The 72,089-nt window shown below is 34.1% G+C and overlaps 1 protein-coding gene across 1 annotated transcript; it reads left to right on the top strand.

Annotated features, from left to right (window-relative positions):
- Positions 1 to 58,293: 58,293 nt before the first annotated feature.
- On the top strand, positions 58,294 to 71,791 carry LOC141706978 (uncharacterized). Its single transcript, XM_074509904.1, has 23 exons — positions 58,294 to 58,573; positions 58,694 to 58,751; positions 59,325 to 59,951; positions 61,811 to 62,043; positions 62,182 to 62,253; positions 62,388 to 62,522; positions 62,734 to 62,855; positions 62,936 to 63,238; positions 64,016 to 64,103; positions 64,181 to 64,286; positions 64,386 to 64,499; positions 65,119 to 65,282; positions 65,382 to 65,502; positions 65,684 to 65,908; positions 66,000 to 66,190; positions 67,203 to 67,370; positions 67,448 to 67,553; positions 67,777 to 67,914; positions 68,261 to 68,422; positions 68,525 to 68,725; positions 69,531 to 69,725; positions 69,804 to 69,875; positions 71,296 to 71,791. Exons 2-23 carry the CDS (start codon positions 58,704 to 58,706, stop codon positions 71,446 to 71,448), a joined length of 3,744 nt encoding a protein of 1,247 aa, XP_074366005.1. The 5' UTR covers positions 58,294 to 58,573; positions 58,694 to 58,703; the 3' UTR covers positions 71,449 to 71,791.
- The last annotated feature ends 298 nt before the right edge of the window (positions 71,792 to 72,089 follow it).

Genomic DNA, 72,089 nt, shown 5'->3' with positions numbered 1-72,089 from the left:
AGGTTCATCTACAGACTTGAGGAGTTAATTCACTGGAAGAAGTTCAAGAAGTTGATCATGCCTCAGTGATATAAATCAAGATCAAGGATTTAATCAAGTGACAGAGATCTCGTCAGAGTATCATTAATTACAAGGATTTAATCTGAAGAAAATCAGAGTATCAAAGTCAACACATGAAGAAACGTCACGGAAGTTAGTCACTCATGAACCAGACAGTACATCGAGTGTCAACGTTGAAGTGGTGGAATTGATTCATAATTTTCAGTGATTTTCAGAAGATTTGCAGAAGAATGGTTACTGCTCAAGACTAGAATTAATTCTCTATTAATTAATTAAGTCATCTAATTTAATTAAGAAAATAAATTATATCTGCGAAGAATAATTTATTTATTAATTGAATTAATTGATTAATTAATTCTGAATTAATTTTAGGAATTTTCAGAATTTAAATTGGATTAAAATCTGCATTAAATCAGCAAGACAATTGAAAATGAACTAGCATGACAATCAGGATTGTCATACCGATTGTCATGCTAGGCCATTTTCAATAGTCTCACCGAAAGTTACACTAGGAGAAGGATCGTCTTGCTAGTTCATTCTGATTGTCTTGCTAGTTCAATCAATAGTCTCACCGAAAGTCTTGCTAGCTCAATGGATTGTCTTGCTAGCTCAATGGATTGTCTTGCTGAGCTAAAAGGATTGTCTTGCCAACAAATCAGGTGGTTGTTTTATTATTTAAACAACAGAAGCAACAGAAGTCAATCATCCATCCGAAAAACATTCAAGAACAAGAAAGCAGCCGCCTTGAAACATTTAATTTTCTTCTCTGCTTACATCAAGATCAAAATTCTAGTTTGTTAATGTTAAATTCAAACCACTAGAATTATTTATCTTGTTCTTGTGTAACAATCTAGCGGATCAAAATCCCTAGAACTTAATCTCAAATCGCGTTTAGCATTTGATTCTAATTATTGCAAAAATAGAAAAAGTTCATGTCAAATTTATTCTAGATTTGTGATAATTGATTTGAGATTAATTCCTTGTAATCGATACAGTTGTTGTAACACCTTTCAAGTTTAATAATATTTTTATTTAACTTGAATTTTGTTTCACAGTTTTTTTATTCCGCATTTAATTCGATTATTCGGTACTGTTTGTATTCAACCCCCCCTTCTACAAACACATTGGGACCTAACAATTGGTATCAGAGCCTTCTGATTAATGTACAAATCTAGATCCTAGACTTTTGTGTTTCTTTCACTTCTTGAATTTTTTATTCACTCAAAAAATTCATAATGACTACACAAAAAGTTGGAACCGTTAAAATTCCACTTTTCGATAAAGAAAATTATGTTATGTGGAAGAAGAAGATGCTATTATTTTTACAAGTTGCAAATCCCAAATATTCAAACTTGTTAAAGAAGGGTATAAAAACTCCGATGGTTATTGAACCGGAGGTAATAATAGATGGTGTGGTGACTACTGAAGCTAGAACCTATCCAAAAGAGCCTGAAGATTTTACTCCTACTGAGAAGGAAGAAGCCTCCTTGGATGCCAGCCTTCAATTAATATTAATTGATTCCCTTGATCCCTTGATGAACAGACATGTGATGAACTGTAAAAATTCCAAACACATGTGGGAAACTATTGAGGTGATTAATGAAGGCACAGAGGAAGTTAGGGAGAACAAGTTGGAAATCCTAACCTCTGAATATGAACATTTCAAATCAAATCCAGGAGAAGGAATTACTGAAGTGTTTGAGAGGTACAATGCGTTGATCAATAACCTGAACATCAATGGAAAGTATTATTCAATCAGGGAGGTCAATAAAAAGTTCCTTTTAACACTACCAGCTCATCTTGAACATAGAATCACTGCCATTAGAGAAGCTAGAGATCTGAGTGAGATTTCTTTGGACAGGCTCTATGGAGTGTTAAAAACCTATGAGTTGGAGCAGATTCAACAGAAGGAAGTCTACGGGAAGGATAGAATGGTCAGCACATCTACTGCACTTGTAGCTGAAGGTCAACAACAACAACAATCTCAACAGTTAGAAAGAATGGTACAGTTTTCCAAGGGTGAGGAAAATATGTTAGTAGCAGAATATGATCCTCCTACTACAAATCAATCAAGTGATGATTTTTATTCCTTGGAAGAGCTGGAGCAATTGGAAGACGAGTCAATGGCCCAAATTGTCAAGAGATTCTCCCATGTCAGATTCAAGAAGAATCCCAAGCTTAAGTACAAGTCCAACTACAACAAATTCCAGAAAGGTGGATCTTCATCCTCTAACACCAGCAGTGGTGGGTACAAAACAGGGATGGTTGATCGGAGCACCATTAGATGCTATAACTGCAATGAGTTGGGACACTTTGCCACAGAATGTAGGAAGCCAAAGCAAGTAAGAAAGAACTCTGAAAGGGCTTATCTGGCAAAGGGAAGAAGCTGGGATGATACTGATAGTGGAGATGAAGAAGAAGGAAATCTTGCTCTTATGGCTATTGATGGAAAAGCTTCATCGTCAAGAAAAGAGGTAAAACTTTCTGATGCTGAAATGGTTTATCATCTAAGAGGTAACTTAGATTGTGCACGTCGTGATAACGAACTGTTAAGTTTACAGATCACAGACCTTGAGAAAGAGGTCAATGAATTAAGACTTGTGCACATTAATCAAGACAAATTAAAAGAACAGGTATCTTTTCTAGAGAATAGAGTTGACTGTTATAGAAAACTCGAAACTATTCTCAAAGACAAGATCACCGGTCTTGAGACTAAGGTTAGAGCCTACTTCAATTCTTGTTCGAAGGCTAAAGAGTTCTACAGTAAGCAAGCTGTTAATCAAACATCTGGAATAGGTTATGATTACAATGCTGCTATTGGAGAATTAGGCATAAACTCCCCTCCTCATGTATGTGCTAAAGGGAGGGAAGTACCACATGTGCTTAAGGGTGTTGATGAACCCCTCTATAAAGCATCAATTGCTGAACCATTTGATGCGACCTCTTCTGTTATTCAAGAAGAAATACGTGCTGAGGATCATGCTAATGAGAAGATTGTTTCCAAGTCAAGTGAGTCGAAAGTTCCGGTCAAAGTTGTGAAAGCAACTGAGACTAACTCAGACACACATGAGTTGGATAACAATAATGCCATGTCTACCATGCATAAATTGCCTGCTGTTAATCACTCTCATAAAGCATGTGGTGTTGCTAATTGTATGTCTTGTGCTTTTAATATGATGTATGCTTATTTTAATGGTAAGCATGTGTCTAATGATAAGACTACTCCTCGTCAGCATGTGAATAACAAGAAGCATGATAGGTCTAAGACTGCTGGTCCTTCTAAGGCTAGAAAGGAGACATTTGTGCCTAAGCTTAAACAGAAATTTGTTAACGCTGTTTACAAGGTCAAATGTTCAGTCATTGAGAAAGTTGAGGCAATTAAAATTAAAAATGTTGTTTTGCCTGACAAAGGACAGTTCTACAAGTATGCCGGGCCCAACCAAGTTTGGGTTCTGAAGAAGGTCTAATCCATTTGTAGTGCAGGGCATTAAACAGGTGTAACCGGTAGTGTGGATTCTTGACAGTGGATCATCAAGACATATGACCGGAGATAGAGCCCTGCTATCAAATGTGGATTGAGAAAGCTGGCCCCCTAGTTACCTTTGGAGATAACAGCAAAGGTTTATCTGAGGGATATGGCTGTTTGCAAGCTGGGAATGTTATCATTGTAATTTTGTATATTGTGCTAGGTTATTATCAGGAAGCAGTATCTAACATATAGCACCAGTGACGAGACTTGAGAATATTACGACATATCAGACACCTGCTGCACATTACACTTGGAATTGTACTCTAGTAAGATGTGTACAAGTGTACTCCTGGTTGGTAAGTCAAAAGAGGAAGTCAATGCACCACAGTTCATGGACTTTGCAGCTGCAGATCTATTGGACTATGCAATTTCTTCTTCACAATCTCACTTCAGGTTGGTATGAACTAGTATACTGCTCAAGCAATCGTCAAGGACATGGTATGGCACTCTAACAGAAGTTATAATTTTATATGAATAAGTAGAGTCGTCATATTAATAACTATCTTATCAATAGGCACAATCATATTATTTTATATGTGCAGTGATATATTGATTATGCAACATAACAATTAGTATCTAAAGTACTTGACAAGTATCGGTCAATGATATCTTGTTAACATTATGTTGCAGATATTTGTAAGTTTTTGACATGAATGAGAATTACTTAGACTTTACCCTAAGTGATCAATGTTTTATCAAAAACCCATTCATATTGAAAAATAAAATCAAACTTCTTTCTACATTAGTGATTTCTTATGTCATGTAAAATCTTTTGAAATCACTATTGTAAATCATTTTCTCTCTATTACCATATATTCTGTGTTACAGGTTCAGTCTCCAATGGCTTTCTTTCATTGACAATCATGAGGTTGAAAACCCACAACGTCTATCCCAGACTGTAAAGACAAACACAGAAACAGAACCAACCAACACTCTCTTACCACTAAATGTAGTATGAATGAGCGTGAGGGAGATAGTGCCTTAGTGCACCACATAAGGAAGGTTCTGTAGTCAACCCAGTAGCTCTGTCTCCTACATAGATGAGTAGTATTTAAACTGAGACAACTGCTAGCCCCCATACATCTTCTCAAAAAGATGTAATGGCTGAAAAGGCACAAAAACAGTTACTAGATTCATTCTCTCAAGAGGGTGCGTCTATTGAATTTTGCCTGTCAGCCAAGGTATCCGATGTAGTGTCACCACTTCAAACATAAACAATTCTTGATGCACAAGAAGAGGTTACACACACAAAGGATGAGTTGACGGAAATAAGAGTTTCGACCATTTTAAGGTTAGATTCGATTGTTCAAGGTTCGTTAGTGGACCAATTGCCTTTACAGGTGTTAGGAGAGGATACTGATCCAAAAGCCATATGTCAGTGGTCAGTATCTACCTCCCCAGGCTTAAATCCCCTGGATGCATCTGCGGATAGTGGATCTGACATAGGTGCAGATCGGCAACTTGTTGACAATGATTCAGATATTACCTGATAAGTCACAAGGAAATGTCTTCACAGAAATTAGAAGGGAACTTTGATCTTTATGCTAAATTCGTTGGATCATTGTTTACCTTCCCAGAATTCAAATCCGGAACCCTAAAAGGGAAACTAGCAACTTGTAGATTATGACTCAGATTTATCTGACGAGTTTAACAAGGATAGGGATTTGTGAACTCCCATTGCACCACCTGTGACCTCCTTAAGGATGGCTAAGGTGATTTTCCTTGCAGGTATAGCTGATTTTTGGAGCTATGAGAGGAGTGATACACTTGTGAGAATGAGTGTAAACATGAGTGGAGAGAAGAGTGAAACACATGTGAGGTACACTAAAACACAATCACACACTCACAGTGAGGAAGAAAGAGAAACTACTTGTTATTTCTTTTCCAACCAAGTGAAATATGAGAACTCCTTCAGACGACGGCATACATTCCTTCTTTAAGGGGGAGATAAAAGCTTAAGTAATAGTTTGGAGGATTCCTCAACTAAGGGGGAGAAATAGCAGGGAGGAAGAAAAAGATCCTAAAAATGTACACTACACCACACCATTGTTGTTTGTAACTACGGATCCTATTGTACGGGAGAGGTGGTAAACACAAGGTGATTTCCTAGTAAGGGAAGAAGCTGTTAGGGGAGTACCATTGGTTTTTATCTGCGGATCCTATTGTACGGGAGAGGTGGTAAAACGAAGGTGATCTTCTTTAATCAGTTGATTCTCATAGGGGGAGAAGCAAGAGATATGGGCTTCTCAACAGGAAATGTGGTTGTACAAATGAAGATGGAACTACTTGAAGATATGTTCAGTCTAGAGGAACATCTACTTGGAATCTGGAAAATGTTAAATCTCATCCAGAACTTTTCTGCTATTTACTTTGCATGTATGTTTATATCTTTTTCTTATTTGTTAGTTGAGTTATCCTCTAGGTATTTGTGTGTTATTGTCTAACAAACAAATAGGGGGAGATTGTAAGTCATATGTCATAGCCTATTTGTATATTCGAGGATTCAACTCAACTCAAATAAGAATGTAATAAGTAAATAGTGGATCGACCGTCAGAGAGATCTCGCAAAGTAATATATGTCAAAGGATTCAGAAACAAGGTTCATCTACAGACTTGAGGAGTTAATTCACTGGAAGAAGTTCAAGAAGTTGATCATGCCTCAGTGATATAAATCAAGATCAAGGATTTAACCAAGTGACAGAGATCTCGTCAGAGTATCATTAATTACAAGGATTTAATCTGAAGAAAATCAGAGTATCAAAGTCAACACATGAAGAAACGTCACGGAAGTTAGTCACTCATGAACCAGACAGTACATCGAGTGTCAACGTTGAAGTGGTGGAATTGATTCATAATTTTCAGTGATTTTCAGAAGATTTGCAGAAGAATGGTTACTGCTCAAGACTAGAATTAATTCTCTATTAATTAATTAAGTCATCTAATTTAATTAAGAAAATAAATTATATCTGCGAAGAATAATTTATTTATTAATTGAATTAATTGATTAATTAATTCTGAATTAATTTTAGGAATTTTCAGAATTTAAATTGGATTAAAATCTGCATTAAATCAGCAAGACAATTGAAAATGAACTAGCATGACAATCAGGATTGTCATACCGATTGTCATGCTAGGCCATTTTCAATAGTCTCACCGAAAGTTACACTAGGAGAAGGATTGTCTTGCTAGTTCATTCTGATTGTCTTGCTAGTTCAATCAATAGTCTCACCGAAAGTCTTGCTAGCTCAATGGATTGTCTTGCTAGCTCAATGGATTGTCTTGCTGAGCTAAAAGGATTGTCTTGCCAACAAATCAGGTGGTTGTTTTATTATTTAAACAACAGAAGCAACAGAAGTCAATCATCCATCCGAAAAACATTCAAGAACAAGAAAGCAGCCGCCTTGAAACATTTAATTTTCTTCTCTGCTTACATCAAGATCAAAATTCTAGTTTGTTAATGTTAAATTCAAACCACTAGAATTATTTATCTTGTTCTTGTGTAACAATCTAGCGGATCAAAATCCCTAGAACTTAATCTCAAATCGCGTTTAGCATTTGATTCTAATTATTGCAAAAATAGAAAAAGTTCATGTCGAATTTATTCTAGATTTGTGATAATTGATTTGAGATTAATTCCTTGTAATCGATACAGTTGTTGTAACACCTTTCAAGTTTAATAATATTTTTATTTAACTTGAATTTTGTTTCACATTTTTTTTATTCCGCATTTAATTCGATTATTCGGTACTGTTTGTATTCAACCCCCCCTTCTACAAACACATTGGGACCTAACAACACTTGTGAGGTACACGAAACAGAATCACACACTCACAGTGAGGATGAAAGAGAAACACCATATCCCATTCCCTATCCCTAAACATGGTTCTTGATACTTCGGGTCTCGAATCTGTTTATAATTGGAACCTAACTCTTAGAGACCTAGCATTTACAGATTGGATTAGAATACTTCGGGACCTAACAAGTTGGGAGCTAATAATTGGTAATAATTAGTGATCTCACAATTGGGAGGTATAAGGAGTTGGGAATATTGGTTAACAGGATGATTAACAGGGAAGCCATTTTGCAGCATTTAAAGGGATATGGTTGATGAGACTATGACTTGTTATTTCTATTCCAACCAAGTGAAATATGAGAACTCCTTCAGACGATAGCATACATTCCTTCTTTAAGGGGGAGATAAAAGCTTAAGTAATAGGTTGGAGGATTCCTCAACTAAGGGGGAGAAATAGCAGGGATGAGGAAAAAGGTAAAGCATATGTACACTACACCACACCATTGTTGTTTGTAACTACGGATCCTATTGTACGGGAGAGGTGGTAAAACACAAGGTGATTTCCTAGTAATCAGAAGAAGTGGATTGGTTTATCACTATTCTTCATAAGGGGATAAGTTGTTTCCCAAAAGGGGAGTACCATTAGTTCTTATCTGCGGATCCTATTGTACGGGAGAGGTGGTAGACGAAGGTGATCTCCTTTAAACAGTTGATTCTCATAGGGGGAGATGCAAGAGAGATGTGCGCTTCTCAACAGGAAATGTGGTTGTACAAAAGAAGCTGCTGATGATTACATCAAGACTGAGAAGTGTTATCTGGCAGAGATTTGAAGAACCAAGGAAATGAAAATGAAAATACTTGAAGAACAGTTTAGTACTAGAGGAACAAGCATCTTTCATTTCAGTTACTCAAGAAATCTGGAAATGCAGTATTTGATCCAGAAAATGAGTAGCATTATTTACAAGTCCTGGTACTTTACTTTTTCTAGTTGTTAGTTGAGTTATCCTCTCTATCTAATTTCTTTGTTAGGTTTAACAATCAAATAAGGGAGATTGTTGGTGAGACTGCGTAGCCGTATGAACAGTTACGTGAAAACTCAACACGATAACAACACTAGAACAGGACAGGTTAATAATACTACATGTACACAAGAAATTAGGAAGAATGAAGACAAGGCAAATACAAAGAATCAGAAGATTAGAAGAAGGCCCGAAGTCTGTTCACAGGTCACTGAAAGAAGTTCATTAATATGTTCATGCCTTAGTGAAGAATAAAGGTTAAAGACGTTCAGGGTTTCAGAAATGATAAAGATTCAGTGTATAAGTGCTACCAGAAGATTTCAGTGTATTGTCATTTGTTAGGTCCCAATGTGTTTGTAGAAGGGGGGGTTGAATACAAACAGTACCGAATAATTGAATTAAACGCGGAATAAAAAATGTGAAACAAAATTCAAGTTAAATAAGAATATTATTAAACTTGAAAGGTGTTACAACAACTGTATCGATTACAAGGAATTAACCTCAAATTAATTATCACAAATTTAGAATAAATTCGACATGAACTTTTTCTATTTTTGCAATAATTAGAATCAAATGCTAAATGCGATTTGAGATTAAGTTTTAGGGATTTTGATCCGCTAGATTGTTACACAAGAACAAGATAAATAATTCTAGTGGTTTGGATTTAACTTTACAAACTAGAATTTTGATCTTGAATTTCTGCAGATGAAGGATGAAATATTGTGTCTGCTTCTTTTTCTTTTGTTCTCGAGTTCTGTGTTGTGGATGTTGTGAATGAATGTTTCTGCTTCTTTTTAATCAATTCAGTCGAATGAAAATAGAGCTGGCATGACAATCCTTTGGCTCAGTAAGACAATCGGTAGGACTATCTTTAGAGCTAGCAAGACAATCAGAATGAACTAGCAAGACTTTCGGTATGACAATCAATTGTCATACCGATTGTCATAGTAGTTCAAACAGATTGTTTTTGCTGAAAATAAATAGATTTAAATCCTATAAAAATTCTGGTAAGACAATCCTTTTGAATTAGCATGACTTTCGGTATGACTATTGATTGTCATACCGATTGTCATACTAATACAATCAGTTGTCTTGTTGAATTAAAACAGATTTTTAAACCAATTTAAATTCTGAAAATTCTTAATATTAATTCAGAATTAATTAATCAATTAATTTAATTAATCAAATAAATTAATCTTTTGCAGATATAATTTATTTTCTTAATTAAATTATATGACTTAATTAATTAATAGAGAATTAATACTAATTTTGAGCAGCATCTATTCTTCTGTATATCTTCTGAAAATCACTGAAATATATGAATTAATTCCACCACTTCAATGTTGACATTCGATGTACTGTCTGGTTCATGAGTGACTAACTTCCGTGATGTTTCTTCATGTCTTGACTTTGACACTTTGATTTTCTTCATATTAAATCCTTGTAATTAATGATACTCTGACGAGATCTCTGTCACTTGATTAAATCCACGATCTTGATTTATATCACTGAGGCTTGATCAATTTCTTGAACTTCTTCCAGTGAATTAACTCCTCAAGTCTGTAGATGAACCTTGTTTCTGAATCCTCTGACAGATGTTACTTTGCGAGATCTCTCTGACGGTAGATCCACTATTTACTTATTACATTCTTATTTCAGTTGAGTTGAATCCTCGAATATACAAATAGGCTATGACATATGCCTTACAATCTCCCCCTATTTGTTTGTTAAACAATAACACACAAATACCTAGAGGATAACTCAACTAACAAATAAGAAAAAGATATAAACAGAAATGCAAAGTAAATAGCAGAAAAGTTCTAGATAACATTTAACCTTTTCCAGATTCCAAGTAGATGTTCCTCTAGACTGAACATATCTTCAAGTAGTTTCATCTTCACTTGTACAACCACATTTCTTGTTGAGAAGCACATATCTCTCTTGCTTCTCCCCCTATGAGAATCAACTGATTAAAGAAGATCACCTTCGTTTACCACCTCTCCCGTACAATAGGATCCGCAGATAAAAACCAATGGTACTCCCCATTTAGAAAACAGCTTCTCCCCTTAAAAGAAAATCACCTTGTGTTTACCACCTCTCCCGTACAATAGGATCCGTAGTTACAAACAACAATGGTGTGGTGAGTGTACATTTGCTTTACCTTACCTTTTTCTTACTCCCTTTTTCTTACTCCCTGCAATTTCTCCCCCTTAGTTGAGGAATCCTCCAAACTATTACTTAAGCTTTTATCTCCCCCTTAAAGAAGGAATGTATGCCGTCGTCTGAAGGAGTTCTCATATTTCACTTGGTTGGAAAAGAAATAACAAGTGTTTCTCTTTCTTCCTCACTGTGAGTGTGTGATTCTGTTTAGTGTACCTCACATGTGTTTTACTCTTCTCTCCACTCGTGTTTACACTCATTCTCACAAGTGTATCACTCCTCTCATAGCTCCAAAAATCAGCTGTACCTGCAAGGAAAATCACCTTAGCCATCCTTAAAGAGGTCACAGTGGTGCAATGGGAGTTCGCAAATCCCCATCCTTGTTAAACTCGTCAGATAAATCTGAGTCATAATCTACAAGTTGCTAGTTTCCCTTTTAGGGTTCCAGATTTGAATTCTGGGAAGGTAAACAATGATCCAACGAATTTAGCATAAAGATCAAAGTTCCCTTCTAATGTCTGTGAAGACATTTCCTTGTGACTCATCAGGTAATATCTGAATCATTGACAACAAGTTGCCGATCTGCACCTATGTCAGATCCACTATCCACAGATGCATCCAGGGGATTTAAGCCTGGGGAGGTAGATACTGACCACTGACATATGGCTTTTGGATCAGTATCCTCTCCTAACACCTGTAAAGGCAATTGGTCCATTAACGAACCTTGAACAATCGAATCTGACCTTAAAATGGTCAAAACTCTTATTTCCATCAACTCATCCTTTGTGTGTGTAACCTTTCCTTGTGCATCAAGAATTGTTTATGTTTGAAGTGGTGACACTACATTGGATACCCTGGCCAACAGGCAAATTTCAATAGACGCACCCTGTTGAGAGAATGAATCTAGTAACTGTTTATGTGCCTTTTCAGCCATTACATCTTTTTGAGAAGATGTATGGGGGCTAGCAGTTGTCTCGGTTTAAATACTACTCATCTATGTAGGAGACAGAGCTACTGGGTTGACTACAGAACCTTCCTTATATGGTGCACTAAGGCACTATCTCCCTCACGCTCATTCATACTACATTTAGTGGTAAGAGAGTGTTGGTTGGTTCTGTTTTTGTATTTGTCTTTACAGTCTGGGATAGACGTTGTGGGTTTTCAACCTCATGACTGTCAATGAAAGAAAGCCATTGGAGACTGAACCTGTATCACAGAACATAGAGCAATATAGAGAGATAAAATGTACTTAAGATCCATAATGAATGAAAATTATACATTTAATCTTTTGAGAGTAATGATGTACAATAGTGATTTCAAAAGATTTTACATGAAATAAGAAATCAATAATGTAGAAAGAAGTTTGATTTTCTCCTAAAACTGTCTGCACATATAAAACAATATGTTTGTGCCTAGTGATAAGAGAGTTATAAATATGACGACTCTACTTATTCGTATAAAACTGTAACTGCAGTTAGAGTGCCATACCATGTCCTTGACGATTGCTTGAGCAGTATACTAGTTCATACCAACCTGAAGTGAGATTGTGAAGAAGAGATTGCATAGTCCAATAGATCTGCAACTGCAAAGTCCATGAACTGTGGTGCACTGACTTCCTCTTTTGACTCACCAAACAGGAGTACACTTGTACACATCTTACTAGAGTTGAATTCCAAGTGTAATGTGCAGCAGGTGCTTGATATGTTATAATATTCTCAAGTCTCGTCACCGGTGCTATATGTTAGATACTGCTTCCTGATAATAACCTAGCACAATATACAAAATTTCACTGATAACATTCCCAGCTTGCAAACAGCCATATCCCTCAGATAAACCTTTGCTGTTATCTCCAAAGGTAACCAGGGGGCCAGCTTTCTCAATCCACATTTGATAGCAGGGCTCTATCTCCGGTCATATGTCTTGATGATCCACTGTCAAGAATCCACACTATCGGTTACACCTGTTTAATGCCCTGCACTACAAATGGATTAGACCTTCTTCGGAACCCAAACTTGGTTGGGCTCGGCATTCTTGTAGAACTGTCCTTTGTCAGGCAAAATAACATTTTTAATTTTAATTGCCTCAACTTTTTCAATGACTGAACATTTGACCTTGTAAACAGCCTTAACAAATTTCTGTTTAAGCTTAGGCACAAATGTCTCCTTTCTAGCTTTAGAAGGACTAGCAGTCTTAGACCTATCATGCTTCTTGTTATTCACATGCTGACGAGGAGTAGTCTTATCATTAGAAACATGCTTACCATTAAAATAAGCATACATCATATTAAAAGCACAAGACATACAATTAGAAACACCACATACTTTATGAGAGTGATTAATAGCAGGCAATTTATGCATGGCAGACATGTCATTTTTGTTATCCAACCCATGTGTGTCTGAGTTAGTCTCAGTTGCTTTCACAACTTTGACTGGAACTTTCGACACACTTGACTTGGAAACAACCTTCTCATTAGCATGATCTTCAGCACGTATTTCTTCCTGAATAACAGAAGAGGTCGCATCAAATGGTTCAACAATTGATGGTTTATAGAGGGGTTCATCAACACCCTTAAGTACATGTGGTACTTCCCTCCCTTTAGCACATACACGAGGAGGGGAGTTTATGCCTAATTCTCCAATAGCAACATTGTAATCATAACCTATTCCAGATGTTTGATTAACAGATTGCTTACTGTAGAACTCTTTAGCCTTCAAACAAGAATTGAAGTAGGCTCTAACCTTAGTCTCAAGACCGGTGATCTTGTCTTTGAGAATAGTTTCGAGTTTTCTATAACAGTCAACTCTATTCTCTAGAAAAGATACTTGTTCTTTTAATTTGTCTTGATTAATGTGCACAAGTCTTAATTCATTGACCTCTTTCTCAAGGTCTGTGATCTGTAAACTTAACAGTTCATTATCATGACGTGCACAATCTAAGTTACCTCTTAGATGATAAACCATTTCAGCATCAGAAAGTTTTACCTCTATTCTTGACGATGAAGCTTTTCCATCAATAGCCATAAGAGCAAGATTTCCTTCATCTTCATCTTGGCTGTCAGTATCATCCCAGCTTCTTCCCTTTGCCAGATAAGCCCTTTCAGAGTTCTTTCTTACTTGCTTTGGCTTCCTACATTCTGTGGCAAAGTGTCCCAACTCATTGCAGTTATAGCATCTAATGGTGCTCCGATCAACCATCCCTGTTTTGTATCCACCACTGCTGGTGTTAGAGGATGAAGATCCACCTTTCTGGAATTTGTTGTAGTTGGACTTGTACTTAAGCTTGGGATTCCTCTTGAATCTGACATGGGAGAATCTCTTGACAATTTGGGCCATTGACTCGTCTTCCAATTGCTCCAGCTCTTCCAAGGAATAAAAATCATCACTTGATTGATTTGTAGTAGGAGGATCATATTCTGCTACTAACATATTTTCCTCAGCCTTGGAACACTATACCATTCTCTCCAATTGTTGAGATTGCTGTTGTTGTTGACCTTCAGCTACAAGTGCAGTAGATGTGCTGACCATTCTATCCTTCCCGTAGACTTCCTTCTGTTGAATCTGCTCCAACTCATAGGTTTTTAACACTCCATAGAGCCTGTCCAAAGAAATCTCACTCAGATCTCTAGCTTCTCTAATGGCAGTGATTCTATGTTCAAGATGAGTTGGCAGTGTTAAAAGGAACTTTTTGTTGACCTCCCTGATTGAATAATATTTCCCATTTATGTTCAGGTTGTTGATCAACGCATTGTACCTCTCAAACACTTCAGTAATTCCTTCTCCTGGATTTGATTTAAAATATTCATACTCAGAGGTTAGGATCTCCGACTTGTTCTCCCTAACTTCCTCTGTGCCTTCATTGATCACCTCAATAGTTTCCCACATGTGTTTGGAATTTTTACAGTTCATCACATGTCTGTTCATCAAGGGATCAAGGGAATCAATTAAAATTAACTGAAGGCTGGCATCCAAGGAGGCTTCATCTTTTTCAGCAGGAGAAAAATCCTCAAGATCTTTAGGATAGGTTCTGGCTTTGGTGATCACAACATCATCTACTATCACCTCCGGTTCAATAACCATCGGAGTTCTTATCCCCTTCTTTAACAAGTTTGAATATTTGGGATTTGCCACTTGTAAAAATAAGAGCATCTTCTTCTTCCACATAATATAATTCTCTTTATCAAATTGTGGAATTTTAACGGTTCCAACTTTTTATGAAATCATTATGAATTTTTGAATGAATAAAAATTCAAGGAGTTGAAAAATCACAAAAGTCTAGGATCTTGATTTGTTCGTTAATTAGAAGGCTCTGATACCAATTGTTAGGTCCCAATGTGTTTGTAGAAGGGGGGGTTGAATACAAACAGTACCGAATAATCGAATTAAATGCGGAATAAAAAATGTGAAACAAAATTCAAGTTAAATAAAAATATTATTAAACTTGAAAGGTGTTACAACAACTGTATCGATTACAAGGAATTAACCTCAAATTAATTATCACAAATTTAGAATAAATTCGACATGAACTTTTTCTATTTTTGCAATAATCAGAATCAAATGCTAAACGCGATTTGAGATTAAGTTCTAGGGATTTTGATCCGCTAGATTGTTACACAAGAACAAGATAAATAATTCTAGTGGTTTGGATTTAACTTTACAAACTAGAATTTTGATCTTGAATTTCTGCAGATGAAGGATGAAATATTGTGTCTGCTTCTTTTTCTTTTGTTCTCGAGTTCTGTGTTGTGGATGTTGTGAATGAATGTTTCTGCTTCTTTTTAATCAATTCAGCCGAATGAAAATAGAGCTGGCATGACAATCCTTTGGCTCAGTAAGACAATCAGTAGGACTATCTTTAGAGCTAGCAAGACAATCAGAATGAACTAGCAAGACTTTCGGTATGACAATCAATTGTCATACCGATTGTCATAGTAGTTCAAACAGATTGTTTTTGCTGAAAATAAATAGATTTAAATCCTATAAAAATTCTGGTAAGACAATCCTTTTGAATTAGCATGACTTTCGGTATGACTATTGATTGTCATACCGATTGTCATACTAATACAATCAGTTGTCTTGTTGAATTAAAACAGATTTTTAAACCAATTTAAATTCTGAAAATTCTTAATATTAATTCAGAATTAATTAATCAATTAATTTAATTAATCAAATAAATTAATCTTTTGCAGATATAATTTATTTTCTTAATTAAATTATATGACTTAATTAATTAATAGAGAATTAATACTAATTTTGAGCAGCATCTATTCTTCTGTATATCTTCTGAAAATCACTGAAATATATGAATCAATTCCACCACTTCAATGTTGACACTCGATGTACTGTCTGGTTCATGAGTGACTAACTTCCGTGACGTTTCTTCATGTCTTGACTTTGACACTTTGATTTTCTTCAGATTAAATCCTTGTAATTAATGATACTCTGACGAGATCTCTGTCACTTGATTAAATCCACGATCTTGATTTATATCACTGAGGCTTGATCAATTTCTTGAACTTCTTCCAGTGAATTAACTCCTCAAGTCTGTAGATGAACCTTGTTTCTGAATCCTCTGACAGATGTTACTTTGCGAGATCTCTCTGACGGTAGATCCACTATTTACTTATTACATTCTTATTTGAGTTGAGTTGAATCCTCGAATATACAAATAGGCTATGACATATGCCTTACACCATTGATTGAAGATAGACAATGTATGAAGCATAGGAATCTGAAGAATTGAAGACATGGTATAGACAAAGGTTAAAGAAGACAATTGCAGTCTTGAAGCTATACTCACTGACAGGAGTTCATTTATATGTTCAAGCATCAGTGAAGAACAATGAATGAAGTATTCAAGATTGTAGTAGCAATGAAGACGTTGTCTATAATACCAGAAAGGATTCCAGTAAAAGTACATTTGTTTGTTGACAATCAGTGTACGAAGAAATAAAGTTGAGGCAAGCTTAACAATGTAATCAAGTCTATAATATGAAGACCTGAATCGGAGCTAGTCGTCTGTGAACCAGACCAGTTGCATTAGGCGTTGGCATTTCATGAAAGGAATATGAGTATTATCATTAAAAGGATTGTTAATTGATGATTCGTATTAGAGAATACAGGTTTTATGATTCGGACGAAGACTCAAGAGAGAATACTTAAAGATGGGATAGCTCAGGGAATGCAATGCTCTACAGAAACTAAGTCAAGGTGATCACTACCTTGTAGTAGGAGTCATCATGATTAGTATATTGATCTTCAGAAGCAATATTCTGGATGTACAATTCAATATTTCAGTACAGGAACTGATCTTGACTTAGTGTGATACTCAGGGAATAAATGAGAGCAAGAATAATTTCATAAGTGCAGTTTTCATCCCTTGGTCGCCATAGAGAAATGGGTTGAATTTTTTCTAAGGCAAATTCACCCTAGGTTCACCTTGGTCGCCATAGAGAAATGGGTTGAATTTTTTCTAAGGCAAATTCACCCTAGGTTCACCTTGGTCGCCATAGAGAAATATGTTGATTTTTTTAAGGCAAATTCACCCTAGGTTCACCTTGGTCGCCATAGAGAAATGAGTTGAATTTTTTTAGGCAAATTCACCCTAGGTTCACCTTGGTCGCCATAGAGAAATGGGTTGAATTTTTTCTAAGGCAAATTCATCCTAGGTTCACCTTGATCGCCATAGAGAAATGGGTTGAATTTTTTCTAAGGCAAATTCACCCTAGGTTCACCTTGGTCGCCATAGAGAAATGGGATGAATTTTTTCTAAGGCAAATTCACCATAGGTTCACCTTGGTCACCATAGAGAATGAAGTTAAATTTTTCTAAGGCAAATTCACTCTTGGTCGCCACAAAAACCTCAACCACAACATTATTGATTAATTATTAATTAATTTATGTGGTTTATTCGGAGCCACATATTTAAATTGATATAAAGTCTACACATCTGAAGCAGAAGATATCAGTTGTATTGTTCTGAGTTTTTATCTTCTTCTCCAACGAGATGAGGTAAAACTAGCAGCAAAGAAAATACAGAGAAGCTCTGGGCACATTGTAAATCTGTTATTCTTCTCATCGGAGTAATATAATGCCCGATTTAATTCTTGAATATTCATAGGGACATTATAATCGTTACCCTGTAATTAAATCCTTAGACAAACAAATGCTAGATCATTGTATAGGATTTGATTTGTAAATTTTGTAGAAACTAGGAATTTTGTTGTTCTTAGATTGTAGCCGATTAATTTATTTACCGGAGTGTAGCAACACCCCTCGCGGATTTATATACGAATATATATTTTCCAGAATATCTTGTGTTCCTCGTTTTATATTACCAAACACTATTCACCTCAAGAACACAGAACCACTAACTGAGCACTAAATCTATATCCGCTAAAGATTCAAAAGAATTTTTAATTTAGTGATTATCGTATTCAACCCCCCCCCCTTTACGATAATTCGGGACCTAACAACTGCTCAATTATCAGCAAAAATACAGGTGAAATTGCTTTAAAAGGAGCAAGGAAATGATGCTTGTTTGTTGCAGATCTATACTCAACAAATAAGGATGGTATATGTTGCTTCTACACCAAGGCATCTATTGAGTAAAGCAAGTTGTGGCACAAGAAACTCTCTCACCAAGATTATAAAGCAATTAATACCTTGGTGAAAAAAGAATTAGTGAAAGACATGCCAAATCTGGAATTTGCTCAAGATGAAGTTTGTGAGGCTTGTAGAAAAGGCAAAATGAAAAGGTCTAGTCACAAAAACAAAACTGTGAATTTCATAAGTGCACCGCTGCAACTTATTCGCATGGACCTGTTTGGACCAGTTAATGTGTAATCTATTTCTAGAAAGAAATATGCACCTGTAATGGTGGATGACTACTCAAGGTATACATGGGTAGAGTTTATGCATTCAAAGGAGTGGCAGTGGCTGAAGATCAAGAAGATTAAGAAGTAGGCTGAAGATCAAAATTGTGTAAAAAGATTGAGGAGTGGCAGTGGCACAGAATTTAGGAATGCAATATTAAATGAATTCTGCAAAGACAAGGGCATTTTTCAAGAGTTATCAGCTACAAGGACACCTCAGCAAAATGGGGTAGTTGAAAGGAAGAATAGAACTCTCGTTGAGGCTGCTAGAACAATGCTACAAGATGCCAATTTGCCAACAAGTTTTTGGGAAGAAACTGTCAACATTGCATGTTACACTCAAAACAGATATATCATCAACAAAAATCTTGGCAAGTCACCTAAGTCTATTTTGTCAAAAAGGAAGCTTACTGTGAAGCATCTGCATGTGTTTGGAAGCAAGTGCTTTGTTCTAAAAGTCAACTCTGAATATATGAGAAAATTTGACTCCAAAGTTTTTGAAGAAATTTTTTGGGGATATTCATTGGAGAAAACTTCCTACAGAGTTTATGTGCTTGAACAAAAGAAAATTGTAGAAATCACATATGTGACTTTTGATGATGATAAGTGTTTAGGCTTAGAATGCCTTGATGAGAATAAAGCTGGAGCCCTTAAGTTTGAAAATTTAAACATTGTTAGTGATTCTGAAGATGAAGCTGAGATCAACACAAGCAACAGAATGAATGAAGAGTCAATTAACCAAGTGAATCATGAGAATGAAAACTCATCTCATACACCTGAATTTGATGGCACAAACTCAGGGGGGAATAAGAGAAAGTTCTGCAAGTCATGCCAATGGTGAAGAAAATGCAGAAAATTCAAGTCAACAAAATCACACCAAAAAATGGGATAGGTGTCACACAAGAGATGCAATTATTGGTGATCCAAATGCCGGAGTGAGGGCTAAAAGTGCAAATGCAAATGAATGTTTACATGCATGCTTTCTTTCACAAATTGAGCCTAAGAAAATTGAGGAAGTTCTACTTGATCCTGACTGGATATCTGCCATGCAAAAAGAGATAAATCAATTTGAGAGAAACAAAGTTTGAAAGTTGGTTCCTGCCCCAAAGAACAGAAGCATAATTGGAGCAAAATGGGTGTACATGAAAAAATGGATGAAAATGGAATTGTAACAAGGAACAAAACAAGGTTGGTTATAAAAGGCTACTCACAAGAAGAAGGAGTTGATTATAATAAAACTTTTGCTCCAGTTGCAAGACTTGAAGCAATAAGGATCTTTCTTGCATTTGCTGCACACTCAAACTTTAAAGTATATCAAATGGATGTGAAGAGTGCATTCCTTAATGGTGAGTTGGAAGAAGAGGTTTATGTGCAACAACCACCTGACTTTAAAGATCTAGAATTTCCAGATTTTGTTTATCAACTGCTAAAAGCTCTCTATGGATTGAAGCAAACTCCTAGAGCTGGGTATGACACACTGTCAGAATTTCTACTTAAACACGGATTCACTAGAGGAACAATTGACAAGACTCTATTCTACAAACAGCATGATGGTGATATGATCCTAGTTCAAATTTATGTGGATGATATCATTATTGGTTCTGCAAATGAAAATTTATGTCAAAGATTTTTAAGACTCATGCAGAGTGAATATGAGATGAGCATGATGGGAGAACTAAGTTATTTTCTTGGACTTCAAGTCATCCAAAGAAGTGATGAAATTTTTATCAGCCAAACCATGTATGTTAAAGATTTATTAAAGAAATTTGGAATGGTTGATTGTTCACCTGCATCAACACCTATGTTTATAGCTATAAAGTTGGATGAAGATAAGAAGGGAAAAAGTGTAGACATTTCAGGTTATAGATGAATGATTGGATCTTTACTGTACTTAACTGCTAATAGACCAGACATTATATTTGCAACATATCTGTGTGCAAAATTTCAAGCCTATCCAAAGGAATCATATTTGATGACTGTGAAAAGGATTTTCAGATACTTAAAGGGAACACCAAACTTGGGACTATGGTATCCTAAGGGAATATGATTTGAAGCTGTTGGATACATAGATGCAGATTTTGCTGAATGCAGGGTTGACAGAAAGAGTACTAGTGGAAGCTGTCAATTTATTGGACAAAAAATTGTATCCTGGTATAGTAAGAAACAATAATCTGTGTCAACTTCCATAGCTGAGGCTGAAGACATAGCTGTTGGCAGTTGTTGTGCTCAAGTGCTTTTGGATTAGAAATCAACTAATGGGTTATGGCTTAGTGTTACACAAAATTCCAATTATATGTGACAATGCTAGTGCCATATCTATTATTGCTAATCCAGTTAATCATTCTAGAACTAAGGACATTGATTTAAGGTACCATTTTATTAGAGAACATGCCGCAAATGGTACTATTGAACTCATTTTTGTTCCAACAAAAAATTATTAGCTGACATTTTCACTAAACCTTTGGATTAAGCAACTTTTATTAGACTTTTTGGTGAAATTGGTATGTTCAATTCTTCATCCTAAAGGGAAGAACTCAACTAATATGTTGCAGCAGATTAATTTCTTATAAATCAAAATTAATTTGATTTAATTGGAAATTAACTGGAATATGATTTATAAATATTTCAGAACTCTTTGTATATTTATTTTTCATATTTTAAAATTAACTTGGAATTTTTCAAATTCTGAGAAATACTGTCTAAATGTGAGTTTACATTTTCAATATGTAAAATTAATATAAGATAGAACTGAAAAGAACAAAAGTATATAGAGAACTGAGTTCTTGACAAGTCTAAATGACTTCTCGACGAGTCATTTTGAGAATTCTCGATAAGTCTTTTTCCTGACTTCTCGAAGGACTTCTCGACAAGCCTCATTATGACTTCTCGATAAGTCTTGTAGAGGTCTCGACATATGTTGATTCATAGAGTTCTCTACAAGTATACATTTTAGAATTCTCGATAACTTAGAACTGAAATAATATAATTTAATAAATTATTCTCGTAAAATATTTTTGATATAAAATCATTTTAATTTTCTTTTGATTTATTCAAATAAAATTTGGAAAAATTCAGTCCATTCAGGATAAACTGGGTATTTATTTGACATCTCGATAAGTCACTATCTAGTTCTCAACAAGAGTCAGGAAAATAACATATCGATATGTATCTATTCTTTCACGTGACTTCTCGATAAGCAAATCCCAAACGTTTATTCCTACTTCCCGACAAGTCACTTACCTTTTTCTGTAAATACACAGATATCTCGACATAACCCCTTTTTACACTTTCGAGATCTCAGTTGACCTAGTTTTTGCAAACCTTAACCGTTCTTTCTCATTTCGAGCTCTTTCTCTTTTAAATTTCCTACCCACTCAAATTCAAACACTTACAATGGTTTCAAACACTGTTAGAATTGTTATCCCTAAGGACGGTACCAACTACCTAACTTTCACATATGCTAACCAAGTTCCTGACAGTTTCAAGAGCTTTGTTAAGTTTTTGTCTGACACTTACTTTTCAGGTACTTTGAATGCTAATCCTATTATGTATATGGATGTTCTCAATGACTTCTGGAATTCATCCGTGGTTAGGACAGTTGTGCATGAGAATCAAGCTGTGTTTTTGGTGGTAAACTGCTCAATCCAAGTCCAACAAGTGGAATTTGATGATAATGATGTCAACAAAGCGCTTGGAATCCCTACTGACAACATGGTGGAGGTACCAACTCAACATGAGCTATCTGAGTTTATGGACTTCATAAATTACAGTGAGAAGACTGGGAATGGTCATTCTTGTTTAACTCAATAGTGAGAGCCTTCACCTGCAGGAAGACTGGGTATGACAATATATCCAGTATGGTCCAAAAGATGGTGTTCTCCATGGCTCACAATAGGCACATTAATATAGGGTTATTGATCCTAGAAGAACTCAGCCCAAGGCTCACAATGCCTTTGGCCACAAGAGGTAAGGAATTTTTTTTACTAGGTTTATTATGTCTACTTTAATTCATAAAGTTACAAACATACATTTACTTAATGGTATTGATAGGACTAAAATAGGCAATTATAAATAAGTGTCCAAAATATTATTTAGTTCACTAATTACAAAGAATAAGGTCCCAGTAGGTCTGAGAATCACGGACTTTATGTTAGAAAGATTCAGGACCTACCCATACCCTATGCCTGACATGAGGTCTAGTGTCATATCTAGTATAATTATGGCTCATATACCTGTGGAAGTACAAACACAGGAACACCAACATGGACCTTCCATAACTGAGACCCTTTCTTCATTACCACTAGAAGCTAGGAAACCAACCACTTCTTCCTCTCAACATGGTGGAGTGAGTAAAAAAAAGAGAAAGCAGGCACCCATAAATACTGTAAATGAGAGTGATGAGGACCAAATTCAACTAGAGTCTACCTTGGTCAAAAATCTAAAAAAAGACAAAGAATTCTGAGCTGACCACTCATGGAGCTACCTCTGTATCCTCACAAAAGGATGCAGTTGTAAAAGAGGGACTTAAACAGACTTTAGAGGCATCCTCTCAAAAGGGTGTCTCTATTGAATAAAGCACTCTCCCTAATGCAATTTTTAAAGAATCTGCACCCCAACTTAAGCACTCTCAAGTTGATGAAAGAAGAAATAAGGTCGGCACTAACAATGAGAGAACATCACTTGAAGCTCCCTCATCCATTCAAGGGGAGCTGCCAACACTCAATGCTTACATCACTAATCTCATATCTCAATTTTCTTCTTCATATAATGAAACACTTGAATCCACTTCTCAAGTGTTGTCAAAATCAAGTGACACGGTTTAAGAGACTGTGATCACCACCCGGGAACCATATTTAGATGGTGAGAGGCTACAAGCTGGGGTAGACCTTGATGACACTATCAAAACCACAGAGGTTTCATCAGTTTTAACTGAAGACTATATGGATGTTTCTCAAGCACCTTCATGTGCTAAACAATCTTCACAGATTGATAGGTTTTAGGGTAGTACTCCTGAGGGGGAGCTATCTAAATTTTCTCCAATTCAATTGGAGGTTCCTCAAGTAGGAACAACTCCCCTCAAAACCCTAGCTAAAATTGCTCTATCAATTGAAGCTGGGAGTAAAATTGCCAATGGTCCAGCTATTGGGGAGGCAAGTTTAGCACATTCAAGTGCCAGTTCTTTATAAAAAGAACAAGGGTTTGAGGCCATGTTACATGACAGGAACCTGGTTAAATCCCCTCCAGTTCAAATGGAGGTTCCCATTATTGGTGAACAACACACTATCACAACCACAGTTCCAACTATGAGTTCAACTGTGACTCCAGTCACAGGGTTACCTACTACCTCCATACCATCCACCTCAAACCAAACAGACATCCCATCCACCTCAAACACTACACCACAACCTTCTCATCTTTTATCTCAATGGTTGCATGATGCTCAAGCCCAACCTACTACAGTTGATGATCTTTTGGTTGAGTAACTTGCAGGCCTATCCAATATCTCCCAACAACTCCTTACAACAGATATGTCAAACCAAGTCTATCAAGTAATACTAATATTATACAAGGAGGATGTTAAAGAGCGGCAGGAGAAAATTATAAATGAAGCAGATGGTAATGTGGATGCATGGCTCTCAAAGAATTTCACAATAACTATGGAGGAGGTCTTAGCAAAATTCAAAGAAGAATATGTTACCATTTTGGGTAGTAATGCTAAGGTTCTCACTCCTCAGGAAGTATATGATGTTGTGACAGGGGTGTACAAAGCACAATTGAAGGCCTTTCATCACATTGGAAGAGCAATGGAAAGCACTCTCGTCAAGCATCAAACTAAAGTGAAGAAGTTGGTAAATGACAGGATTGATGAGTTGATGCCAATATTTCAAGAAATCAAGACCAAGTTCAATAAATTCTCAGACAGACTTCAAGCCCTCTCTCTCACTCATGTAGAAGAAAATGTGTCCAAGCTAAGTAAATCTTTCATAGCTCTATATGAAGTCATCCAGAAGCAAATCACTCAACATAATGACTCAAAGGTCAAACTGGATCAACTTTACAAAGCTAGGTTTGAACCTTCAGCCTTGGTCATAGAGGAGGTGAAGAATGTTGTGCAGAATTCTGTTGGTCCTTTGGCAGCATCAAGCTCACAACAACCCTTGTCTACATCAACACCCCTACAAATCCAAAATTTGCAAGCTCAAATCTCATCACTACAGTATTTTAATGCTCTTTGATAACTCAAGTTTCTCAGTTGACAGCTTTGGTGCAGAGTCCATAGCAAGATATCAAGTCCCTAGTAGACTCCCACAAACACCTACAAATGCAAAATTATGTCTCTCTCGGAGCTATTATGGGGGCTTTGAACATTCCTTTTCCTACATTTCCAGAAGTAGTTAGGCTTGAAATTCCTACTCCTCTAAAGGGGAGATAGAAGCCAGACTGCTAAAATCATCATCCATCCAAACCACAGTTCAAACAAGTCAAGTTGATGTTGGAAAAGAAATACTACAGAAAGCAGCTGATGGACCCTGTTTGGACAAAGAGTTTGGTGAATTGCTCAGGGCTCTCAGAGTTTCTCTAACTAACAACTTCTTCACACACAAAAAGGCTTTGGACAGAAATATCAAATTTCTAAGGGTGATAATGGAGACTGTAGAAAACTTTCAGGAGAGGAGGATTGTTGCAAACATAATGACTCTGGTGTGTACAGATGTATGCAGGTGTCTCTCAACTATCTCATATCTAAAAGAGCATCTGAGCTGGACATCCTAGTCAACAGGGTGATCCCAGAGGACACTCTCTTGCTAAATGAACTCAAAAAGGCTCAAATAACTGCTTTTCCGGAAGCATGTCTCCAACCTAGCAAGGGAGTGACCTACATCTGTTTAGCAACCAAAAGGTGCAAACATTTCAGGATTCCAATGCACCGTGTCATGAGAAATTTGAGGGTGATCATTATATTAGAAATTGACTTGAAGCACAAAAGGATCAAGACTGTAGAAGTTGAGGAGATGATAAAGATATTGGAAAGATATTTGAGAAATGTTGATAACTTGTTGCCAAAAACTCAATTCAACACCAAATATGATTTGGACGATGATGAGCAGAAGAAGGATGAACATAAATCCTCTGGTTCAAATCCAAGTCAATCTTCTAAAGCAACAGGCATATCAAAGTGTATGAGAAGAGCAAGGTGAAAGAAGAGAGGAAAGAAGATGGAAAGAAAAGTAGGAGAGGTGGTGAAGGGGAGTCACATAAACAAAACGTTCAGGAAGCAAAAGTTTCAAAAATCCAACCTACTCAAACCTCCAAGGCAAGCCGAATAAACACTCAATCAATCCAACCTCAAAAACTTAAATTCTTGTGTAAGTAAACTACAATCTTCTTACTCAAGATACCAATCAGATTCATCCAAATCACACTAAAGAAAATAAGAAATCTACCTTCATTCAAGCCTCCAACCAAAACTCACTTCAAGACTGCTGGGAGAAAACCAAGGAAAATGCAAGTTGATGCTGGTGTCATCTGGAACTGCTTCAATCGAGATGATTTTCTGCCTCTAAATATGATGACTATTTCCAATAATTATCTGAAGAAATTGTCAAAGTTTGGGTTGTCTTTTTGGCAGAAGTCAAAATCTACTATTTGGATGGCTCCTTCGTTTTTCTCAGAAGGGAAGTAATGGAAACATTTTCAACCATAGAATTGAAGAGGGCGATTAACTTGATGAAGGACAAGGATACTAGTACAATAATGTGAAAGTTTGTGATGTCTGAGAGGCTGGGAGAAAGGAATGAAAGACATGCAAGAATAAAGGCGGGAAAGGAGGAAAGGGAAAGGCAGTATATCAGGGAGATAGAGATGTTTGAACAGAGATCAAATGAACTCAAGACAAGGGGGCTGAGTAGAGTATCAAAAGATAGACATTTTCTGAACATTGAAATTGGCAAATTTTCAAGGTTTAAAGTTGGTTACCTCAGTAGTTACTCATTGGATGAATGGCTCAAGCTGGTAGAAACCTTAAGAGCGACAGAAATAATTGAAGAACTCTAAGTGCTAGTAAATCTCAAGGACCTCATTAGGAAAGAACCAGGCTATGAAAAATTCACCTAGTGGCTGTGATGTTTGAACTAATGTAACTACTTAATGTATAAAAATTTGTATTTGTCAAATTGTCAATTTTTATGTATTTAATTTTAGCTTGTATTTCTTGAGTCTATAAAAAGGTTAGAAGATTAGACTGGAGGATTTTTCTGTGAACAGATTCAAGCTAAGGAATAAACTTTGGGAGAAGATCAAGCCATGATCATGCCTCAGAGAAAAGTGTAGAAGTTTGGAGTTGAATAAAACTGTTCTATGAAAACTGTTCTAAGTAAAATGAAGATGTAGAGAACTAGAGATATCGACAAGTCATTTCTTCATTTAGAGAACTCAGAGATATCGACAAGTCAAATGAAGATGTGAAGAATTAGAGATATCGACAAGTCAATTTCTCATATAGAGATCTCAGAGATATTGACAGGTCATTTATACATGTAGAGATCTCAGACATATCGACAAGTCATTTCACATGTAAGGATCTAGAGACCTCGACAAGTAAATTCTACCTATAGAGAACTCAGAGGTTTCGATAAGTCTTTAGAACAAACTGGAGATCTCGACATACTTCTCAAATTACATAATGCATACAAGTTGAAGATTCAAGATTATCAGTCAATAAACAATCTATTCACTAGATTGAAAAGTCTAAAAAGTATCTGAAAGAATACAAGATCAAGGGCCAAGATTAATTGGACAAAGGATGGTCATAGACCTGCAAGATTCTGCATAGATTTTCCAAGCTAGAAATGGAAATAGAAAAAGGTTATTTTAGAAAGTAGTTTAGTATATTTTAGTGCAAGTCTTGTAAACCCGTGCTGCTAGTCTATAAAGTATGCACTGGTCCTTAGTTCACAAGTAATAAACAAATATAAATTTTCTTGAATTATCTCAACATAGAAGCTGAGTTCTTATTTTCTTAAAAACCCAGAATTTGTAGCAAGACTAACTTAATTAGTACAAATTAGGTGAGTTTTGAAAATACTGTGTTTGTTGGTTATTTCTGTAAACACAATATCTCTGTAAAATCTAAACTGCTTTGTTCATCTAAAATCCAAACAAGTTTAAAAAGGCTAAAAATCCAAGAAACACATTCACCCCCCTGTATTGCATTCAATATCTAACATGATGTATTTGGTGAATCATAACTTATAAGTTATAAATTTCAAAAAAAAAATAGGGGTTGTTTGTTTAGAGGTAATGGACAAAGGGAAAAGGGAAACGAGTAGCCCCATTCCGTTTGTGGGTGTTTGTTTTATGAAATTGTTAATTCCCTTTATCTTTTTTTATTATTAGGTTTACCCACTATTAGTCTATCCTCGTTCCCCACATCTTTCACGTTAATTCTATTTCATTTTCCCATAAATAACCCACTTGTTTTTTAACTTTGGCGCCGTAGAAAAATAACAGACCTAGAAAGAAAAATCTTTCATCCATATCAGACCTCCACAGAACTTTCAAATACTTTACCCTTTATTTCATTCTCTTTTTTTCTCTAATTTTTTCAGTCTATCATGATTTTTTTGTCGAAAGTCTATCATAATTTAATCTATGGTCCTTTTCAATATTTTTATGTATGTGCTTTTCCACATCACTTTTTTTTCTTGTATAATCTTGATACAAATGGAGTTGTTCATATTTTATATGTGCATGTGAGTGGTCATTTTTATGGAAGTGGTGAAACGGTTAGAAGGCAATTTCATGCATGTCTGTTTGCGATCCCGAAGTTACATAATGTGCTACTTATAAAGCCAACACCTATTACTGAGAATTGTGACGATGAGAGATGGAAATATTTCAAGGTATATTATTTGATTTTTCTGTAAGACAATTTATAGATGTAATACATAATTTAAATTGATTGTTTTTATTTTGTAGAATTCTTTAGGAACACTTGATGGTACAATGATTAATGTAAATGTGCCTTGCGAAGGATGACCAAAATATCGAACAAGAAAAGGTACCCTGGCTATTAATGTATTAAGAGTATGCTCACCTGATATGCAATTTATTTATATATTATCCACACATGATCGTTGGGTTCTTAGAGATGCAATTTCTAGGCCCGATGATTTAAAAGTTCCTAAAGATAATTAGTAAACATATTTTATTATCAGTGCAACTTAAATATGGGAGTGAATAATGAGTTGCTTATTTTTTTTGACAAGGTTGTTATTATTTATGTGACGATGATACACTAATGGAGAAGGATTTATTACACCCTATAGAGTACATCTTTATCACCTTAGAGAGTGGGATAATGGTCAGCATCAACCATACAGGGTCGGGGAGCATTTTAACTTAAAATATATTAGAGCTAGAAATGTCATTGAACGATGTTTCGGGTTATTGAAGGGAATAATGGGAAATTCTTATGAGTCCATCTTGGTTTAGTTTACAAACATGTGGTCGTATTGTGCTCTCCTGTGCCTTATTGCATAACTTGATTAAAAGATTATGCCTCCGAGATCTTTCAATGACCATAAATTATATGAGAAGACTGATAGTGGCGATGACGAAGATAATGAAGATCATGAGGCAAAGTATATAAACTGCTGTAACCGACCCGTGGACTAATTTCAGAAATCAAATGGCTCAAAATATGTATAACGAATGGAGAGCTAGGCATAGTCGTATATTTACTTTGTGATACTACTTAGTTTGTTAATGATTTAATATTAGTTGCATTTTAAGTACTTGTTACTTGATGTGTTTTACTTAAATAATAATGTAACTGATTTTGTTTTATTGTTTATTCAAAAAATTTCTTATCTAATTACTTCATTCAGTTTTATGTTTTTCATTTTTATGTATTATTGTTGTTAGGTCACACACACTGTAGAAGGGGGTTGAATACAGTGTTTAGCACAATCAAATCGAATATAAGAACTCAAGTAACAGAAAACAGATTTTATTCAACATAATAAACTCTGTTACAATATGGAACTGTCATCTCTCAGTGATGAATAAATGATCACGAGAGCTGCTAGAGTTACAAAGAATAATAAATTTGATAATCGTAATACTTATAGTGTAAACTCTATGCCTGTGTTTATATACTACACAGGTTACAAGATAATCTTCTAATTGATATGGAATATAATTCTGCTTCCTAAAATATATCAACTAGTTATCTTTTCTTCCAAGTATTCTATTCTTCATAGAATTCATTCTTCATGCACAATTCTTTATGTCTTAGTCTCGATCTTCTTTCTTTTCAATCAGCCGCCTACCTTATCTGAAAGTCATCTTAAGTCCTGATATTATCTCCTAATAAATATCTTCTGATCACTTAAGTTCTGATAACTTAAGTTCTGATATCTTAAGTTCTGTCTTTAGTATAAGTGCTGATTTCCAGTTAAGTACTGATTTATCCTGTTAGGTAAGATCTGAAAACTAAACACAAATCATATTACACATGACATTATCAAATATATCTAACAATCTCCCCCAACTTGTAAATTAGCATAATATACAAGTTCAACAGATATTTGATGATGTCAAAAACATTAAGTACAAATGCATGAGAATTTGACTAGATAACTATAACTTACAGTCCTTTCAACTTTACCATCTTTAACTTTTGATAACAGCTTCAGTCTGTATAAACTTCAGAATTTAAGTAGTTGTAGATCTTTGACTTGGCTTCAACTTTCAATTTCTTCTGATCTCTTTGATATGAGGAGTTGTTCTGAGATAGTTCTTCAACAAACATCTCTCAGCATATTCAAGTTCATTGACCATCCTCCTTTTAGCATTTATCAATTCAGTTGTATCTTTTCCAGTTTGAAAAATAGCTGCTCTGAGATCATTTATATTAGCTTTTCTTATCTCCTGATCTAGTCTAATCAGATATACCTTGTCAGACTCTGGATTGAATTTCACAGCCTTATAACCCAGAAAAGTAGTTATAATCCTAGTAGAGTTAGGCTTCATATCGACAATATCACCTTTGTGATCTCTGTACTTGGGACAGTATGTGCTGTCAGACTTTACAGAATAAAGCTTCTTCTGTCTTTGAATTTGAGACTTTAAATACCCTGCAACACTATCTGTTAATCTTTCTTTCACTTGAAGTAGGAATAGAACATGTTCCAGTTCCTCAAAATACTTCAGTGGTATAGCATTTTTCTTAATATGGTATACCCTTCCATCTGTCATAAAATATAACAAGATATGTTCTTTCAAGAAGGTATGGTAAACCATTTGTACAGATTCAAGTCGATTCAATCTTTCAGGAGTTGCTCCAACACCTGGTTCACTTAAGGAAGTTAAATCATTGGTAGTGTTATGTACTCTTCTTTCATCAGAATTACCCAACCCAGATTTATCTCTTGCTTCCTTTCCCGTAACAACTCTTTCTTCAAAACCACTTGTTGCAGTCTTCAAAGGTTGAGCCTGTTTAGCTTTGGTGAATCCTGGTAGGAGTATCTTTGAAGGTTTAACATGAGCAATGTCAGAGGTTTCCTTTTCCTTATCTTCTGATATAAAGCCAACTTGAGCTATGTCAGAGGTTGCTTGCTTCCCTGTTATATCAGAACTTACTATATCTTGACTCTGAACAACATGAGCCATGTCAGAGGTTGTTTGAAAATCTTCTTATGCATCAGAGTAAGATTAGCATCTGCTTCATCATCAATTATTTCTTCATCCATGACTGGCATATAAACCTTTACAGGTTCATCAACTTTTTCTTTGCCCTTGGACCTTGGATCAATTTCCATTTGTGATTTGGCCTTGGTTGCCTCAGAACTTGTTCTTTCCTTTATCACAATACCCTTAGGCTTTGGAAATTTCTTTTCAACAACAGAAGTTTTAGATTTTGTCTTGATACCTTCTGCTTTGAGTCTAGTTTCTTCTTCCTTTAGACTCTCAAAGTCCATTCCTGGATTTTCTTTAAGAAACAACTACTTTGAAATTTCTTCATCAAGTTCTAGATATTCACCAGAACTTATCCTTTTACCAGTATCAGAACTTATTCTTCTCCCAGTATCAGAACTTGTTCCTTGACTTGTAATTCTAGCTTTACTTGACGAAAGTCCTTTGCCTTGACCTTGACCTCTACCCTTATCAGAGTTTCCCTGGTCATCATTTCCATCATCATTTCCTTTCAGTGTCTGAATAGATTTGCATTTGGACTTAATCACTTTCTCCCCCTTTTTGGCATCAGCAGGTAATAGAAGAGAGACAAGCAATTCCACTGAGGATTGGATCTCATTGAGTTGATTTTGGTGAGAAGCTTGATTCTTCAGAATTTCTTCAATTTGAGTTTGTTGCTTCTCCTGAGTTTTCTCAGTGTAGGCAATTCTGTCAAAGGTTGGCTTGAAAAATCTGTTATTTTCAAGTTTCACATTCATATCTTGCTGGATCAAGTTTTATTGAATTTTATTTACCTTGTCATGAGTTATTGAGTGTTGACCTTGAAGGTGCCTTGTGAAAGAGATGTGTCCTGAGTCCAATCATGTATGATGATTTAGGAATAACTTTTATGTAATCTGTTTTGATTTCATTGATATTAATAAAAGACTTGTTTTGGTTTTATTGCGGGCTTTATCTATTTAAGTGTTTAAATAAGATATACCATAGTTTAGAGTAAAGCTTTTTTTGGATTATGATGAGATCATAATAATGAGACCTAAAAGATGATAACTCTAAACTTAAATATTTCCTGGTCGTAGGATTACTAACTGGTAATTAGTAATCCGCAAAGATCGGTACATACTATGCTTGCTTCATTATGAAGGATGTATGTTCTCATAGACATTTGTGTGGTGACACTATAGCTAGTATGTAGGTGCTTATTATAGAATAAGTTCACTGAACATGACTCACACAGTTGAACAACTGATGGAGTTCACTCACGTGTCAGCAGTTGTTCACATAGTGATAGTTGTACAAGTATCCTTAGACTTGAGGTCATCATAGTCATCTTGTGTACACTGAACTATGCTTTGTTTTAGTTCTTAGTCTCCAGGGACAATTATAAGGGCTCTACTAGGTATAGGAATTTGTACACGAAGATAGTGTATGATCAATAAATGATCTACCCCTTCCAGTGAAGGAAGAGAATGTTCAATGTTGATCCACTTATGCTAGTTCTGGAATCTCTGGCCAGAGTGAATGAAATTAGAAAGGAGTTTCTAATTTACATTAAATAGAACTAAGCATAGTGAATGGAAAAGCAAATGATTAAATAAGATAGGCTTGACACAAGTTCCATGCCTTGTATTTAATCGTGACATTGCAGGGTAGAAGGAATTGATTGTACGGTAACTACTCACTGAATAGGTTCTTGGTATTCTAAGCAGTGAATTCGTATTATCCGGATAGTCGCGATATGCTGAGAAGTATCCCTCACGATGTAGAATAAATATGATTAATTTATTAATTAATCATATTTAATGAATTAGAGAATTTATATAAATAATGATAAAATAGTTTTATTATTATTTATTTCTACTACCGGCTTAATATTGAACCTACAGGGTCACACAATAAAAGAGAATGATTTAATGGTGGAGGAATTAATTGATAATGGCTGGTAATTATTTATTTTTGAAATAAATAATTAATTATCAGATTTAATAATTGATTAAATGAGATTTAATTAATTCTTAATATTATTAATTAAGAATTTAATTTTGGAAATTAAATCAAGTGAGAGAATTATTTTTCTAAAGTGTTTAGAAAAGGGATTAATGATTAAAAGGTAGTGTTGTGAAAAGCGCATTAAGCGGACGCTTAAGCGGGGGTTTAAGCGGAATCGGAGGTAAAAGCGCTTGGATTAGTGCAAAATCGGATAATTAAGCGTTTAGTAAAGTTTAAGTGGGTTTAAGAGGTTTTAAGCAGAAGTAGGCGGATTTTGACCGTTTAAGCGATTTTTGACCAAATTGAATAGGGATTAAAAAATAATTAGAAAAAGAAAAATATTATTTTTTAAAGAAGTGTAATTTGATATTTTTAAATGTTACTTGTATTTTTTTAGTTAATTATGACTTTGTGAAATATCATTTTATTGGTTTATTATAATATGTGGATGTTATTTCTTTATTCAAAAAAATTCAGTATTTTTAATATATATACATATATTTATTTATTAATAATCCAATTAATTACCCGATTTTAAAACCGCTTAAGCGTCCGCTTTAGCGCTTAAGCGCTAGAAGGTGACCTCGTCGCTTAGGTCCGATTTGCGCTTTTTACAACACTGTTAAAAGGTGTTTTAATTATTAGTTAATTGGTTAATAAGAATAATCAATTAAATGGTTAATAATAATAATAATATTTTATGGAAAATTTTCAGCTGAAAATTTTACCTATAAATATACTATTATAAACCCTATTTGCCTCAACCCAAATAATTAACCTGAATTCTGAAGTAGAACAAGAGGGAGGCAACTAATTCTCTCAACCTCTTCCTCCTCCATCACATTGTACTCTTGGTGGATACCGGTGGAGTGCTTCACACTTGAGGAGCAGCTGCTAGGGATTTCCGTTCATCGCTCTTGGATCGCTATTAAAGACCTCCATTTTTCCATTAACGTAAAGCTTCTTAAGGTAAACATACTGAACTACGAATTAAATATTATTTTTCGCATGGATCCTGCGGAGGGTTTCGGTTTTTTTTTTAAGATTTAAATTTACGTTTTTTTTGCGTTTATGTGCTAAAAACCCTTCACCTTGTACTCAATGCATTAACTCTCAGCTGTGCTTTGAAATCATCATTTATCAGCATTTCATCAGCTTTTGCAAGATGCTCAGCAAGAATCTTTTCAGAAGGAACAAAACTAACTGAGTTCCATTCTTTAGTCCACTCCTTTCCTCTAGGAGTTTCACTCCAAGGTACTGGTGCTTCCCCTGTAACAAACTTTTTAACTAAATCAGCTTTATGAACAGTTTGTTGAGGTGCATGTCCTGATGGACCAGCTGCATCAGCATCTAAATTTACAGCAGCTTCACCGCTAATTTCTTCATTAGCAGCATCAGAACTTGTAGATCCTGCAGTATCAGCATCCTCTGATAAAATAGCAGTATGTGAGGCTATAGAGGCTTCAACATTATCCTCTAAATTGTGATCTGCAGCCAGGTTCTGATCAACATCCAAAATTGATGTTGTTGGTGGAGTGAGTTGAATTGGTGGAGCTTTCAAGTACAAAACCTCAGGCACAATCAGGTTATGAATATCAATTTCAGCACTTGTACCTGGTTCTTAAGTATGTACTGGATCAACTATAGGTGACATAGGAGGTGTAGGTATTTTGTCTTGAGCAGTGTCATGTTGTGCAGTTTCTGTTTGTGCAGAAGGAAGTAATTCAATAACAACTGGTTCTGTTGAGATCAGAGATTCCTGATCCCCTTCCTTAGATGCTTCCACTACATCTGAATCTGACCAACTATGTCCCTATGAGCTCTCTGTTTCTTTGATTTCCTCAAAGGTGGAGACACTGTAGGAGTTTTATCATCAGAATTTAATTTTCTAAGCCTTTTGAGGGGCCTAGAACTCCCAGTTACAGTATCTTTCTAAGAAGAAACCTTCTCAGCTTCTACAACAACAGGTTCTGATATTGGAACCTGTTCATCAGCATCTGATTCATCTCATTGAATAATTCTCCTTCTCTTCTGTTGAGTCTGAGGTACTTTCTTAGTCCTCTTGGATTTGGAAGATGAAGGCTTCACTGTAGGATCAGAAGGTTGAGGTTGAGAACTTTGAGGTGTTTGTGTAGAGGTGGTAGGTGCTGATGGATGAGGTTCTGATGGTTGGACATCAGGATATACTTCAGTATATTTAACCAGATCATAGGTTATTAAGGCTTGTTTGACAGATAAAGGAACTAGAAGGGGTTTTAACACAGCCTTCGTATTATCAGTAGATAATAGGTCATTAAAAGCTCTTTTAGCTAGTCTGAATGGTAAAATTAATTCACTAGCAGATTGGGGCTTATCATCACAACAAAAACTATAGATAAGCTGACAGAATCTAGCAAAATAAACAGTATTTCTGTCTTCAGTCATTCTATCCCCAATAAAACTTAAGACATCACTTGCATAATCAAAATCAATTTGATTAATGAGAGCATACCCGATTTGTTGGCTGAATATGGGGATTGCATCAAAATTAGAGCATTTGTTTGTAAAAGCCTTGGTTATGCAGTCAAAGAAGAAACTCCATTCCCTCCTTATGAAAGATCTCTTCAACTGACCCAGCTTTGCCAACGTCCTCTCATACCCCAGACTCGCCATCATGTTTTGAAGAACTGGCTCTTCAACAGTAGAATAAAAACAGTTCTCAGGCAGCTGCAGTGCTTGTCGAACCATTGCCAATGTCACAACATGTTCATCCTCCCTTGATAAAAAAAATAATACTTGGGGACCCTTGAACACCACCATCATCATATACTCCGCTTCTCCAGAACTCCAGCACTTGAGTACCACTGTACCAGAGACTACATCAGGTGCGGTCAGAGCGTACCCAATATCAGAACTAGCAAGAAAGTCCTGAATGAAATGAAGTTCTGATGGGGCTTCTGACTTGCTAAGAATAGCGGAGAAGTTATTAGGAACAAACTTAGCTCCATCAAAAATTACATATTTTAGTGCCATTTCTGTAAGAAATCAAGTGAGTAAGAGTATGTGTGCAAAGTGTTTGTAAAAAAAATCCTGAGAGAAAAACAACTTCAGAAAATAAAAGAGAGAGAGAGAGAGAGAAAGTGAGAAAGGAAAAGAAATTTAGAATAGAAAGGTAAGTAAAAGAGTAAAAAATCTTTTATCTCTTATATATATATTTTCTCCACTCAACAGTCATATTTTTGAAGCATGTGATACACTTTACACCTGGCACCATTTGAACAGTCAGTAAACGGTTAGAAGGAGAGTTAATGGGCACGGGATATAATAATAATTATTGTGCGCATGCAGGTTTTCAAGACATACACGCTAACCACTAACCCATAATGATTATGACTGTTTTATCTCACATTAACCAATATTCTGTAAAAATATTATCGTTCAAGTAATGACCACAAATAAACCAAGTAAATAAATACTGTCACGTCAGCATCAAAACTTGATTATTATCAGGATTTAAAAGTCATCAGAATATGGCTCCTTTACTCGAAAAGTGAATGTGTGTTCCTGTAATTCTTCACACAAATACTGATATGGTTTCATCAGAACTTAATCATAAGAACTTCCATCAGAATTTGTCCTCAGAATTTATGCAATCTGACACATAGACTGTTCATCTAAAATAACATTGATCACCACAGTAATTTTCATCATTCATATGGAGTGTAAGTGTGTGTATTAAGCTAAATATCAGACAAAGAGTAAAGTCTGATTCACTTCAGTACAGCTTAGAAATAAGGCATAACTAAGAACTTTGTTCAAAATTTATCATTATTCTGAAGCCTACTATTGAATGTGTTCATGCATGAGTCCCCCTCAACTGTTTTGTGCTCATTTTATGCATCTTTTGAAATTCTATTTTACAGTGGCTTCTCAGTGTAAGTGAGTCACGACTGCTTATCAGAATTTATGTTGTTATCAGAGTATTTCTCCAGTAATCATAGAGTGTGAAAAGTCACCAAGAAAATTTTATTTTGCTTTTCTAATGCATATTACTTAATACCAGCAATGCACTTGGGTCTTCCCTTCCACATTTTTACTCTAGATCTCAAAGGAGTACCTGATTTTTATTTCTTTTCTTTTTCTTTTGATAAGTGAGGCTTATCAGCACTTAGTACATCCACCAGATTTACTAACATCAGAACTTAATAGATAAGAAACACTATTATAGTTTTTGACTTAGTAATAAGATACACAAAGTAAACTTAACTAAGCTCAATATCAGAATTTGCTTGTGTTAAAAGATTTCCACATAAACAATTACTTCAAACATGGGATCTTTGGTATATTAAGGACTACTAGGTCAGTATCTAGCACAGTTATCCTCATTGGATTGAATAGTCACAGAAACATTCATATCACTATCAGAGTTTAGAAATTCACATCAGACAACAATCAGCATTTAAGTAATTTTCAATTTAAGCACAGAATACACAAAGATAGTAATATCTGTAAATACTGATCATAAAGTCGAATGTATCAGAACATAAACTAAGCAGATTTAGAGAAAGAACCCGAAACCATTCTAAGTTCATTTACCAATCTTGCAAAAGTTGCTTCACACAGTGGTTTTGTGAAGATATCTGCTAGTTGTTGATCTGTGGGAACAAAATGCAATTCCACTGTACCTTCATCCACATGTTCCCTTATGAAATGGTACCTAATATTGATGTGCTTTGTCATTGAGTGTTGAACTGGATTACATGTCATAGCAATAGCACTTTGATTATCACAGTAAATAGGGATTTTAGAAAATTCTAACCCATAATCCAGTAATTGATTCTTCATCCAAAGAATCTGTGCACAACAGCTTCCTGCAGCAATGTATTCTGCTTCTGTAGTTGATGTGGAAATTGACTTCTGTTTCTTGCTAAACCAAGAAACCAATCTGCCTTCAAGAAATTGGCAGCTTCCACTTGTGCTTTTCCTATCAATTTTGCATCCTGTAAAATCTGCATCTGAGTAACCTATTAGCTTAAAATCTGATTCTCTAGGATACCATAATCCCAGATTAGCTGTACCCTTAAGGTACTTGAAATTTTTTTCACAGCTGTTAAGTGTGGTTCTCTTGGATCTGCTTGAAATCTTGCACAAAGACATGTAGCATACATGATATCAGGTCTACTTGCAGTTAGATAGAGTAGTGAGCCAATCATACCTCTGTAATCAGTGATATCTATTGATTTACCAGTATCCTTATCCAACTTAGTTGCAGTGGCCATAGGAGTGGATGCACTTGAACAATCCTGCATTCTAAATTTCTTCAACAAATTTCTGGTGTACTTTGATTGACAAATAAAAGTTCCTTCTTAATTCTGCTTGACTTGAAGGCCCAGAAAATAGTTAAGTTCTCTTATCATACTCATTTGATATCTTGACTGCATCAGTTTGGGAAACTTCTTACAAAGTCTGTCATTTGTAGAACCAAAAATGATATCATCAACATATATTTGCACCAAAAGTAAGTCCTGTCCATGGTTGAGGTAGAACAATGTTTTGTCAATAGTCCCTCTGTTAAATCCACTTTCTAGAAGAAACTGAGCTAATGTCTCATACCATGCCCTTGGAGCTTGCTTAAGGCCATAAAGTGCTTTATTAAGCATGTAGACATGATTTGGAAATTTGGGATCTACAAAGCCTAGAGGTTGTTCAACATATACTTCCTCTCCCAATACTCCATTAAGAAAAGCACTTTTCACATCCATTTTAAAGACTTTAAACTTCTTGTGAGCAGCATAAGCCAAAAATATCCTTATGGCTTCCAATCTAGCAACTGGTGCAAATGTTTCATCATAATCAATTCCCTCCTGTTGAGAGTATCCTTTTACAACCAGCCTTGCTTTGTTCCTTGTAATTATGCCGTCACTGTCAGTTTTGTTTCTGAACACCCATTTTGTACCAAGAACTGATCTGTTCCTTGGTCTTGGCACTAGGGTCCAAACTTTATTTCTTTCAAATTCATTTAACTCTTCTTGCATTGCTTACACCCAATCAGTATCTTGAAGAGCTTCTTCCACTTTCTTTGGTTCAGTCTGAGAGAGAAAAGAATGATAAAGACATTCATTTGATGTAGTTGTTCTAGTTCTGATACCTGCATCAGGATTTCCAATAATTAAGTCAGGTGTATGTGCTTTAGTCCACTTCCTTGCAGATGGAAGGTTTTCTCTAGAACCGGATGCTCCCCCATGATCCATGCTGTCTTCATCAACATTTTCTGATGCTCCCCCTAAAATTATGCTCTCTGAGTTGGATCCTTCATTATTTGAGTTTCCAGAAATATCAGAACATGAGTTTTCAGAATTATCAGAACTCGGCCCATCAGAACTTGAAGAGCCTGTTGTAGGTTCTGATGCTTCTTGAGATGTGGTTGGATCTTCAGTATGCTCCCCCTGCATAGGTGCATTTTCCTTAGGCGTAGTCACCACAGTTTCAATAACATCAGAGTTTAATCCATCAGAGTTTGCAGTATCAGGATTTACAGAATCAGAATTTAAAACTTCAAGTCCAGTAATCTTCTTATCATCAAAAGAGACATTGATAGATTCCATGACAACCCTTCTTCTTAAATTGTAGACTCTGAAGGCTTTTGTAGAAAGTGGATATCCAACAAAAATTCCTTCATCAACTTTTAGATCAAATTTGGATAGTTGTTCGGGATGAGTCTTAAGAACAAAACACTTGCATCCAAATACATGAAAATACTTCAGATTTGGCTTCTTTTTCTTCACCATCTCATATGGTGTTTTTCCATGCTAGTTAATGAGTGTTGCATTCTGAGTAAAATAAGCAGTCTGCACAGCTTCAGCCCAAAAGTAGGTTGGCAACTTTGCTTCATCAAGCATAGTTCGTGCAGCTTCAATAAGAGTTCTATTCTTTCTTTCAATAACTCCATTTTGCTGTGGAGTTCCAGGAGCAGAAAATTCCTGCTTTATTCCATGGTCTTTGCAGAACTCTTCCATAATCAAATTCTTGAACTCAGTGCCATTATCACTCTTATGATCTTCACATAATCTTTGACCAATTTATCCAGTTGTTTGACATGATCAATCAAGATAGATGCAGTTTCACTTTTTGTGTGCAAGAAATACACCCATGTATATCTAGTGAACTCATCCACTATGACCATAGCATATTTCTTCTTTGCAATAGACATGACATTCACTGGACCAAATAGATCATCATGTAGTAGGTGATAAGGCTCAAGAATTGATGATTCAATCTTGTTCTTGAATGAAGATTTTCTTTGTTTTGCCAGAACATGAATCACAAAGGCCATCAGGAGCAAATACTGATTATGGCAGTCCTCTCACAAGATCTTTCTTGACTAGTTCATTTATATTATTAAAATTTAAATGAGATAGTTTCTTGTGCCAATCCCAACTTTCTTCAATTGATGCTCTACTCAACAGACAAATTGTAGAACCATCAGTACTTGTTGAAAGCTTGGCTTCATAAATGTTACCATGCCTGTATCCTTTCATAACAACTTTGCCTGTAGATTTGCTTACAACTTCACAGTGTTCTTCAAAGAAATCCACATGATAACCTCTGTCACAGATTTGACTAACACTCAGCAGATTGTGTTTAAGTCCTGAGACCAGAGCTACTTTTCCAATGATGACATTCCCAAGATTGATATTGCCATATCCCAGAGTTTTTTCAATGTTGCCATCTCCATAAGAAACACATGTACCAGCTTTCTCCACAAAGTCTGATAGCAGGGCTTTATTTCCAGTCATATGTCCTGAACATCCACTGTCCATAACTGGGATGTTCTTCCTGTTGCCCTGCAATCACAAAGACCACTAATGATTAGTTTTAAGGACCCAGACTTTCTTGGATCCTTTGGCCTTTTTAAGTTTGTTAACATTTGCAGCGGATTTAGCATCAGAGTTTATGTTAACAGTTTTCTTATCAGAATTTGCAATATCAGACTTTGCATCAGAACTTATACTAGAAGGAATAATGCTAACTTTCTTTACAAAAGGTTTTATTTGATAATAATCATAGTACAAACTATGATATTCCTTACAAGTATAAATAGAATGCCATAAACTACCACAATGAAAACAAGGATTTTGTGGCTTATATCTAACATACTGACTCTTAACTCCTGATTTTGAAGGTAAGGAGTTTATATTCTTATTCTTCCTGCAAAAAGAAGCCAGATGGTTAGAATTTTCACAGTTATGACATGTTTTTCTAGGAGCATTCAGAACATGCTTATAATTGTTACTTTTGTTCACACATTCCTTTCCATTCCTATTTTTCCTAGGCGGTTTTACCTTGTTTACATTCTTAACATCTTTCAGCTTATGCTTAAGCTGCTTCTTAGTTATTAAGCCTATGTTAACTTCAGTTGGCTTATCCTGTTTAGGTTTGTCAGAAGTTACTTTCTCCTTAACTTCTGATTTATCAATATCAAATTTTGCAGTTACAAACTTAACAGGATTTACCTTTGGTATTTGTTTAACAACTACAGGCTTAGTTTCTACAGTTCCCTTACTGTTCTCATCATCTTCATAACCTAAGCCCTCTTTCCAGTTTCCACTACTAAGAATATCCTGAGTTGCTTTATCAGAGTTAGTCCAAGTCCTGATAATCTCTCTTTCCTTTTCTAACTCAGTTTTTAGAGATTCATTCATTTTTAACACTTCATCCCTAACATAAAAGGCATCATCTCTATCTTTCTGAGTTTGATGGAACATGACTAACTCTTTTTCTAAATAATCATTCCTCTTTTTATAAGCAAGATTTTCAGAAGTTAATCTTTCACATTTTAAAGTTTGACCTTTATAACTAATGAACATGGTTTTAAGATATCTTCTCAACTCAGTAATATCATTAGTATGAAAGGCATAAGTAGTTTGAGGTACCTTTAAGTCAGCAGTCTCAGAACTGCTATCAGCATTTGCCATCAAGGCATAGTTTTCCTCATCCTCAGAATCCGAAGCATCTGACCAGCGTTTCTTCCTTGTGACAAGAGCCTTTCCTTTGTCACTTTTCCCTTTTCTGCAATCTGGAGATATGTGGCCTTTCTCACCACAGTTGTAGCATTTAACATTTGAGTAATCTCCTCTGTCAGATTTTCCTCCTTTGCCTTCAGATTTTCTGAAACCTTTCTTATCAGAACTTGCACCTTTCCTGGAAAACTTCTTTCCTCTCCTGAATTTTCTGTATGCAATCTTTGTGATCCCTTTCATCATAAGAGCACACAGCTTCATCATCTCCTCATCAGGGTCCATCTCAGGTATACTTTCAGTTTTTGAGTCATCATCACTATCAGAACTTGATGACTCAGTATCAGACTTTGTGATGAGAGCCTTTCCCTTGCCTTTCCTTGAGGCAGCTTCTTTGGGACTTTCCTCCTCAGCCACAAAGGCAACTGTCCTTGACTTTCTTCCATTCCTCTTGCTTCTTTGTTCCATCTCAAGTTCATGAGTCTTGAGCATCCCATAAATTTCATCAAGAGTTGTTTCCTCAAGAGCATAGTTGTCTCTTATTATTGTGGCCTTCAAATCCCATCTTTCAGGAAGAGCTAACAGGAATTTAAGATTTGAATCTTCAATATCATACTCTTTGTCAACTAGTGACAAATCATTCAAGAGTTTGACAAATCTGTCATATAAATCAGTTAATGACTCATCAGGCTTTGAGTCAAAGTGCTCATACTCTTGAGTGAGTATCGTCTTCCTTTTCTTCTTGATTGAATCAGTTCCCTGACACCTTGTTTCCAAAGCATCCCATATCTCTTTTGCAGTCTTGCAGTTAATTAACCTGTTTGACATGACATTATCAATGGCACTATACAGCAAGTGTCTTACCTTTGCATCCTTTGCAATCGATGAGATATCTTCAGCAGTGTAATCACTTTTCTCCTTTGGTACAGGCTTTGCTGGATGACCTGCAACTTCCACAGAGAGTTTGGTTGGCATATGTGGTACTTCATAAATCCTGTCGAGATATTCTGGATCTGTAGCTTCCAGAAACATAGCCATCTTCACTTTCCATATGGAATACTCAGAAGGTTTCAACATGGGAACTCTTATAGTCTCATATCGACTATGAGTTACGGTTTTTGGAGGTTCTTCAGTTTTGGTGGGCTTGGTTGGAGTTTCTTCTTCAGACATGATTGATTTTGGATCGTAAATTGTTTATGTGCTAACAGATTGCTCTGATACCACTTGTTAGGTCACACACACTGTAGAAGGGGGTTGAATACAGTGTTTAGCACAATCAAATCGAATATAAGAACTCATGTAACAGAAAACAGATTTTATTCAACACAATAAACTCTGTTACAATATGGAATTGTCCTCTCTTAGTGATAAACAAATTATCACGAGAGCTACTAGAGTTACAAAGAATAATAACTTCGATAATCGTAACACTTATAGTGTAAACTCTATGCCTGTGTTTATATACTACACAGTTACAAGATAATCTTCTAATTGATATGGAATATAATTCTGCTTCCTAAAATATATCAACCAATTATCTTTTCTTCCAAGTATTCTATTCTTCCTAGAATTCCTTCTTCATGCACAATTCTTTCTGTCTTAGTCTCGATCTTCTTTCCTTTCAATCAGCCGTCTGCCTTATCTGAAAGTCATCTTAAGTCATGATATTATCTCCTGATAAATATCTTCTGATCACTTAAGTTCTGATAACTTAAGTTCTGATATCTTAAGTTATGTCTTCAGTATAAGTGTTGATTTCCAGTTAAGTGCTGATTTGTCCTCTTAGGTAAGATCTTAAAACTAAACACAAATCATATTACACATGACATTATCAAATATATCTAATAATTGTGCATGCTTTATATGGTTCGATTGTTATAATAAGATGGAGCAAAGTAGTGCAACTGGTAATTGTGATAATGACAATGGTGGTAATGGGCGACGCTGAAATAAACGCTTCTGAACTGCTGAAGAAGACAAAGTTCTTGTCTCTTTTAACGCCTATGGTTTTAAACACCATAGTCGGCGGGGCTTTCACTGGTTTATGCGATGGAAATCCCCAAATTCTTTTACTTTTTTTATGATTTATTTACTTCAATAATCTTCCTCCTAGGGGAATAATTTCTATCACTTTGAGTAATTTTGTTTTGTTTTTTAGATCTACATCCTCGAGACTTTCAGTTGGCTATTTTTTCAATTCACACGGGGCTTATTGGATTCGAGAGTTAACTGCCTATCTTGTGGTTTCGACTGTCAGATCTAAGTTTTTTTGAATTTTCATTTATTTTAGTTTTTTTTTAGTTTTCGGCTTGTATTTCCATGTTGTTTTCTCTCCTCAGTGAGAGGTTTATTTTTCGCTTCTTGATTGTAAGCGAAGTCGTGATTTAGTGATGAATTTTTTTACGGAATCGCAGTTCTGATCGATAGCTTAAACATGGAATGATGAAAAGGGTACCAATAACTCAACGAGAATGCAGGAAGTGAGAACTTGTATCTTCAAAATATCGTTTAACTGTCTCTTCATGAGAACAAGAGATTACAATTTACTCTATGTTTGACTCGATCATTGATGTAGATACCGTATGATTTTTTATTATTAAATTAACACCTTTATTCTAAAAAGAGGAGAAAATTGATTGTTGCTGAAAATGAAGAAAGCAAATGTTAGGATTCCGCACTCTCAATTTACACACGAAAACGGCTATATAAGCATAATTGAGTTATTTTCCAAACAGGTAGCTACAACACTGAACGAACATTTGGCCCATATATGGGGAAATGCTCTCCACCCAAACATGCACAATAACTATCTTCGCCTGTTATCATACAAAAAACCTAGTGCCTCGTTCGACAAGTTTTAAAATAAGTAACATATCTCTTAAAATAAGTAAGTCACTTATGAGTGATAAGTAGACGAATATTTATAATTTATATAAGTGTTTAGATAATTTTATTTATAAGTCAGATTTTTTTGCACTTAAAGGGATTAAAATAAATAATATTAAATATAATTATCTTAATTCATGAATTTGAAATTAGATTAACATTTAAAAAATATGTTTAAAACTAAAGTTAAAAAAATGAAAAATAAAAATAAGTTGAGAAAAAATATGTCGTTATCAACATTGCACTTATCTGCTTCAAAGTTGTAAATTCCATTTATAAGTTGGATCAAAAATCACTCGTCGATAAGTTATTGCGGGCTTGTACACGTAACTTTTAAGTTAACACCCAAACAGGTAATAATACATTTGTGATCTAACATACCATTCATGGAATGCATTTTATAATATTTTGTCTTTACAATTGTAGTCGGAAAATGTGTGGTTTATATTTATAACCTGCACAAATCGCAATTTTGATACTCAAATTTGAATGAGATTCGTAATGGATTTGTATTATCTCATTGTGAAAATTGTATAAGAATGAGATATTTTCATTTTATCTTATGAATTAAGATATTCCATTTTTAACACAAAGGTAAAGAGACGTTTTGATTTTATGATCAAAACATAACCGCCATCTGTCCCAATTTAGACGTGTTTTTCACTTTTATGATCGAGTTGATCAAATTTTAGCAAGAAATTTTATTTTTAATATAGTATATAATAGAAATAACTATACAATTCATATTATTAGGAAATATATAAGTAACTAACATTAATATATATTTTTTAGTTTTTCAAAATAATTATATTTTTTTAAATACACGCACAAAATCTATTATCTCCTTCTATATATTAAAAAAGGACAAGGGGCGAATTGTGCCATTTTAATGGTTGCCAAATTATAATTTTGCCCTTTTATGTTGAAAAATTATAAAAATGCCATCCTCATATAATTTATGTTAAAAATAAGTATAACATTGTATCTCCTAAGAATCAATCTCCAAACCTCTTACTTAAACATTTCATGTCACTGTCATTGCGCTACAAGACTTCTTGAGTTAACTTTAGTTTTTTTATTAGATAAGCTACATCCTCTTTTTTATCAAATTCATTTTTATTACTTTAATTTTTGAGTAAATAAAATGTTGGTTTATATTATTTATGTGCCTCCTTTTTATTTGGTTTTTGTAGTTTTATTATAAAATTTTAAAAATGACATCACCTCATATTTTATACACTAACCTCATATTCATTTCCAATTTATTTCACTCATTTCACATATATAAATTTTCTTAATCAACCACGATTTGTTTATATATATATATATATATATATATATATATATATCAGGATGATATATATATATATTTATTTATATATATTTTATTAATTAAAGTTTTATAAAAAACAGTATTTAAAAAATTGTAATAATTTTAAAATAATCTATAATTTTATTGATCTATTTTTTTACATTATATGTAATATATATTTTTAATTTGTCATTCATTTACATTATAAATCAGTTTTAATATAATTTGGTATTAAAAATATGAGATATTATCAATGTTTTTATGTATTACGAATTAGTAGATTTCTTTATTTAAAAATATACTAAAAATATAAAATCATTATTTTTAATTATGTCCCGCATCTCCGTGGTAATCCCCGTTCTGGAGGAGATCGGTAATGAAAATAATCCCCGTTCGGATTCAAGGTATGTTCGGGGATCGGCGGTGAGGATAGTAATCCCCGACCCCAAAGTGACCCGATGCAAAAATAAGTTTTCACCACTAAAGTTATCTAATACCGTTTTAATAGTATGTATGAAAAAAAGAAGTAAGAAAATCCATTGAAAAGTTAAAATGATCATTTATCGTATTAAAAAATTATTACTGTATAATGCAAACTCGTCCGAGATAATATTTTAATATATATGGAGGCCCGTGCCTCACACGGGCTTTTACGCTAGTATATATAATACAACAACAGGGGGGTTTGATGAGCAATTAAATTCATATGACGATTATGCCCCAATTTAATATCTATATAATACTTATTTTATATTTATTCTCACAATTAATATTTGTTAGTTAACTATAAATATCTATATAATACTTATTGCTCATAATTAATATATATTAATCGACACATCATTAATATCTATATAGTATTTATTTCACCTCATCATAGATTTTTTAAAATTATTAATTATTGTATAATTAATATTTGCATGTATACATACATTAATACATATGTAAATGCATACATACAATATATATATGAATTAATACATACATACATACATACATACATACATACATACATATATAAATCCATGCATGCATACACACATACACACATACATACATATATACATACTCATATATTCTTATTTGTCATCAATTTAACATCATCCTCACACATACATACATACATATGTATACACACATATATACACACATATACATGTACATACATATTTAGATACATATTCATATATTTTTATTTATCATCAATTTAACATCGTACTCCAACACAATGAAATGACTAAATATTATATTAAATTATATAAAATAAAAATAAAATAAACTATTTATACATATATGTGCGATTTATACTTCACTATTAATAATTATGTGATATATATCATATATCAAATTAAAATTTGCCAAACATTCGAAATGCACCTAGTGGTGCACTTAAGGCCAATCTCTCCTTTCTTTATTTTTCATATTTTTGCTTATTGAAGAATTTATATTTCTATTAACATGTTTTGTGTTTTTTATAGTGTGAAATGTGCTAAGAGGTGAGCAATGCGACTATTGATACAAATGTTGCAAGGCCACTTGCTCAAGAAATGAGTGTCCAACAAGGATACACACCTCTTCTGCAACTAAAGTGAACTGGCTTTTCCCCCTGAAGTGCAACTTTGGAGGATTTTGGAGTGGCGACTCAGTAGTATATTTTTATATTTTCTTTATTGATAATACTATGAATTAGACTTCTAATTTTAATTGCTTGTTTTTGTTTGCAATTCTAGAGTGAAGATACGTCATTCGATGACGTAGACTTAACAGGAGAAGAGTATGAACTTTATGATGATGAAGGAGGCTTGGAGGTTGGTATTTACCAACCTCATGCTACCTTTGAACTGCTTCAAAATAGCAAAGCCAAGAAGGGTCGTGTGGAAAGATCAATAACCAACGTGAGACTATTGAAGTGATGTGTTAGTACAAAGTTGTTTGGTCAATAATCCTTATGGCATACTATATGTACTGTTTAAGTTTATGTGGTTTTTAGTTTTTTAGGTCACTTGGTTAGTTTGGTGTTGCTTGTTTTATTATTTCAGGGTGGACATGTTATATTGTAATTCATGGAATCGACAAGTTATCAATATTCACACAAAAATAACAATCTGATCCAAAAGTTATGAAAAATGGAAAAGAAACACTAATGGTCATGGGTCTGATTGTTATCGTTTATTTCTTAGATCATCCTACTAAAAACTTATTTCACATTGCATTAACAGTATCCACAAACATCAAAATGATAATCAATATAAATGACAAAAAAATTATTCTTTTCCGCCTTCAGAATGTATTGGATACTGGAAATTTGATGTGCAAGACATCATATCCATCATTCTAGAGAACCTGTTTGACACAACAATTCCAGAATCGGGCTCAAATAATTAATTTGATAATAATTAGTTAGTTATTTTATTTTATTTTTTTGCCAAGATTTTTGCTTATAACTTAGTATATGTTCTGATAACGTGGTAGGGGAGAATCGAACCTTGGTGGTTTGACAAGGCATAGTCCTCATTTACCACATGAGCTACACCATCACCCCTATTAGTTAGTTATTTTTAATGTACATTAAACTTTTCATTGCCCACATAGAACGACATAGCAGATACTCACAACTTGATCATTTATAGAAGTTATTCGAGCCTGACTCACACAATCTGTTGTCTTTCAACGATCAGGATTTTAGTTGGCTAGTTGGAGCTAAGCTAATTAACATCTAACGTCCGGTCTTTCACTCTTTCTTGATCCTGACATATTCCATTGTCTTACATTCTCCGCTGCTACAATCTAAATAATAATCCCTATAACAAAGTAACATATAAAATCTAGACTAGAAAGCAAGAAAAAAATTGGCTATTGACTGACTACCAATACTAAACAGTCAAAAACACTTTAACGAAACTACAATGAATGAACTGTGTAATCATGTTAGTATCTTCATACAAAACTAAGGCATTCGGAGATTAGTTTTGGTACCTAATTTGGGACAAGTATAGCAACAATCTTATTGCTATGACTCCATCAAATTACCTTGGCCTGTCGATTGGGAAAGTAAATAAAAAATCGAGCCCTGTAAAATCGCGTCCCTGCTTCATCCTGATCTTGACATCTTCTATTGTCTTACAATCTCCGCTGCTACAATATGTATAGTACTAGTAATACCTATCACCAAGTAACATATAAAATCTAGACTATAAAGCATGAAAGAATTGGCTAATGACTGATTACCAATACTAAATAATCAAAGACACGTTGACGAAACTACGATGAATGAACGGTTTAATCCTCCCTCTTCTTTAAACTAATGTTCGATATTCTGATTTTATACAGTCAACTGCGATATAACGACAACATGAGTTTTTGCATAAATAAACATGTTATATATTACCATACAAAATTTAACTACAGAAACATATATTGTATAAGTTTACTATAAAATTAATTCAAAACTAACACATAAACTTGCTTGTCACCATTTTCCTTTCAATTTAAAAATAAATAAATAAATGGTACAATATTATAGCAGGGGAAATGTTAGATTACCCAAATTATAAAAAATTATGAACTCCTCGTATTCACAACAGTCTCAGGAATTGAAATAGCTCATATTCACAACAATCTCACCAATTAAAACAACCAAGCCATGTTGTTGATGTCAAATTTTTCAGAAATTATTTGGACTATGCTCCATCAAGCATAAAGTAGGCATTGATAGGACAAGTATAGCAACAATCTCATTGCTAGGACTATACTCTATCAAGCTATCTTTGGTCTGTCAATTGATAGTAAATCAAAAATCGTGGCCCTTTAAAATGTCAAAACAACACATAAAGAAATCCAACATAAGAGTACAGTATAATTTTTCCGAATTTTGGCCATATGCAAAACCATACCTGGTTGAGGAAGATTGAATATTTATTTTTTCACTTTGCTCAACAATGAACTCTGTGTTAATCAATTAATCAAAATAATGAACACCTGGTATCTCCTGTAAGTTACACATGTATCTATATTAATATCTATATAATATTTATTTCATATCATCGTTCATTTATTAAAAAATATTAATTATTGTATAACTAATATGTACAAACATACATTAATACATACATACATGCATGCATATAATATATATATACACATATATATATATATATTAATACATGCATATAAACATACATACATATATACATACACACACATACACACACACGCACATACACAAACATACACACATACATACATAGATACACACTCATATATTCTTATATATTATATATATAATACAACAACAAGAGGGTTTGATGAGAAATTTAATTCATATGACGATTATGCCCCTATTTAATATTTATATAATATTTGTTTTATATTTATTCTCACAATTAATATTTGTTAGTTTACTATTAATATATATATATATATAACAAGTTGTAGGTCTTTTGAGTAAACAACCTCTTCATTCTTTGGAATGAGGGTAAGACTGCGTACACTATACCCCCCGCAGACACCGCCATAGGCGGTATTATTGTGTACGATGATGATGATGATGACTTATTACTCAAAATTATATATATATATATATATATATATTAATGAGGCATCATTAATATCTATATAATATTTATTTCACCTCATCATTCATTTATAAAAAATTATTAATTATTGTATAATTAATATTTACATACATACATACATTAATACATAAGTCAATAAATACATATATATACGTATATACATGCATGCATATACATATACACACACACATACATACACGCATACATACATAGATATACTCATATATCATTATTTGTCATCAATTTAACATCGTCCTCACACATACGTACATACATACATATATACATACATACATACATACATACATACATACATACATACATATATATACGTGTATACACACATATATAGATATATACTCATATATTCTTATTTGTCATCAATTTAACATCGTACTCCAACACAATGAAATTGCCAAATATTATATTAAATTATATAAAATAAAAAATAAAATTAATTATTTATACATATATGTATGATTTATAATTTACTATTAATAATTATGTGATGTATATCATATACTCCCACCGTCCCATAAATTGTTAGCATTGTTAGGGAAGTTTGTTGAGCAAATTAATTCATTTGTCAATTATACCCCTACATTAATATTTATATAATATTTAATTCACCCCGTCATTATTCAATTATTAAAAATTATCAATTGTTGTATAGTTAATATGTGCATACACACACGCGCGCGTGCGCGCACACATACAGACACACACACACACACACACATATATATATATATATATATATATATATATATATATAAATCAACACAAACACACACATATACATACTCGTATATTATTATTTGTCATCAATCTAACATTGTCATGAAATGGCGAAATATTATATTTAATTTATGAAATAAAAAATATAATAAACTATTTATACAGATATGTATGATTTATACTTCACTATTAATCATTTTATGACATATAACATATACTCCCACCGTCACATAGGTTTGTTAACATCGTTGTTAGATACGGAGATTGAAAAAATAATTATGTTGAAGAAAAATTAAGAAAACGGGGGTAAACTTTGGAGCCATTATAAAAATAATATGTTATTTTAGGAAATGTTAACAATCTGTTGGAACATCCCAAAATAGAAAGTTATTGGGACGGAGAGTATCATATGTCATTCAGTGAGTAAACTTACAATACTGACGTCAATTAACTATGTTGTATGACTTATCAATCACATTTGTAATACATAGACATATTAAATAAATAAAAAAACAAATTAATAAATATTTTATATTTAGAGTGAATTATATACATCATGCATACATAATCACTTGTATTTACTTTACTTTCTAAGCATTAACATATTACAAATATTATTTAATTATGAAATGGGAAAAAATGTTTACTAACTTAATTTATTACTTCCTGCAAATTCAACATTACAAACATATCTCAATCACTCGTGCTCATATGCATAAGTAAATAAAAGATTCGTTTATAAGATAAAAACATAAATATATCATGTCCGCAAGGGTTGGATCAGTTGGTTAAAGAGGGGATAACTATCCTCTTGGTCACAGATTCGAATTCCACGGGAGGAGAATTTATGATTATGCCTCCTGAGTCAGAGTATGTCGCTTAAATGCGGTTTATCTTGGTTCACGTGGTTTGTATGCTATTGCGTGAACCTGTAGGGTTTCCCCAGTGCGCACCCGAAGGGTAGCGGCTGCGGGTTACCTACGATTAAAAATAAATATAAATATATCGTTAATAATTACGACGAAAACAGTTTCAATTAACACAATCTAAAGTATGTCCGTGTATTGCACGAGTTATAGAGTTAGTTTAATCAATTTAACCACAATTAAGAAAGAAAAAGACCGAAAATTTTGGACGATTATAAAATATTGCTCTTGTAAGTGAAAATTTGATCTTCTTTTAAGTGGAATAATAAACAAACAATAAATTTATATTTTCTAATTGTGTTTTTGCTAAATTATATTTTTAATTATTATTATTTCATTTTCATCTGAATTCTGCTCAGACTGTGTTGCGCCAGTCTTTGGATTGCTACTCTAATTCCTTGCTCAAATATATGTGTTTTTTTTGTTTTTTATAATTAAATGCGCACTAATATATTCAGAGTTGTTTAAATATACGTATTTTTTGTAATTAATTACTTATACATGCTAGAAGTTGAACTCTTGACCAAAGCCAGAGAGATAAAAACTTTACTACTCTATTTTGAATGAGAGTCGACCTTCTAACCCTATCCGTCATACCTTCTTTTCACCCTTTCCACCTATCTATATCTCCATCTCTTCTCTTTGGTTACTTTTTCTTCAATAAGATCGAGATTTGTTCCACAAAACTGGAAAAATCCATTACAATTCTTCACTTTAGTTTTCAGATCTACTAAGGTAAGAGTTTGGATTTTATAATAAAATTCAGTTTTTGGATTCAAAATCTCTGATCTAACAACATATGACAATTTGGTGTTATTTCAAGATTTTTGAATTTTGAATTTTTTTCGTATTGTTCTGTTTCAATTATTATTTGTGTGTTTGATTGTCTTGCTTTATGAGATATATCTCGCTTTGTGCGATGTGGTGGTTGTGTTAAAAATGAATTTGAAGGTGTATTGGGAGATCTGGATATCCCACATCAACAACACTTTCGGCAGGTCTATAGCTGGTGTCCGACAGGTAGATAGCTGAGGTGCGCTTGGAATGGTGGTGAAAATCACATCTGTTCATCTCTTACAACAAATATTTGTTCATAACACGAGGCCTGAGTCTTCTGAACATTGCATTATGAATGAAATTAATGTGAGGGTCAATTGTGAAACTACTGTTTTCGGGGGAGATGTATGCTGGATTGTCCAGGAAACCATTACCTTCATTTTTAATTTTCAGAATATTTGTATTCAGTTTGTTAAGCAATTTGGAAACAAAACGGCTAATTATTTAGCTCTATTTATTTTTCAACCTGATTGAATGATCAGTCGGGAGTTTGTCCCGATCGAGTCCCTTTTTAATTATTAATAAAATCTGCTTTAAATTTGACAAAAAAAAAAACTTTACTACTACATCAATCTTAAATCGGTAAATATATGTGTTTGGCTTACATTAAAAGGAAAAGCTTCTGAAAGAGTTTTGAGACAAAATAAGTAGCTTGAAATGTACAAATTATTTGGTGAGAATATCATTGTCCCATTCTTACGGTGTGTATCTTTTTGCCCCACTTGGGCTTACATGTTAGTCAACATTTACCAGCAGCCCAATCTGCAACGGGGCAAGGTAAAACAAGGAATCTATTACATCACTTTGAATACTACTAGTCGAGTCTCTTCAATTATATTTTTTCAAGATTCAAAAGAATCCATTTTGAATTATACAATACAAAAATAAAAGTACCACTTTAACCACTTATTATTTCAGTTCTCTTTTGAACAAAAGCAGTTTTTTTTTGGTAAATTTCAATGGCTACACTTGGTCATTGTTATAATTGAACCCTTGTATATTTGTTTAATATATACAATTGCCTGCTAATTTTCAGAAATATATTTTTGATAATTAAATGTTTTTATAATATAAAAATCCCCTGCTAATTAATAACGAAAAAAAAAATCTATGATAAGAAACACATTCTAGAACTCGTATATACCAATTATTTTGATCAATTACCAGATAATGTGTAAATAATCCAGAAAAAATAACAACCAGATAATATTACATATAAATATTTCCCTATTTCAATAATATTATATAAAATGGACGGTGAATAAAAAGAAACACATATATTATAAAAATAAATATAAAATGGTAGTCACATGCATTCGTGTTAGAAAATATTTCAAATTAAAGCAAAGTTCCCTTTTTTTCACCATATGATTCCCCATTAGTGTAGCATATTCTATAGTAGCTGGAGGTGTGTGACTACAAATTCAAATGTCTCGAGCTGGTCCCCCGTGCCTGTCTCTGCAATTCAACATAGTAATTAAGTTATAATTTCATGCACAAATAATTTTTAATTTACAACTTTTTATTTAAAAATAAGAACAAATATCAAATATTGGCATTTTTTTGAACGGGACGGTCCACATAACCCATAAGAATGGCTATTAGCAAATACAATACTAGATGAAAAAATGCAAAATGGCTATATTAATTGCTATAATTTGACATCAAAAATGTTTTTTTGTGTTATGATAAATATTCAATTCCAATTCAAGTTACATTTTGAAATCAAATAATTTCAAATTTAACTCATTTTTGTCTTTTCCTCCTATATCTTAATTAAAGTTTATCAATATATATGTGATTTATGAATATTTAATGATATTGCATGAATGCATAAAAGCATTCTTAATTTCAAATTTAGAACCAATAACATATATATAAAATTCTTAACAATTGCACCACTTATAGCATGTAGATTACATGATACTTGCTCAAACACACACTATGTCAGTGACACAGTGTCACAAAGATTGTTAATCTCGTAAGTTTTAATCACCGATTTTCACACTTTCATGTTAGATTTGCACCCTTTCTGTAGCTCAGCTCATTTAGTCAAAGTTTTGCTCAGAAGTTAGAGTAAGAGTATTTTAGTCCTGTAAGCAAGCTTTGGTCCTCTCTCCCATCTCATATGAACCTGTTTTTGGTTTTTTTGGATCTATATAAAGTAATGATTTTTTTATTTATATCATTTAATATTCATTATTTCATTTTTTTGACTAATATTAAAATCAGGTTTAAATTTTCTTAAAAACTGTTATAATAAAAAAAACTCACATAAAATAGACAGAGAAAGCTTTAAGTTTACGGTTAAACCTCAGTAAATTAATAACCTCGTTAAATTAATTATTTCATGTAACTCTGAGACGAGCCATTTATGCTAAATTAATAATTCGCTAAATTTATAAGATGATATTTTTTTTATTAATATATTTAAGTCCCATATAATATATAAATTAAAAATTAATATTACATCAAAATTATAGATTTATAGGATGCATTTTTATAGTAAGTCTCAATTGTAACCTGTTTCTTTTTAAAATTGATGTCGCCATATACTTTATCTTAAATCTTTCTTAATGCATTATGGAGCTCAGGAGCAAATTACGTAAGAAGACGTTTAGAAACTTGTATTTCATTTGAAATGAGTAATTTCAAATCATATAATTTAAGTTGTCATTTCAAATTCTCATGTTTATAGTAATATTTGAATATCCTGGATTTCAAATTAAATCCAAATCCAAATTACCAAACAGTTTATTTGATCAAATCCAAAATTTTAAATGAAATCTAGTTTTCCAAACGGGTCATAATGTAATTGTTTCTTTAAGGACATTTTTTCGTGAGACTTACTCAACTATGTTCTTAGTTAAATACTCCCTCCGTTCCTTTGATTATTATAAGCGCACTGTTTGCACGTATTTCGAGACTTCTATAAAGTATAGTTTCATAATATTTTTATTTTATTTTTTTTGAATAAAAGTTTAAACATGAAACTTTTATTCAGAAAAAAAAAATTTAAAAAATATTGTGGAGTTATACTTTAAAGGAGTATTGAAAAGCGTGCCGAAAAGTAATGTATAGAATTCAATGAGACAGAGGAAGTAATGTATTGTTGTGGTAAATAGGACAAGGCTGGTTTAGAAAAGATAGGTCCTGACTTGAACCATTTTGAAAACTTGAGGGAATTATGTAATTTAATTAAATAAGTGAATTATTTTAAGTATTCAATAGATAAAAATAAATTATTATTCTGAGAATTGTATATGTTATAAAATTTTAAGTAATATATCTCCATAAATTAATAAATTATTAATATATCGATAAATTAATAAATTATTAATTTATCGATATATTAATATTTCGATTAATTAATAATTTTTCATAATCACAAAGGTATTAATTTATCGATATTTTACTGTAGTTTAATTTTCATCTGAACTTTAAAATATATTTTAAGTAATAAAAAAGATTCAGGTATAAATCATACTGCTTTTTGTTTGGTGCGATTTTTATAAATACGGTATTATATAATAGTATGAGATTATTTTTAACAATACGTAAATTAAATATGCAAATAAATTTTAATTTTTATCAAAAAATTTAATATTCATATTACGAACATGTGTACCTGATTTGTCGTAATTTTAGATATTTTTAAAAAAAACACTGCACTCCACATTGTTCCCTTTTTTATTTTATATTTCATCAGCATATAATAAAATGTTAATTCGAAAATAGACCCAAAAACTTGCTAGATTTGCATGAAATTTCTTTACGAAACTGTACCTAAATAAGCTGGGATTAAAATAAAGAACCTGACATAATAGTACAAGGTTAGAATTAGAATGTAAAAAAAGAAGAAATAAAAGACAGTATTTTCAAACATGGGGCCCACCTAACTAAGCAAGCAGCACCCATGTGAATCAACTGAAATCTTCTCACTTAAGCAACTATGTAACCCCGAATTATACGTACACAACAAGCTGTATGTATCTATTCAATCCAATGTTGTTCTTGTTCCCACTGTAACGTTCGACTTCCTTGTCTTTGTCCCCTTTTTATGGTAAATAATTTCATTTTAATTAATTATTCTCCCCACCGTAATTAATTAATATTGCCACGTCAGACCAGCTTTCCTTTTAAACGTGATCTTTATTTTCGGCGTATTTCCTTAATTTTTACCACCCCACGTATTGTGTTTTGACACCGTCATAAGCCACCCAAAACGGTGACGTTTTTTTCCCGTTAGAACAGGCTTCTTCCATAAATTAACCACTTTTTATCTGAAAAAATCTACATCTACATAAATAATATGTAAACGGACCGTACAGTTACTCTTTTGTTTTTTTTATTTAATTATCATTTCGACTTCACTTCATTAAATAAACCACCCCAGTTTCTATAAAAATCCGCATGACTAAAATACATAAAAATAGGTTACAGAAACAATCTAGGTTAATTCTAATTTTTTATTTTCAATTTAAATTATTAAATTAAGTGTGTTTTAATTTTAGGGTGGAACCCATAATTTATCATAAATCCGAAACCGAAATCGCGATGAATCGAAAATTTTAACAAGATTTTGTCATAAATATCATTTTTCAACCGAAAATAAGAAGAAGTTTTATTTTAAACCCGACTAAATTCGCGACCATGGTTTTGTAATTCCGGAAACCTGACTAAACTCGCGACCGTTGTTTTGTGATCCGGATTTCACGATTTTGTATCATTATTGTAAGGGCAAATTATCGCTGCAAAGATTAATATTTCTTTTTCAGGAAGATTAAATTTTTTAATTTTTTTTGACAAAGTAAAAATTTAAATTTTCACAGAGGAAGAAAAAAATCCAAGAAAACCATCATAATCAAATAGATATAGCAAGCAAGTACCAGCTCACTCTCTCTCCCTCTCTCTCTCTGCTACATATAAAACACACAATCAGAAGAAGAGCCAAGGAGCGTCAGAATACATACATACATACATATAAACAACAAGAAAAACCCACACCCTTTAGTTTCTCATCTAATGTGCAGCTTTTACACTCTTACTTCACATTAATAATAATCTCTTTTTATAGAAATAAAACCCATCTTTAGTTTTTTAAAGAATTTATCCGATCTGATCTCAAACCCCATTCTTGTATAAAATCAAAAGATTGGATTTTTAGTGGGTTCCTGATTTTTGGGTTAGCAACTCAACTTGGGTTTTGTTTATTATGTTGTTTTGTTAGTGGGTTTGTTTTTTCACTGCTTTTTATGTTTTGTATGTAATCATTGTTTTTTTTGTATGTATATTTGTTATATAGGAGGAAGATTATGTTCACTGAAGGCCTTGACAAGTCTGCTTTGCGTTGGGTTAAAGAGGTTTGTTTGTCTACTTGCCATTTGTACTAGGTTTCTGATATATGTATATATGTTTGTATATGTGTGTGTATATGTGTTTATGAATGTATTTTGTGGTTAGATGGGTTTGTGAAATTTGGACTAATTTTAAGATTGGAATGTTTGATGTGGACATGTTTAGTTGGTTGCTTTAGGTGAATTTTTTCGACTGGTGGGAGGATTTGAGTTTTCGAGTTTTTGGTCTTGGATAATTATGTATGAGTTGTGTGTGTGTGTAATTTATGTTTTAATGCTTATGTGTTGTGTGGTTTATGGATTTTTGAATGTTTGATGTGGACTTGTTTAATTGGTTGCTTTAGGTGAATTTTTCGATTAGTGGGAGGATTCGAGTTTCTGGTCTTGAATAATGATATTTGAGTTTAAATGTGTAAGTGTGTGTGTAATATGTGTTTTATGCTTATGTGTTGTATGGTTGATGGATTTTTGGCATTTGGTGCAATTTTATGAATTGTGTGGAATTATGTGATTTATGTGAATTTGTCAGCTAGTGGAGTATTTTTGAATTGTAATATTTGAATTTGAACTTGAATATAGGGTTCTGTGAGAAACAAGAAAGAAGTTCCAATGTCGATGTCTAGTCAAAGACCTAGAATAGATCCTGTTTCTAGTGTTAGAGGTGGAAGTAGAGGTTTTGGGTTGCCTCCAACTTCGAAATTTCGGAGTGGGCATTTACCGGATATGATTCCAGTTTCAAGAACTATTCCGCGGAGTCAGTATGATGATAGTAGATCGGAATCAGAGAATGATATGAGTACGGATTCGGAGGAGGAGGTTTATGGAGGGAGGTATTCTTTAGATTCGTCACCGCAGGATGATAGAGTGACTAAGAGTTCAGCAACTAGAAGGTATTCTAATCCTGTTGAAAGGAGGGCTCAGTATGGTAGTGATAGTATGTATTCAGAGGATATTAGTTCGTCTAGAGAAACGGTTGGTAGAGGGCGTGGGGTGGTGGTAGATAGACTGATGAAGGGTGCAAATAGGTACCCTGTTGGAAGCAATGGTTATACAGAGGAGGAATCATCGGATTCTGCTGCTAGCTCGGAGTTCTCGTCCACTGTGCGAAGGAGTGATATAGGGTTGCCTGGTAGCAAGGCATATCTGTCAGAGGGATATGCTTCTAGCGTGCCTTCATGGATAAATAAGCAATCTGCTTCCAACAAGGTATATTCTGTTTGGTTTGAATGTTTACATATACCCCATTAAGGACACACCTCTAAACTTTGTTATCTGATAGTAGGTTAGCATTATCTCTATCTTAACACCCACTTTTCCTTAAATCATTTGAAAAATAACACCATTGTAGGGTTTTTATATTTTGTAACTTTTGGTGTGAGATAAAATGCCATGTTTGGTGACATGAGTATTGGTGAGAACATTTGTTTGCATTATTTAAAACGAAAGGAGGCAGGAATATAGTTTGATTTATTCTAAAGAGTTAATTGCATATTGGTGCCTATAGTTTACTTGATGCAATAAATAGGTTCCCTTTTTCCCAAAAAAATGTGGCTGTAGTTTAAAATCACTTTTCAGTTTAGGGTGACCATTAAGCTTTTCCTAACAGAACTAGTAGAAGCAGGGGTATCTTGGGTATTCAATCTACTTAATCTTGTACATATTGTTCATTTACATCAAATCGAGGACGAGGTTTTGTCAAGGATGGTTTTTTCCATTGGCTTCGTGCAGAGTATATAGGAGACCATGTTTTCTCCATTGGTTTTCTCTATTATCAAGCTGCTTGTATCTTTCTCGAGACCATGTTTCCAACTGTTACTTTTATCCAAATGTCCTCAATATCAAAGTGGTATATAGGATCTGTCAGAACCACCGTACTTCTACAAGAGGATGGATATTAGAAATCAATTCAGTTATATCCAAGATGCGAACACTTAGAGGCCTTTTTCCAATTAATGTACAAAGGAGACTTATGCCACATATCAAAAGACCAACCTTTTCACCCATGACTTCAACTACCATATGATTGAGTTCTATCACACTCAATCTATTTAATTTACACCAGTCTATATATAAGCCAATTTCCATACAACAAATTGTCCTAAATTGATTGAAATCCTCACCAGAGCACAGCCAGACACTACAAATCGAAGAAGAATAGTGTATTCAAAATCTTTTAAAAGGCCTAACATTGACAATATAATTGACCCAAGGTCTAATACAATAGTTGAGGAATTGAAACCCTAAAATAGACATGAGTATGCTACATTAAACATACATCTGAGATACTAGTTAAGGCCAAATTCAATAATTATTATTTACGAGAAAGTCATAAAATTGCATGTATGTACTTACAGGGATAGTTAGGGTGTCCTTTTTGACCAAAAGCATAAACATTCTTCTGCTTCGCACAATCCAATCCATGTATTAGAGAATTTAAATTTTTCACGTAGTGGGAAGAAGAGACAGAGATGGCGGATGTTGAGAGTAAGATGCAGATGGGGAAGTACCGAGAGTAGATATAACGATATGTTTTATTTTAAGCCTTTAACTCAAATGCACGTACTTTTTAATCTGAATTCTTTTCAGTTAAAAAAATTAACAGAGCTTGATGGTAGGCACCAAATTAAATAAATAGAATATAAACCACAGCCACCTTTTAATATTTTGGAAAACTATAGCCAAGGATTTTTTGTATCAGGTTATGGCCACCAAAATGCAATTACCTCTTTCCTGAATAATTTCTTAAATATATCAGCTCTGTGTAGGCTCTTCAGTTGTCTCATGATCAAGATATATCAGTATATCACGAATATTTGTATGTTTCAGATATGGATGCATTTGTTATGGCATTTGAGTAATTATCAGCACACTCTGTAAAATTGCAGGACTAAGTTTGTTGATCTGTTAAGATATTTAAGTAATCTTCTCTATCAGAAGTATGGCTTATGGAAATAAAGTTGTAATACTGTTTATTTGTTTTGGAGTTGTGTACTTATACATGCACTTGTGAAGCATAAGCATTTTTTACTGCCAAATTTCAGCAGTTTAACATGAAAATTTTGCAGCATATTAATAAAAAAAATTTGCAGAATGAGAAGCTTTCTGATGATGATAATCCCAGCGCACCTCCATTTTCTGATGCTGGCGGGGAAATCAAGCAAGAGCAGATACCTGCCTCCACTAGACTGAATGGCATGCCTCCTGCAGCAGCAGCAGCAGCAGATGGTTTTGAAAGAAATACTACAACTGCCCGTTTACAGAATTATATCCGACAGGAGACTCCTAAAACGTCTGTTAGGTTTGTAGTTTCTCTCAAAATCAATATTGAAAGAGGTTAACAATGGGAAACCTTATAATAAGCTTTTGGATATATGTATATCTTTAAGTTCATGTAGTTAAAAGTTGTATGAATATATTACTTGTGTTTTCAATATAGGGTTGCAGCAAGTGCAGAAAAATGTGTGCCCTCAAGTTCATTCCCTGCCCGGCTTCCTACATATCATGCGAGGTATATTTTCTTATATATGATTCAAGTTCTGCAGTTTACTAGTTTGGTGCAAAGAAATTTACCTTCCTTTTATTGTTTTTTTTATAAATTCTGTAAGGTTTATGCTCAATAAAAAAGATATTGTTCGTATGCAGTGCACTAGGTCCGTGGCATGCTGTAATTGCATATGATGCATGTGTTCGACTATGTCTTCATGCTTGGGCAAAGGGTTGCATGGAAGCACCAATGTTTCTTGAGAATGAATGTGCACTGTTGAGAAATACATTTGGGTATACGCCTTTCATTTTTTTATTTTCGGCTATGCTGTTGTGTCTGACAAAGCTATATTTGCAATGTTTCTATGTTCATCTGGAAGTTCATGACAATAGTTTGATTTATGTATTTCCTTTCAATTTCATGAATTACTATTGTGATTTGTGAATATTGTTTATTTTTAATTTATATATCTGAACTTTTTGTATTCTAATGTTTCACATCCAGATTACAGCAAGTCCTACTGCAGTCAGAGGAGGAATTGTTGTTGTCAAAACGTTCTTCCGAACTAGCTGGTGAAGGAGCTATTCCCAAACCCAAGAAAATGGTCGGAAAGATGAAGGTGCAAGGTAAAGTAGTTGGAGCATGTGGATTGGATTTATTTTTGATTTGCTATGTGCTCAAGTAATGGACCGTCTTCGTTGTGCAGTTCGCAAGGTAAAAATGTCGCTGGACCCACCTACAGGATGCAGTTTTTCAAATGTGAAAGCACCAAAGATAAAGCTTGAAGTTATAAAAGACCGCTTCTCCAATTTCCAATCAACGGTCTCTTCTGGATGGCAAGCAGTTCGAAGTGTTCATTTTGCACCCCGAGTATCTGAAAATGGTTCTTTTTCACGTCAAAGCTTAGCATATGTGCAGGCCAGCACACAATATCTTAAACAAGTATCTGGACTTCTAAAAACTGGTGTAGCAACTTTAAGGAGCAGTCCATCTTCTTATGATGTTCAAGGTATGTGGTTACCAACTAAGTTACCCGAACTCGGGTACGGGTGTCAGATACGGGTGCAGATCCAAATGCCCGACTCTTAGTTTTTAAAAAATTAGGATTCCTGGATATGAATCCAAAATTGGACACGGGTGCGGGGATTCGGCATATAACCTTCACATAAGTGAATTTTTACCAGCTTTTTATACATTACATTTGTAAATTCATGTCTTCTACGGTTCTACCATATAAATTAAACATATACATAATAGTTTATCTGATATTTATAATATAAATCAAAAAGGATAACATGAAAATGATAATTCATAGACATCCTTCTTTATAATAAGAAGATTAGGTTGTTGTGAGGCCTCGTAAATCATATTGAACTAGATTTTTTAAGGTCAAAGTGTCTGATTTCCATCTGAAGGATCCGACACAGATCCCATACGCACACCCATGTCATGTCCGATGGACACGGGTGTACGGGCAAAATTGAAGAGTATGGGTAACTAAGGTTACCAATTCAGTTGTGGCATGCATTTTATTTTTTCCTTAAAAATAATCTACTATCCAAACTGTATATACCAAGATGGCAAATTTGTTCCATCTTATTGCAGGTTCATGTCTGTTAACCACATCTATATTTCCCTCCAATTTAATCTTTCATTATTGATGAGTCTTTGGGGCACTTCTGTGCAACTTAGTTGTGTCAACTTACTGTTGTAACGTTCTTGAAGTTTTGACCACGGGATTAACCAAATAAAATGTAACATCAAACCTCTGTGTTTTTTGTGTCAGAAACATACTCCAGTTTGTTGAGACTCAAAAGTTCAGCTGAAGAGGATGCCATTAGGATGCAACCTGGGTCCGGTGAAACACATGTATTGTAAGTAGAATTTCTGCTATAAACATCTCTTTCTAGCTTTATCTAGCAGCATGAACTAAACCCTAATGATCTTGCAGTTTCCCAGATAGTCTAGGAGACGATTTGATTGTTGAAGTCCAGGATTCCAAGGGAAAATATTATGGCCGCGTTGTGGCACAAGTTGCTGCCATCTCCGAAGACCCGGTGAATTTCTTCCCTACATTCAAATATTGATTTGAACTTAATATTTTGATATATATATATATATGGCTACTTGTGACTTATATCAAATATTCTATGCAGGGTGACAAGCTTCGTTGGTGGTCTATCTATCGTGAGCCAGAACACGAGCTTGTTGGAAAATTACAGCTCTTCATAAATTACTCAACTACTTTAGATGAGAATAGTCATCTTAAGGTAAGGCAGTTTTCTGGCTTCTTAAAGATACAAATGTGCACAAATTGAATTTGATTGCCTGTTAGTAGCTGAAATTAGCTTGTTTTTTTGTACCTGTTTTGAGTAAAGTTAATGTAAATTCCAATGCTACTACTCATATTTTACAACCGAGATAAATTTCTAGATCTGTCTCTTGGATGGACAAAGAATATGACCAGTATAATCACACTTGACATGATGAGAAAAATGAAACGAATAGAATATTTATGATTGTTGATTTTCTCTTTGTTCTTTTTGTACAAGTACAAAACACCTACTGAAGTTTTGGAACCACAGTTCTATAGTTGCTAAAGTTTTGGGCAGTATGGGGTGATTATTATAATATACTTTATATATCGTACCTCTCATGGTTTCCTCTAAGGATAAGATGGGCATACCAACCTAAGAACTCATTCTTCGTTACTGCTGGTATGTAGGATTAAATTTAATGCCTCTTTTTGTTGATTATGTCAAATAATTTTCTTTTTGAAAATTTGAGTTTTATTATTGCATCAGGAAGACTTGCTTTAAATGTGGGTTATGCATTCTACAATTAATCGCATCGTCAATAAAATTTAAAACATTTTTTGTTTGGATCTAGTGTGGCTCTGTTGCTGAGACGGTAGCATATGATCTAGTACTGGAGGTTGCGATGAGAGATCAACATTTTCAGCAGAGGAATTTAGTTATCCATGGTCCATGGAAGTGGTTACTCACCGAATTTGCATCATATTTTGGAGTTTCTGACGCATACACTAAACTGAGGTACACGTATGCTGCTTGTTTTTTTTTTCTTAGAGTGTTTATTAGAGCAACTCTCCGAAGCAGTTTCTGACAATTAGACCTCTATAATACGTGTTTCAGGTACCTCTCTTATGTGATGGACGTTGCTACTCCAACCGCAGACTGCCTTACTCTTGTGTATGATTTATTAATGCCCGTGGTAATGAAGGGAAACTGTAAGAGTACCCTAAGTCATCAAGAGGTAATTCATTCTGCATGCAAATACTTTTATAGCAGTGTGATTTTTAATCTTGTTATAGTGCAGACCTCAGTGTGCCGGTTATAAATTCCTCTGATGTTGCATCTGAATGCACTACGTTCTTAACAAAATGCCAAGCACTTGTAAGTTATTTAATTTTTCACGTGATATATGTGTTTGCCAGAACCGTATCCTAGGAGAAATTGAGGATCAACTTGAACAAGTTTTTGCCCTTGCTTTTGAGAATTACAAGTCTTTAGATGAGTCAACACCATCAGGGATGATGGATGTTTTCAGGCCCGCGACAGGGTGTGCAGCACCGGCGTTGGAGCCAGCAGTTAAATTGTATAAACTTCTACATGATATACTATCCCCTGAAGCACAGAACAAATTATACAGCTACTTTCAGGTTCAAGAAACTACACATATACAATATAAATAATTGAATTTTTGTTGATAGGTGCCAGTTCTTCAGTTATTAAGCTTTTAAACATATTCAGGCTGCTGCGAAAAAGAGAAGTAGAAGGCATTTGACAGATACAGACGAGTATGTCAGTGGCAACAATGAAGGCTTGCTGGTTGATGTTGTTACCATCACAACTGCATATCAGAAAATGAAATCTCTTTGTACGAACATCAGGAATGAGATTTTCACTGATATAGATATCCACAATCAACATATACTTCCTAGGTAACATATATTCTCTTCACTTTACTTCCAGTGAATGTTTAAGTTGAATAAATCTTTTATGTTGACCAGACCTTTACTATATATCTGGAAGTTCATTGCCTTCTTTTAGTTATTAGCACCTAAGAAGCACGAGTGCGGGTGTGGCACTGTGGGTGCGTAGTACGGGGATACGTAAATTCGGCAAATTTGAAAATATGGGGATTCGGGTGCGGCGGGATACGTTATAATAAAATATTATTTTAAATATATATCATATAACTTTGATAAATTTTATTCATAAAATATTTTTTTCATTGAATTTAATTTACATTCTACTCAAATTAATAAGTAGAGATTCTTTTATAATTCCAAATTCAGTTTAATCCTTCCAATTTCACAAAAGCTCACCGAACTCAGGTCCACTCAGTTTATCAATATAATAGATTATAATAAATAGGGATGAGTGCAATGCAGCCCAGCTCATGTGACCTTTACTTTATTACTACTTTCACCTTCTAAAAAATATTAAACGTATACATACATGGCAAACCTATACACACATTTGTATATCCAAAGTAAATGAAGTTGTGATGCTGCCGGAGCTGTGACGGCGAACGGCAGTGACGATGAAGGAAGAAACTGGTCGCCTCCCCACTCCTCTCCTCTCTTCTCAACCGTGATTTGTTTAATCGAAAGTCAACAAAAAATTACTAATTATGCCCTTTCTGCACCCCAGCGAATCCCATCTGTCAAAATACGGGGACACACTGTGTGGCGCACCCCGTACGAATCTTGCCGCACCCTCTAACGTACCCGTACCCCACACGCACTTTGTGCGCAGTTCTCCAGGGGGGTGGCGCACCCCTGCTTCCTAGATTAACACTTATTTTAATGTTTTAGAAGGTGATACAATAACTTATATTACAAGTATTTGCAGATAAGATTAGCATTGATTACATAGTTATGTTGACCCTGCAAAGTTGATTTAGTGTTTTTCCTGTGGATACTAAAATTCTCTATTTCTTTTATGTAGTTTTATAGACCTGCCCAATCTGTCGACAGCTATATATAGTGCAGAGCTATGCAATAGACTGCGATCGTTTCTCATTGCATGTCCACCATCAGGCCCTTCACCTCATGTAACCGAACTTGTCATTGCAACAGCAGATTTTCAAAGGGATCTTTCTAGCTGGAGTATCAAGTAAAATAATGTTTGCATCTCTATTCCAAACATTAATATATGTACAACATGCTACTAATTTTCTTGTTTTTTGCCAGTCCTGTCAAAGGCGGAGTTGATGCAAAAGAACTTTTTCATTTGTACATCATGCTCTGGATCCAAGATAAGCGACTTGCTTTGTTGGAGGCATGCAAGTTAGACAAGGTACGTTTGCTAGCAATAATCTTGTATGTACTAGTTCCAATTCATTACAATGTTTATAAAAAAATAGTTTCATTGTGTATCTTTTCTGATGCATAAAGCAGCCGTTATCTTGTCAAGGTTTTAATTTTAAAGTAATAAAGGATAGGAAGCCTTCGAAAGTCTCATCTTGTGAAGTGTTTCTATCCTACATGTGTATTTATAATGAAAAGGTATTTACTTGTAGGTTAAATGGTCTGGAGTCAGGACGCAATACTCAACAACTCCATTTGTTGATGAAATGTATGATCGTTTGCAAGAGATCCTAAATGATTATGGTATCATTATTAGTCGCTGGCCTGAATATACTTTTGCGTTGGAGAATGTAAGTCATCAGACTTTCTTAACCATATACTGTTGCTCAGTGGTCGTGCATAGTATTAAAGGAGTATTGGCTTCAATCTGCATCTTTTATTTTGTATCTCTTTTCATTCTGCCACACTCTGATTTTGTATATACTAACCTTGGCAATCTAAATATTAGTCATCCAAGAACAATTATCTAATAGGAACCAAGTATGAAGTCTAGTTTTTGCTGTTATATGAAACAAGCTAGTAATCTTTCTTTCTTGATAGGTGCAAATGTGTAACAAAAACAGTAAAATAAAGAAGAAAAGTGCTAAAATTTGTTCTTTAACAGATGCCTGATTATTTGTTATATGCAAAAAACAGGCTATTGCTGATATTGAGAAGGCAGTTGTGGAAGCCTTGGACAAACAGTATGCAGATGTTGTATCACCATTAAAAGAGAACATGGCTCCCAAGAAATTTGGCTTCAAATATGTGCAGAAGCTAGCTAAACGATCTGTAGGTCTTTATGTGGTCCCGGAAGAGGTACATTTACTTGGCCAAAAGCTCACACACCATATATTGTACGTATAGATGTGATGGTATGTGTGTGTGTTCACCTGACCTCAACTTCGGTCTTTCATGCAGCTTGGCATTCTGTTAAACTCAATGAAGAGGATGCTTGATGTTCTCCGCCCAAAGGTTGAGCATCAACTGAAGTCATGGGGTTCATGCATACCTGATGGAGGAAACACAGCCCCTGGAGAGCGTTTGAGTGAAGTGACGGTGATGCTTCGATCAAAGTTTAGGACTTACTTGCAAGCTGTTGTAGAAAAGCTTGCAGAAAACGTGAGTATCTTTTAAATTCTACTGTTGTTCTAATATGTCATCAGTGCAATTTGCCAAGATCCAGTATATCCAATCAGTTCAATTTTCCCAATGCCAAGATCCAATATATTGGATCAGTACATTTTTCCCAATGCCAAGATCCAGTATATCAGATTACTATATCCATCTGCCAAAGAAGTTCAATAATAGCTGTTTTCTTAATTGAACCGGTAATCTTTTATCATGCTAAAAAGAATTGATTGATCCAAGTTTAGGCTTATTTGCATGTTGTGGAAAAACTTGAAGAAAATCTGAGTATCTCTTGTAGAAAAGCTGAAAGAGAATTGAATTATCTTTTTTAATTCAACTGTCATCCTAATCTGTCATCAGTGCAATTTGCCTAGATCCAATATATTAGACTGCTCTATCATCTGCTGAAATAGCTTGATCCATGGTTGTTTTCTTAATTGAACCGGTAATCTATTTTTGGGGTAATTAGAATTAATAAGTCTTGAACACGTAATTGAAGGATGTCATTGGTATATAATTAATTTATACATCATAGTTAATTTAACTATCGCCTTGTGTACATGCTACACAATGTTTGTATACTATCTAGAATTTAACTCATTTGTTAATATATATATATATATATATTTTGAACTATTTGGATGTATTGTATTGTTTTGCTTGTCATTGTTGCAGTTACTGGCTATGTGTAGCCTTAATTTTTATTATCTCTAGTTATATGCTTATATCACAATCCATATCTTTTTGTTGATTTTTGTATTGACCTAAATCTGTTCCGCATGTTGCATGTTCTCAGACAAGGTTACAGAATGGTACAAAACTGAAAAAGATTCTTCAGGATTCAAAGGAAAGTGTGGGTGAAGCAGACATAAGAAGCCGCATGCATCAACTGATTGAGCAGCTTTCAAATACTATAAATCACCTTCATAATATTTTTGAAACACATGTATTTGTTGCTATATGTCGGGGATACTGGGATCGGATGGGGCAGGTAGAAAATCACATCTTAAGTTTCTAACTAGCAGTCCCGCACAATAATTTTACTCATTTGAGGTCTGTGCTGCTACAGGATGTACTAAGTTTCCTAGAGAACAGGAAAGAGAATAGGTCTTGGTACAAGGGTTCCCGCACTGCAGTTTCTGTAAGTAGCAGTTTGCTCTTTATTTTTCTGTTAAATTTCAAGTTCTATTTACAACTACATCATCAAAAATATGGAATTCATTTTTGTAGAGTTTTAAGTGTGCAAGTGCTAGTTAGAAGATTATAATCTGGATATTAAACGGTCTTATTTCCCGTTGGGTTGTTAGCTTGGTATCTTACTTCAAATACAAGGAAACAAGTAGAGATTCTGATTTTCTTTTACTAGTTACATATATATATTTGTAATAGGGGAGGGAAGGTGAGGAATCCCATGACCTTTGTCATGGAGGAGTGTGTTTTCCTCTAGGCTAATATTGCGATCTTTGTTACTGATTGTATTATATATATAGGTACTTTTCGTAAATCAGGTTTTTAAAACTTGTTTAACCCCCTTAAAAGTATTTTCTTTAGAAATAAATTCCCATTCACTCTGCTACCAATTTTTTACTCCTTTTGATGTGTCATATATATCTTACCTTTCTCATTCTCACAATAGCACATTGTATAAGTGCAAACCTCATGTATTTTGAACTTGAAACATGCTGAACCTAAATCCTAAGCTAGTAGGTCTTCAAGTTTCTAAAGTTTTGGATAAAGTATGCATCTTTAGGTATTAGTGTCTACAAGCTCTGTATATTTGTATATTTGTTAATGAAGTTGTATATTAGATCTTGTTAAATTTATTGCAGGATAATATGCATATCTGTATGCTGGTCATGGTGTGTGAATATAGCACATAACATTAAACTATATGTAAGAACTTGTGATGGGTGAGATATTGCGACTTGCATATGATTAACATTGACAATGCATAATCCCTATGTGCCCTTGCATTTATATCTCTGCATAAAGTGGTTCCCCATTCTCCATATAGCTCGACCATTTATATTCAATTTGCAAATATGTGTGTATGTGCGTGTGTGTGTGTGAGAGAGAGAGGGGGAGAGCGGAGAGTGGAGAACGGATTCTAAATACTTTTAGATATTTGCTTGGAATTATCAGTTTGTTAGGCACGCTATGTTTATTAGTGTTCAAGTAAGTATTGACTGTCATACCATGTCTGAGTGTACATAAGATGCATGCATTTAGATATGTGCTTGGAATTATCAGTTTGATAGGCACGCTATGTTTACTAGTGTCCAAGTATCGACTATCATACCAAGTCTGAGTGTACATAAGATGCATGCATAAATATTCTGAGGACCACTCTCTTTTATAATTCTCTACTTCTATTTTATTAAATCTGTTCTGTAACTGTGGACATATCGTATATTAATTTGACTATATTATACATAATATATTGTGTATTAACTAGACTATACCATAGAGGGCCGAAAATTGAGTCTTTCTGCAAAAGTCCACACGCCTTTCTGCATTTTGTACTTTACCTCTGTGATTTAACAGTTTTCTCTTGGTGGCAGATCCTAGATGATACTTTTGCATCTCAGTTGCAGCAGCTGCTGGGCAATGCCCTTCAAGAGAAAGACCTAGAGCCTCCTAGATCAATTATCGAAGTCCGCTCTATGCTATGCAAAGATACCTCCAGTCAGAAGGGAAATACTTACTATTATTAGCAAGAGTCTTTTATGTTGTAAATAGTAGATATACTGGAGGCTGGGACGACATGTCCTGATAGAAGTTTTCCGGGTGCAAGAAGTTACTAGGTCATCCCCACCATTGACGCTGGCTTGTTGAAAAGATGACCATAAAGAGCCATGCCATCTCTGGTTGCCGGCTATTGAAATTTTGTCCAAAGATAGAAACTTCAAGTTCTCAGTTTCACTAAAAGCCCATATTTTTTTTGTATCTAAATTTCCATATAGAAGCTAGTTCGTTGACACTCAATGCTTATATACATATATTATGACGATTATTTAGTCTCTGGTTATATAGACTTGTAGTATTTTGTGGATGTTACTAGTTGATACAAGTAATATTACTAATAAATATTGATAGTCGAAAAGGTAGAAATCTCTCGTCGTCTTGGTGCTTGCAAATGTGATCGAAGAAAGGCGCTGGTGATTTCTGAAACAAAATCTTTAGAGCTGACATAATTTGTTTTAAATTTCTCCTTTTTCTGTTCATAGATGCTAAACACCCATTTTCTATTGGCAGATCGTTTGACAAATCTCCCACCCTCCAAATACAATCAGTATTAGAATAACTATACTTTGCTAGATAATATAATGAGCTACCCAGAGTAGGCCTACTCTGT

This window comes from Apium graveolens, chromosome 2 (assembly GCF_009905375.1).
Source record: "Apium graveolens cultivar Ventura chromosome 2, ASM990537v1, whole genome shotgun sequence".
Lineage (NCBI taxonomy): Eukaryota > Viridiplantae > Streptophyta > Magnoliopsida > Apiales > Apiaceae > Apium > Apium graveolens.
The sequence above is the reverse complement of the archived record's forward strand: the minus strand, read 5'-3'. Positions and strand labels throughout refer to the sequence as shown.

Coding starts and splice junctions, on each gene's coding strand:
- LOC141706978 (XM_074509904.1), top strand. CDS start 58,704: ATGTTCACTGAAGGCCTTGACAAGTCTGCTTTGCGTTGGGTTAAAGAG. Junction 62,044..62,181: donor ACTCCTAAAACGTCTGTTAG/GTTTGTAGTTTC, acceptor TTTTCAATATAG/GGTTGCAGCAAGTGCAGAAA. Junction 63,239..64,015: donor ATCTTCTTATGATGTTCAAG/GTATGTGGTTAC, acceptor TTTTTGTGTCAG/AAACATACTCCAGTTTGTTG.